Source organism: Primulina tabacum, chromosome 15 (assembly GCF_025594145.1).
Source record: "Primulina tabacum isolate GXHZ01 chromosome 15, ASM2559414v2, whole genome shotgun sequence".
NCBI lineage: Eukaryota > Viridiplantae > Streptophyta > Magnoliopsida > Lamiales > Gesneriaceae > Primulina > Primulina tabacum.
In genome coordinates, this window is record NC_134564.1 from 5,773,937 (window position 1) to 5,846,025 (window position 72,089).

The 72,089-nt window shown below is 36.0% G+C and overlaps 4 protein-coding genes, 1 long non-coding RNA gene and 1 pseudogene across 6 annotated transcripts in view; 5 read left to right on the forward strand and 1 right to left on the reverse strand.

Annotated features, from left to right (window-relative positions):
• The first annotated feature begins 3,889 nt into the window (after window positions 1–3,889).
• On the forward strand, window positions 3,890–12,071 carry LOC142526488 (threonine--tRNA ligase, mitochondrial 1-like). The gene is made up of 20 exons (XM_075630925.1): window positions 3,890–4,175; window positions 4,255–4,492; window positions 4,600–4,659; window positions 5,061–5,150; window positions 5,382–5,456; window positions 5,559–5,687; window positions 5,773–5,862; window positions 5,982–6,070; window positions 6,158–6,254; window positions 6,353–6,439; window positions 6,843–6,927; window positions 8,186–8,280; window positions 8,419–8,451; window positions 8,528–8,614; window positions 8,997–9,089; window positions 9,218–9,310; window positions 9,890–10,111; window positions 10,677–10,748; window positions 11,390–11,461; window positions 11,769–12,071. Exons 1-20 carry the CDS (start codon window positions 4,006–4,008, stop codon window positions 11,862–11,864), a joined length of 2,073 nt encoding a protein of 690 aa, XP_075487040.1. The 5' UTR covers window positions 3,890–4,005; the 3' UTR covers window positions 11,865–12,071.
• Window positions 12,072–13,963: 1,892 nt separating this feature from the next.
• LOC142525834 (protein FAR1-RELATED SEQUENCE 5-like) lies at window positions 13,964–15,370 on the forward strand. The gene is made up of 2 exons (XM_075630123.1): window positions 13,964–14,819; window positions 15,087–15,370. Exons 1-2 carry the CDS (start codon window positions 13,964–13,966, stop codon window positions 15,368–15,370), a joined length of 1,140 nt encoding a protein of 379 aa, XP_075486238.1.
• A 709-nt stretch (window positions 15,371–16,079) lies between these two features.
• Window positions 16,080–16,773, forward strand: LOC142528008 (uncharacterized). Of its 2 annotated transcripts, XR_012815584.1 has the most exons (4): window positions 16,080–16,134; window positions 16,275–16,438; window positions 16,517–16,594; window positions 16,668–16,773. It is a non-coding gene; the product is annotated as an uncharacterized LOC142528008 (long non-coding RNA). The 2 variants fall into 2 exon arrangements; XR_012815583.1 differs by having other exon boundaries at window positions 16,275–16,594.
• Window positions 16,774–25,458: 8,685 nt separating this feature from the next.
• On the reverse strand, window positions 25,459–49,685 carry LOC142525835 (rac-like GTP-binding protein ARAC3; annotated as a pseudogene).
• Window positions 49,686–54,595: 4,910 nt separating this feature from the next.
• On the forward strand, window positions 54,596–59,493 carry LOC142527925 (beta-galactosidase 13-like). The gene is made up of 19 exons (XM_075632920.1): window positions 54,596–54,902; window positions 55,000–55,095; window positions 55,225–55,337; window positions 55,442–55,508; window positions 55,584–55,676; window positions 55,760–55,903; window positions 56,021–56,115; window positions 56,196–56,301; window positions 56,404–56,488; window positions 56,565–56,683; window positions 56,755–56,922; window positions 57,010–57,188; window positions 57,279–57,388; window positions 57,479–57,588; window positions 58,020–58,127; window positions 58,214–58,318; window positions 58,398–58,543; window positions 58,652–58,994; window positions 59,088–59,493. The coding sequence occupies exons 1-19, from the start codon at window positions 54,723–54,725 to the stop codon at window positions 59,232–59,234; spliced, it is 2,514 nt and encodes an 837-aa protein (XP_075489035.1). The 5' UTR covers window positions 54,596–54,722; the 3' UTR covers window positions 59,235–59,493.
• Window positions 59,494–71,106: 11,613 nt separating this feature from the next.
• Window positions 71,107–72,089, forward strand: part of LOC142526622 (synaptotagmin-1-like) — a 5,310-nt gene continuing 4,327 nt past the window's right edge. The window contains exons 1-2 of the mRNA XM_075631128.1: window positions 71,107–71,492; window positions 71,913–72,011. Coding sequence (XP_075487243.1) covers window positions 71,382–71,492; window positions 71,913–72,011 — 210 coding nt within the window. The 5' untranslated portion in view covers window positions 71,107–71,381. The remainder of the gene's footprint in view (window positions 71,493–71,912; window positions 72,012–72,089) is intronic.

The window sequence follows — 72,089 nt, forward strand, 5'->3', positions numbered from 1 at the left end:
AAAAATTCTATTTAGAATTCATTTCTTGTTTGGAAAAAACATTTAAATTTAGAAATTTAAAATTTTACTAAAATAATCTTAATTATATTTTACAAAAATCAAGATTTAAAACATATTATCCACATTATTAAAAACCTGAAAAATTAAAATTAATTTTATCATATATTTTCCTATATCATTTCAATTATATATTTGTGTTATACAAACTACATAAACTTTTATATAATTAATTAAGTAATCTTAACGAACACAAATGAATTATTAAAATAAAATAATCAAACATAACATCTAAATATTCAAGCGAAATACAATGATTGTTTATGACTCTGAAGTGAATCTCGTGAGCTAAAGAGATACCTCCCACCAATATTCGGTGTAGCACTTTTCCCACATACTCAAATATGATATGCTTAATACATCATTTATGAGCCAAGTTGAACTCATATTTCTGGACAGAGGTCGCATTGTTAAGATGACTAGGCCTAGCAGCAATTTTCCAGGCTGATGTATTTTTAGAAGATATACAACTTTTATGTTTAACATCTTTCAAAATCTGAATCGATTATTAACATATTTTGAAAAACTAGAATGACTGTCAAGCTCGTTTCGAACGACAAAAAAAATACTTTCGTTGACTGTGAAGATGATCTGCCGATAATATGTAAACTGTTGATGGATCGGTTCAGGAACCTTTGAGGGTGCTTCAAACACAATATTCTCAATGAGTTGCAATAGCTCGTGTTCTAAGAATGTATACGCCGATGAATTAGATCGAGTTTAGTTTCAAACCAAGCGGAAAACACTCGAAGTAATCATTCGTTAAGAAAAACTGAAAAATTTAAAAACTAATGACTTGTGTAAACTGATAAAGTTAAATACAGGGAATCAATTCAGACTTCTATCAGTTTAGTTATGGATAGAACTGAACTGATATCAGCTGAAATGATCAAATCAGTTTAAAACACAGTTAGACAATTAATACACAAGATATGTTTATGGATGTTCGGAGACTTCAACTGCTTCTACATCACCCCTTCTACTACCTCGGGTAGGATCCATTAGAAGACTTTGATTTATACAATACCTTGTACAAACTCACCCAGCTTAGGACTTACCCACTGCCTAACTGAATTCCTAGTCTAGACTCAAGGCATCACCTTCCAGCCAACACTTGTTTAACGTTTGTGTGTCAAAGACTAAATACACAAGTTTTACATATTTGTGCAAGACAATATTTTGAGTAGTGGTGGTGGCGTGTGTGTGTGAGAACGAATATCTGAAAACAACTCAAAAGATGTTCTCACACACGGGGGAAATGAGCTTCTACACTAAGTTGATATAACTTGGAATGTTCCCTCGACTGGGCTGATTGCTTCTTTATAAGCTGATATGCAATAAGCGTGTCCTTTCTTGTTTTTCCACACTTCCTTATTCATGTATATTTGTTGATGGTCTTGGTCTGTATTTATAGCAGTAATGCGACCGTACATCAAGACTCATCACATGTGATCGTTGCAGGTTGAATGTGTTCCTTGAAATTTGTGTCTCGAATTTTCCGACAGCTATTCTGGAACATTTTGTCCTTAAGCTTTGCTGCAACGTCCATTATTGTACTATTTGATGGTACAGATGCTTTTGTACTTTTGTGCACAACTGGATCCCATCGAATAAGCTTGTTGAGTTCTGCAACTGATTGATTCTAACTGATGCTCTGAACTGGTCATTTGAACTGATCTTCAGTTGGGCTAGTGAAATCATTTCACTCGTCAGTTGAACTTATTTCACTTTTTCAGTTGAACTGATCAGCTGAGCTCTTCATCAGTTGAGCTCTTCATAAGTTGGTCAGGCTTCTGAAGGTTTTCTGCTGAACCACCTATCAGTTGGACAATCAGTTGAACTGGTTTACAATTCATCAGTTGAACTGGTTCAGTTCGATCAATCAGTTGGTACTTTCAGTTTGCATTCTTCGATAGCTTCAGTTACGTTCTGCTAGCTGCACACTTAGATAAGTTTATTAGTAACAAAATAACAAGTTTTGTTAACATCAAAATCAAGTAAGATTGCGAACATGAAATGTTCCAACAACTGGGAAACATTTTGAACACTTTTTATTTTATAATCGAAGTGAAAATAATGAAAGAAGAAGAAGAAGAAGAAGTAAATCAAGCTAGAAATAGCTATCTGGAAAACAAATTTATGGAATTTTCCAGAAACTGTTCTTCATGCATTTTCATTTTCTGGACAAAATCAATAGATGATTTTGCTGGTTTCTGGTGGAAGATGATTGTCATGTAAATTTTTCGAAATTTTTGGAGATGATTTGTTATTTTTTCCTATTTTTCTTCTTTTTTTGTCCTCTCTTTTCGTACTCTAATTCACATCCTTTTTTTCTCCAAAGCCAAAAATTCCACATAATTTTTGTGATAAAATATATCGCATTAGGTCTATTTAATGGCAAATTGAGATGATTTAAGTCACTAAAAATTGAGCATTGACCTACATCAATGACATTGTTAGGATCAAGAACTTACCATTAGACCAAATGCTATAGCTATTAGCCAATGCACAACTTTATTTAATTATACTTGTAGCAGCACAAAGTTCACCTACTTGGGTGTTGATGGGTCAGGTTGTTAGGCCCATGAGTCCGAGGAGGTGCGTGTCTGTCTGCTCCTGTTATCTCATATCTCTTAGATATCAGTCTTATCATTTCTCTAACGTTGGCCCTGTCCCCAGCAGAAACAATATTACCCGTTAAAATCTGATGTCATTTTTTTACGTCTCACTTAGCCAACCAGATCAAGCGGCGCAATGTCAGCAGCTTGACGTATGAGAACTTCTTAAGAGGTCACCCATCTCGGTACTACTCTCACTTATTCACGCTTAATCCAACATCCCCCAAGAAGTATAGAAATATGCTTCTTGGGATACTTGAACTTATAACCTCGCTCTGATTCCAATTTTTATGATCTAGTGATTACCACTAAACCAAAAGCTATAGCTGTTAACCAAGGCGCAACTTTATTTCCTTATACTTGTGGCAGCGCATAATGCACCTACTTGGGTGCTAATGGTCAGGCTGCTAGGTCCATGAGTCCAGGGAGGTGCATGTCTATCTGCTGGTCCTGTCTCATATATCTTATAGATCAGTCTTATCATTTCGCTATCGTCGACCTTGTCCCCAACAGATACAATATTACCCGTTAAGATCTGATGTCACTCTTTTACGGCTAACTTAGCTAACCAAATCAGGCATAACGTCAGCAACTTGATGCATGAGAATTTCTCAGGAAGTCATCCATCTCGATAGTACTCTCACTCATGCACGCTTAACCAACATACACAAACCTAAGTCTTTTTCTTAATACAAATCAAACTTATTTCTTGACACATATCTAAGGTTAAATTTAATTTAATATCTTTATTCAAGATTATATTTACCATATATTATTATTTATTTATTTATTGTTAAAATAACCTAAATATATATTTTTTGTATTTCAGTATATTTTTATTTGAAATGCTCTTATTTTCTTAAAGTTTCTAATTTTATTTACTCATATACATATATTATTTTTATTTAACTTATTGTATTTTAAATATATTTTATTTCAACTCTTTTTAGACATTAAATAGGTTTATGCATATGACAAATTATTTACATTATCTTTTGCTAGAGTAAATATTTTTATTTTTTATTGTTCAAATTTATCGCTTAAATTTTGACTAACACCAGAAAATATTTGAATGTAAAAAATAAAGTTAGAAATTTATTTTTAAATTTTTTTAATTATATAATGACTAAAATTTAACCGTCCAGATTGAATTGGCCGAGTTATAGGACTGTCATTGAACCGGAAAATGAGGCCGGGTTAGGCCAAATTCGTCCCGGACTGAGCGTGACTCGATAACCCGCACGAAGAACCTCAAGTTAAAACCCTTCCATCGTCGCTAAGGCTGTATATCCCCGCCGCCGCCGCCGCGCCGCTTCTTTTCCTCCTCCCAATGGGTGATTCAGAACCTAAGTCGAAGCCTAACTGGAGCTCCGAGCCACCAACTTTCGTGAAGGATGAAGCATATCTCCAAACTATCATCAACAAGCGCATCGAGCGTTTCCAAACCATCCAAAATCAGCAAAATATCAATCGCCTCACCCTTTCTTCCGACATTATCCGGTAAAACCCATCCCAGTATTTTCATTTCTTGATCATTTTCCTGAATTTCTTTTAAATTTTGGTTCTTGGCTTAAATTAGGATTACATTACCGGATGGCAAAGTGAAAGAAGGGAAGAAGTGGAATACAACACCTTACGATGTTGCCAAGGATATATCGAAGAGCTTGGCTTCTAATGCACTGATTGCGAAAGTGGATGGGGTTTTGTGGGATATGAGCCGACCATTGGAAGGGGATTGTAAGCTTGGGATATTCACCTTTGACAGTGATGAAGGCCGGGATACTTTCTGGCATTCGAGTGCTCATATTCTCGGCGAGGTAGGATTTGCAATTTCTCCTTTGTGATCTTGTCAATCCTTATGAAATAAATACTGTGTTTTTTAGTCTTGATTGTTATGCTGATTCGTCGATTGTTTCTTTTGAAGTCTTTGGAGCAGACGTATGGGTGTAGATTATGCATCGGGCCATGCACCACGAGAGGCGAGGTGTAAACTTTATTCTGGGATTTCTTACTTTGATGGCTGAATGTGAAGTTTTTAGAACGAAATGTTCTTTTGTGAAGAGTTTTTTTTTCAACTTTCTCTACACAACTTGTTTGAATATGATATACTGTTGCAAAAGCCTCTGCTTTGATTCGTTCAGCTTTATATGTCACTGGCTCCTCTCGGAGCCCTTGTTAAAAACCTAAAAGATTTTGCTTATTTAGGGGCCAGAAGTACATTTTTATCGTGCTTATGTAGAAAAATACAAATCGATCATAGAAAAATTTAAGCTGGGTGTGACCACCTCCAGTGTTCATCCCTGGCTCCCCACGTGTGGCGTCCTCACTCTCAAATATCATACAAACTATTAGTAAATTGTCTTGAATTGGTTGTATGATTTGCAGGGTTTTTATTATGATGCGTTTTATGGTGATCTTGGCTTGAATGAAGATCACTTTAAGCAGATTGAAGCTGCAGCAAAGAAAGCAGTTGATGTATGATTCTTTTTATTTTTTGGAATCTGTTATAGTTTAATCTTGGTGCCTACTTGGTTGTAATCACAACTGGATTCTATAAATGGTAACACAGTTAGATTTATGTTGCCTGCAGTTCTCCATCTGCATGTACGTATGAGTTCTATTTAATTATGATCTACTTAAAAATTACCAGTTTTCACCACTTGTTCATGGTATTTTCAGCGTTCTATACTGTTCATTGTGCATTAGGAAAAACAACCTTTTGAACGCATTGAAGTTACAAGGGATCAAGCTCTTGACATATTTTCAGACAATCAATTCAAGGTCTATAAACTTGCAAGTTGTCATATATTGTGCCATTGTTTTGGTTTTTGATTCAATATGGATTTTCAAATACACATTTTGTCTTCTATCCTTTTTCATCAGGTTGAAATTATCAAGGATTTACCTGAGGATAAAACTATCACTGTATACCGATGTGGTCCTTTGGTTGATCTATGTCGTGGACCCCACATACCCAACACATCTTTTGTGAAAGCGTTTTGTTGTTTGAAGGTGTGATCTGATATTATTCACTAGAACTTAATATCCACATCCATCTAGGTTAAAGTTAATTTTTTATTTTTATTTTGTACATTAGGCATCATCTGCATATTGGCGTGGAAATAAAGATCGTGAAAGCTTGCAAAGAGTTTATGGAATATCCTATCCAGACCAAAAACGTTTGAAGGTGACATTTGCCTCCATCTCTTATTCTCTTAATAGCTAGCATTCAAGATACTTGTTATTTGCATTAGACCATCTCACCATTATCAGCTAAGATGATTTGCTTACGGTTAATTCTTGCAGGAATACAAAGCGATGTTGGAAGAAGCTAAGAAATATGACCATCGAGAGCTCACCAAAAAACAAGAACTTTTCTTTTTTCACCCACTCAGGTAAGAGTTTGAGACACCAAGCTTACTGCAAATAGGCGGTCAGGTAAGTTCATGACTTTTATTAGATATTTGTTTTCTGCTATTTAGTCCTGGAAGTTGTTTCTTCCTACCTCATGGTGCTCGAGTTTGCAACAAGTTACTGGAATTTATAAGAAGTCAATATTGGAAGCGAGGTTATGAAGAGGTAAATAATGCATTTACCCCAGAGACTGTGTGGAACCATGCGTGCTTATCATTTAGTAGCAACTTGTTTACTTATTTTGATTTTACTTATTTTGATAGGTGTGGTCTCCAAACATGTATAATATGCAACTCTGGGAAACATCAGGTCATGCTGCAAACTACAAGGATAATATGTTTGTGTTTGAGGTTGGACTTTTGCCTTTGGTTTCTGCAAATTTTTGATAATTTTTTTTATATTTTCTAGAGAATAAAGTTGATTGAGTTATCTTTCTTTTCGCATTCACATTTTTGTATGAATGTCGATAATACTGGTAAATTAACTTCATGTATTGAAATAGTTTAATCACTTTATCAATGATAGTTTATGGTGTTTTTGAAAAAATTAGTTAAATCAGGTTACCTTTCTTTTTATGGTCTAGTATTTTTTTATGCGTGCCATCATGAAATCTGAAGGGTGCTGCACTGCTGCTACTTCTTAAGCAAGTGTGCGCGTGCTCTCTTCCTCGTTTAGTAATTTAGAGTTTGATGAATTTTGGGTTATTTTTATCAGATATGCTTGATGAAAAGGTGTTTCTGAATTCCATTGCAGGTTGAGAAACAAGAATTTGGGCTAAAGCCAATGAATTGCCCTGGCCATTGTTTAATATTTGATCATAGAATTCGATCATATAGAGGTTAGTATCGCTTTATGTTCTTTTGCATCTTTTTGAATAGCTTTGATACGTCAAATGCCACGGCCTTGAGAAGATTTATCGAGGCATGGACTGCGCATACTGCATTTACCTATTGGCTACTTGATGCAGAATAGTCTCTTATTAATTGATGCAGAATAGTCTCTTATTAATATATTGCACATATTTTCTATTTATTTATTGATTTATTGATTTTATCCACTTTCTCCATAATGTAAATATCATTTCTTCTCGTCGTTTTATTAAAGTGCAACCTTTTCATTTTTCTCTTCAGATATGTTAATTACTTTTTTTGCTAAATATTTGGTAATCTTTTTATGTTCGTTGGGTTTGTTTCCGGGATTTTCATGGAACTAGTTAGTTAAATTTCTGAAAGCTAATGTGACAATTTGTTATATGTAAAATTTGTTGTCAGAGGGAGACATTTTCTATCTAATGAGCCTTGTCATGTTATAAATTGTTGGTAAAAATGAGGAAACATGATTTTAATTTTTTAATAGTACATGAGATGCTTTAAATTTATGAATTTAGTGAGTTGGGTTAACAGTGGCACATCATAAAATATGATGTAGTTTTTGGCAGTTAAGAAAAAATGACTTGAAGATAATGATTTAATAAGGAGTTGTGAGAATGGGTGAAATTCATTTTTAAAGAAGAAACCGAAATAAGGTAGATATATAATTCTCATTTTAGGGGCATTCAAAGTTGCGTTTCGGAAATGCAATAAAAAATTTCCAATTTCACTGTAATCTGATATGTCAGTTACATGTGGAACAAAAAAGGCCTTGTCACGAACTGGACTCAATCAACCTAGCACCTCAGGGAGAAAAAGACATACCCAACACATGGTTTATTGAAGGCTCAATGTGCTTTTTAAACTTGTCTTAGATGTATAGATAATAAATCTAAGGTGAAATACAACTATACAAGATTATAATTTTTCATTTTTGCTAATAAACTAATGGGCATTTGTTTTATGTTACTCAATGTAAGGCACATATTTGGTTATATAGTTGATTTGGTTTTTGTATTTTTAAAATTTTCTATATTATCCTTGTGCCACCTCACATTGATCAGGCACGTGTCTTAAAATGCCCCTAAATCATCAGCGCTGCGATATCCATGTGCTTAATGAGCTTTGCTCTTCTTGTAACCATGATCCCCCCAACAAACTTCCGATCATTCTGATCATTACAGATGATATTTATTATAATTATTGGTCTATAATTTTACATTTCAGAACTTCCACTTCGCTTGGCTGATTTTGGGGTCTTGCATAGAAACGAAGCAAGTGGGGCGCTTACTGGTTTGACTCGTGTCAGGAGATTCCAACAGGTTTGCTGAACATTGTATTATGAACTCGGGTAACAATAGATTGAGAAATGTTCATTATTGCTTGGATAAGCATATTAGTTTTTTAGTCTTTAATTTGATTCCATACAAATTCTTGTTGACACGGGGGTTTTGGTACAGGATGATGCTCACATCTTCTGCAGGGAGTCCCAGGTGAGATATTTTTTAATGGACAGTTTTGGTGTTATCAATGTAAAATGTGATTTTTGACTTTTTTTGTAATCTTCAGATAAAAGATGAAGTCAAGGGTGTTCTAGAATTCATCAGTCATGTGTACAAAATATTTGGATTCACCTTCGACTTGAAGTTATCTACGGTAATGGGTGCAGTTCATAACATTGGAATTTCCTTTTTTATTTTGAACACTTGGAGAACATAGGACAATTAATGTATAGGTGCTTTTCCCACATGCTATAATGCTAGTTGGGATTTTCTGCACATATGTTGATGTGTCTCTATTTTCCTCTCAAGACATTAGGTCATATGAAAAAATGAATAAAGTGTGGTAGAAACTCAAAATACAGGATAACTAGTACCCATGCCCCTGAAAACATGAAAGAAGTGAATAATGGAAACTAAAAATATAGGATACCAAGCTTATTTCCAACTTGTATACTAGTGCTGTTACTGTATGACACGATCAACTCTAGCTTTTAAAGAAGAAAAAAGTAGGAAATTTTGTTTTTTATGTGCTACAGAGACCAGAAAAATATCTTGGAGACATACTGACTTGGGAAAAGGCTGAAGCTGCTCTTTCAGAAGCATTGAATGAGTCCGGCAAGCCCTGGGAGGTAATTTTTTCATAGCTGTGCGCTTGTTGCATTTTCCTTACTGTTGAAGATTTTTTGAATTGGCACTTGTTATGCTTGTATTATTTTTTACAGCTCCCTCAAACTAACCTTCAGATCCTTTATATTAGATAAATGAAGGTGATGGAGCATTTTATGGACCAAAGATTGACATCAGTGTTTCTGATGCAATGAGGAGAAAGTTTCAGTGTGCAACACTTCAGGTTTACATAATATTACTGCCTTCTATATTCTATCCTGATCCCTTGTATCATGCCTGTAAATTATAAGTTAAGATAACCATGAAATGTCAATTGGTCAATGCGCCATTAAAATGAGATGGTAAAATTAAACATGTAATGAACTAATAACCATAAATTTCTTAGATGTATTAGTTAAATGAATACTAGAGAATGAGTAGAAAAATAATCTAAACTTCATCATGGTAGAAGCTTGAACCCCTTGAACTGTTGTTTGGAAGGTTGATCATGTGCTGGGCAGATGGGGAACCTTATATGATGAAAGAATGGCGTAAGGTCCTTGTCTTCCCTCGTGTGATGTTGCAAAGGGAATTCATTTGTGAGGAATCTCTTGTGTGGGTCTTCTGAAATAATAATTCCTCCTCAAAAGTTGAGAATAAAACGTGGCTCGAGAGTCCTGAATGTATGCATATTCATTCAAACAAATTTGGGTGGCCCAAGTCATTGGTTTACATTATGAGAGTAGGAGTTAAAACATGCTTCATCAAATTCATTTTTAATATTTGAAGGTTATTTATATTTTGAAGTAATCGACTTTTTCAGCTGGACTTCCAACTTCCTGCCCGTTTCAATTTATCTTACTCGGCAGAAGATGAAACCAAGAGGGAGAGGCCTGTTATGATACATAGAGCCATTCTTGGCTCTGTTGAACGAATGTTTGCAATACTTTTGGAGCATTATAAGGGTAAATGGCCATTTTGGCTCAGTCCACGCCAAGCAATAGTTTGCCCTGTCTCTGACAAGTCCCAGGCATATGCATTGCAGGTTGAATGCCTCAGCTTTTACCTGTTATATCTGCCGTCTTATGTCTTTGGTTTTCTTTCTAAAATTTGCCATAGCTTATTGGGTTGAGGAGGGGACATAAACAGAAGTATTTGAAGTTATGAGCCCCTCACAAAATCAATTTAAAACTTGAATTGGACATTTGTTTAATGGTTACAAGTGTTTTTGAGTTGGATCTGACATGGTTTCAGTTCGGGGATTGATAAAAAGTTCCCTTCTCTTTTATACATTTCCTGAATGTACGAGGTTGCATTGGATAACCACACTAGGACTATCTTTATCGTTTTGTTTTATGGAATTTGGTGGATTGCTGTAATGGTTCTCATAGTGGTATAAGCTGTAATTGGCCTTTTCACGTCTGATATAGTTAGGTAATGGTAGTTAGGTCAGGGTCGTCTTTCGAATAGTTAACGCTCAAGACATTATTCACCTTGAAGGATAAGCTTAAAATAATTCCAGTTTTTATCTGCTGTTGATTTCTGTAAGATCATTGTTTTCTGAGCCTAGTAGGTTTTTCCCTGAAATCTTTACTTTCTATTGAACGTAGGTTCGTGACCGCATACATGATGCTGGATTTTATGTTGATGTTGATACAACTGATCGAACAATCAATAAAAAGGTATGTATAATTATGTCCCCTCAGACTTCCATCATCCATGATGGTGATGGCAGAACTGATCCGATCCTTCACTGAGTGTACTCTATGAAGTTCCAGTTAATTGATCATATTAACTTATCTTGTTTTGCATAGTATTGTTTGTTTCACTTCGTAATGGTCAGTTCTTTGTAACTGATGATGAAATGTTCCTTGTTATGCTAAAAGCATAGTTGTAATCAGTAACCTTACAAAATACTGAGAGTTCTGCTTCTTGTCGATGCATGTGCTGACAAAGAAATCTTTTGCTCTATCGTTTGATATTTTCATCGAGTGCCTCAAATCTGACCCCATTTTTGTGTACTCTTGAGGGTTTTCTTTTTTATGGCTGCATGATTTTCAGAGAATGATATTCAATTCTAGTAAAATATCTTAATTACGGCCTATTAGACTAGCAAGGAATCAGAAAAAAACATCTGTATAATGGATCCATGTTATCCTCCGGCCTAATTTACCGGTGGAAAGCTCCACGAGAAGCATGAAATTGATCTTGTGAACTAAAGAAAATATCTGCCCGTGGATAGTAGACTCTTGATTCAAATTTTAGAAGTTTAACATATGTCGTGATTTTGTTATTTAAGTAACATGGTTGTGGGAACTTTTAGGTACGAGAAGCTCAGGTGGCACAATACAACTATATATTAGTTGTTGGCGAGAAAGAAGTTGGAACTGGACAGGTGACTTCCTGATCCCATCGACTGGTCTAGGATTTTATCTTGAGCAGAATACTTTATCAAGAAACAGGTTTTGAAGTGTCTGCTAGACATTGTGCATAAAACCTTCGAGAAATCAGGTTTTGTAGTACATGCAGATGCAAGATTTTGAAATGTGTGTGTAGAAATAGAACCTTCTGAGTGGAAAACTGATGCTATTGTTTTTATATCAGTAAAGATTGTTTTTTAATTCATCCATTTTCAGCTCAGTGCTAATCTCTCTGTTTTATATTTTAGCATTCCTCGTATTGATTTTCTTGTTTGTTTCTAGGTGGCAGTCAGAGTTAGAGATAACAACGATACTAACCTGAAGAGTGTCGAAGATCTTCTGAATCACTTCAAGCATGAAGTGGCAGCGTATAGGTAGTGTCCCTTTTGTTTCCAGAAAGAATATGTACTCCCGCTTTATTTGCTATTGCTATTTAACTGTTCTTGATGAACAATGAAACTTGTATACACCGTTACATTATATTTCACTAACATTTTTGTATCCCGAGTTGAGGATGTTTGGATATAATATCCTTTGATTTAACTTTACAAAAAAAATATTTGATTTTTGTAAGCACGTAAAAAAATTACTCATTCAATTCTGTGGTCACAGCAATTAACATCGTGTATTCATTTAAGAAAGCTTAGAAGTATAATTAAATTATTGTTCTGGTTAAACATGATCAAGTTGAACTTATATTACAAAGTCCATGCGCTTTAATTTCGTTTGAAAAGTTACATTTAGGTAACATCTTATGTGTTCAAGCATACCTAAAATTAGGGAGGAAAAAAAAGTTTGGAGATTCTTGCCTCGGTCTTGTTTGAGTGCCAAGTTTTTCAATTTTAGTACAGGGAAGGGGTATGGAGATGAGTACTCGAACTCGAGCCTCTACAATTTTTTTACGAGGGTGAGACAGTCGGCTAGAGCTTAAGATTTCGATTAACTTTGGGAGGGGAACCAATTTAGTAAACATACCACCAGCAGTATACTGATTACTGTACAAGACATATGGCTTGAGTCCAATTTTTCCAGCAGAAGCGGAAGATTCACTATTCGAAGGATCTCTGAAACTATTGTTTCTGATCCATGGGTTCGTTGCTGTTGAATTCCTTGAGAAGCTTGTCTCCTACTTCTGCACAGAGCTGGCAATTGGCTGCGTAAATAGCCACACTAGAAGATCCTGGAGTCGGTAAAGATGGAGCTCGACTGGAAGTACTGAAAGGTGAAGATCCTTCTATTCAAATTGAATCGGTGGTCAAGATTGTTAGTTTTGTCAATTAAGCAAATTTTGATCGTCCCTCAACGGAAGAGCAGCTTGTGTCGAGGCAGGACCAACCCAAACGGAATCCTCTGTTCTACTTTATACTTCAAATCGTGCTGTATCGAACGAAAAAATCAAGTTTGCATGAATTATTAAAAATTAAATGTACCAAACAATATGTATAAACAGAATACAATAAGTCACATATAAAAAATTTAATTCATATATTTTTAATAAAAAAATCGACAATAAATTATTTTAATCATTTATCATTGCTTAGAATGTCACATCAAGCACTAAGAAAAAAGTACCGATACATTTGCTCGGTTCAGTCGACGCTACCAGAGGGGGCACTGCTCCCTTCCAGTTATTTTTTGCCATGTGGCAATTATTATTATTATTTTTTAAAACAAAAAAACTCAACCATGGTTCACTTTTTCAAAATTTTGCTTCTCTCTCAGTCTCAGCCGTGGTTTTTGAAATTTCTGAAACAAGCTCCTTTCATTGAATCAAGCAAGCTCTCTCTCCACAAAAAAAACCTCTCTCTTCCCGTTCCTTTTTTTTCAGCACGGAAACAAGCTCATCTCATTGAATCAGGCAAGATGAGGCTTTTCTTTGTCGCTGTACATTTTTTATATGTAATGGAGATATTTGTGTTTGTTTCAAGAAATTTGGGATTTCTTTCTTGTTATTTCTGTGAAATTGAAGATAATGGCCCGAAAATTTTCATTTCCAAACATCATCTTCACCGCCGTATTGTTCCAAATAGAACCTTGTCTCAACTTGAGGCAGGCTGGCGTACAAAGGAACATCTAGTGCAGTAAATTACTTGTAGCAATAGAAGGAAGACGACAAGTTTGAATCGGCATATCTGTTCCCATTATTAAGTTGTGGCAAGTGATATACTTTCCCTAGCAACTAGTGTTCAGTTGTATGTAGAATATATATAAAGGCATGGTTGGATTTATAGTTGGCAACCGAATAAGATATTCATAAATTTTTACAACCTTTCCAATATGTAAGTGTCTTTAATTTGTCACGCAAATTAGATGATTAGTTTGGGGGAAAAATTGATAACAAGGCTCTCAAGTCTAGACTCTTTGTGTGTGTGTATTTGCGGTATGACACGAGTCAAGTTGATTTGCCTTGTGTTATAGTAAATACTTAAATTCATCTTTTTTTTTTTTTATTGATCCAGTTGGTTTCCTGCTTGAGAATGGAAGATAACAATCAACTGTCACTTGAAGAGGTGGAAGGAGACAACAATCTAGAAGCTGAAAATGTTGAGGTACCGAATGAAAACTCTTTTGTCCATGTTTTGGAGAGTAAATTGGAAGTGGGGCAGGTTGTGAACAGCGTTGAAGATGCTTATTTATTGTATTGTCAATATGCGCATGCCAAGGGATTTGGTTTGAGGAAGGGTGATCAACGATATTTTTCTCATACCAATGAACTTCAATCAAAAGAATTTCATTGTTCATGTGAAGGTTTAAAAGATGAGAAATGTTCTAGTAAAAGGATTCTAATTTATCAAAAGCCGGTCATTAGAACACAATGTAAAGCCAAATTGAAGATTACAAGGGAAAAAGGGTGTGAATGGCGGGTGAGTAGATTTTTTGAAGAGCATAACCATGAGATTTTTGCACCTGATCAAACTCACTTGCTAAGATCAACACGTAATATATCACATGCAAAAAAGTATACTCTAGAAGCTATGGTAAATGCTGGAATATCCGTCTCTAATGTTGTTTCTTTTATGGAAAATGAAGCATGTGGGCCACAAAATTTAGGTTTTATTAGAAAGGACGCATATGACCATATGAGTCGGTTGAAAAAACATACCAAAGTTGAGAATGGAGATGTCACTGCACTTATTCAATATTTTATAAATAAGGCTAATAAGGAGAATTATTTTTACTGGAATGTTCAATTGGATGATGATGATGGGGTGATGAACTTTTTCTTTAGGGACTATAGATGCGAGGTTGATTATGAATATTTTGGTGATGTCCTGTTGATTGATACAACATATAGAACAAATAAGTATAATTTAATATGTGCTCCATTTGTTGGTATAAATCACCATATGCAGAATGTATTGTTTGGCTTGGCCTTTATATCAGATGAAACTCAAAGTTCTTTTGAATGGTTGTTTGAAACATTTCTTGATTCTATGAATGGACGACAACCACAAACTATCTTTTCAGACCAATGTCAAGCCATGATGAATTCCATAGAAACAATTTTTCCACTTTCACATCATCGTTTATGTCAATGACATATAAATCAAAATGCTCGTTCACATTTTGGGAGTTTAAATGGTGATTCTGCTTTCAAAGGATTGTGGTATAAATGCATGAATCATTATGATTCTGAAGATGAATTTGAGAGCACATGGAAATATATGATTGAAACATATGATTTGGATGGTCATAAATGGTTGAATGATATGTACAAGCTTAAGAAGAAATGGTCTACTGCTTTTTTGAATGGAAGGTTTAGTGCGAGACTTTTGGCTACTTCAAGAAGTGAAGTCACAAATATGGTTTTAATAAAGGCAGGTAACAAAATGAGTTCTTTGTATGACTTTGTGCTGAATTATGAGAAGATTCAAAATAACTAGCGGGAAATGGAGAAGACTGAAGATACTCGTTGTCGCCATGGTAATCCTGCAGAGATTTTGGAAAACCGTCCATTGTTGATTAATGCTTCTAATGTTTATACGATGTCTGTATATCATCTATTCGAAATTGAAATGGTTAGTTCATTGAATTGCAAATCGGTAGAACCACCATCTTGTTTTGGTAATGATTGGAATTGGATTCAAATCAAAGTAAATTCTCACGATGAAAATTCAAGGGTTCGATATGTGGTGTTCAATAAACAGAGTCATGAAATAAATTGCAGTTGTCATAAGTTTGAGACAATGGGGATTTTGTGTAAGCATGCTTTGATGGTGTTTAATTGTATGGATGTCACTGTTATACCAGAATGTTATATTTTGAAGAGGTGGATGAAGAATGTAAGAAATAGAGTTACATTTGACTTTGACGAAAGTGGAAAGGGTGGTGCTAGTCATGTATCTGAAATGGTGTTTGTCAACGAAATAATGAGATCAACCTATGATCTAACTCAACTGAGCAAATCTCATGAGGAGGCAAGAAAAATCTTATATAGATTGGTTGACAGTGCAAAAGATGAAATCTCTAACCTTATATCAAAGTTAAGTGTAGATGATGAGACACAATGTGATGACATTCGAAGTTATGGAGTTTGCATAGGTAACCCACTTACTACTAAAGCCAAAGAAGTTACTAATGTTAATATTACACGATACTAAGAGCAAAAAAAGAAAAGGAAAAAGAAAGGAGAAAACAGAAGTTTCAAGTAAGTTTTCATATTTTCAATTAAGTGAGTAGTTCTATTGAATTAAGTTTTCATATGGTCGAGTATATAGTTCAATTGAATTAATTGTTGTAACTATGTTTGACTTGATTTAATTGTTGTTACTTTGTTTGACTTGCTAGGTGCTAAAGGAGCAAAAAAGAAGGGACAAAGTTCACAAAAAACCACCAACACACGAGAAATGAGCAATGGAATTTCATCACAACAACACTCAAATTTCACAATATCGCAATTCCCTTCCACATTTGGACACACTCAACATTTTATTCCGTCGCCAAATATAATGGTGATCAAATGAATTTATTTCCTTATAAGTTACTTTGTTTGACTTGCTATATTATATTTTTTTCTGTTTAAGATACAGGAGGGTAATGCAAACATCTATTTAGGTGATCAAATGAATTTATTTTCTTATAAGTTTGGGGGTCCTCATTCATCACAAGTAAGGAATTTTGTCTACATTTTTTTTAAATTTTTTATAAATTGTTTCTCATTAATGTTTTAATATTGTTGAGAGACGTGGTAATTGAAGGAAGACCCTTTGTGCAAGTTCAGTAGTGTAATTGCACACCAAGACAATGTTTCTTAGTATTTTTGTAGACTTTTGGTGTATTTTGTATTCTACAAAGTTTGTTTATGCTTGTGATAAAGATTGCTTGTTAGACAATATTTTTTTGATTTTCATTTATGGTACAAGTATTGAAACACTTTTTCATTGTTTTTCAAAGGTCTAATGAGTAATGACAAATAAATTGCTTTCTAACAATCTTATTCTACCAAGACGTCTTAGACATTGTTTGATATAGAAGCTTAGTAGCTTATGGGTTTGAGAATCTGAGTGATGGAGCACGTTGTTTTGGAATCAGAATACTTATTCTGGCAATTTGTATAACTTCTCAGAAAATCTGAATGTTGAATAACCACAGGTTCTATTGCAGCACAAGTTGCTACTGCGTTCTGTGCACCATCCATGGAGTATGATGTTAGATCTTGCTTGAACCTCTTGACCGAACCAGATTTCTTTTTTTTTTTGCCCCAGTGCAACGACCTGATTGGTAAATGTCCACAGAATCAGCTTTACTCGATCTATTTGGCAGCATATCTCCCCTTTTCGGTTGGCCTTCCTCAGGAGTAATAACGATCCTATTAGAATCTTCCATGCTGATTGCCATTGCTCCCTTCAATTCACAAAGCTTCAAATCCAATTCACAATTCTTCCAACTATTTCCAGCTAATAAAAAAATGGTTCAAATCCAATGCACAACTCTACAAAAGTTTAGCAATGTAGTAAACAAAATGAAAGTTGAGACCTTCATCCGTTGACCCCATCTCCAACTGATTGGACTTTTGATTGGTGCTAAATTTTAGAATAAAAAATGTGGTAATTTCATCACATAAATCAATATCAGAGGCAAGAGAACAAACATTTTAGTGCGAAAATAACATCGATATTTTCCCATACAATACACAGAAGAAAAACACAACCATCCCAATAGTTGTAAGGTTAACGTAAATGGGAGAATATATTGACAAAAAAATATCTAATCATCACTATTAATTTTCAGAGATTCAATTTGTTTTTTTATCTCCTCCGTCATCTCTACTAAATTTGCAAGTGTAACTTCCAATTTTACTATCTTTTCAGCTTGAGTGACACTTGCACTTGCACTTGCACTAGAAGGTGCGTACGACGTTCTTTCAACACTAGGAGTAGAGGAAGAAGTTGCAACTTGATTGTCCGTATACGAACCAAAAGCTTTTAATGCATCATCCTTAGAAGAGAATGACCTGTGAGACGCACCGCTAAATTTATTAACTTGATTTTGTGCCTCTTCCCAAGTGTCATATACCCCAGATTTACGCCCAATGAAAACTACATATGTTTTCCCCTATATCACAAGAAAAAATAAATAACATTAAAAAGTTTACACTAAATAATTAATATAATTAACAAAAAAAATTTTAAAATAATGAAGGCGCTCATCATAAACGAAAATAATGGTATGCCAAAGGGTTTTTTTTACTGCAACAAAAAAATAGAGAGTCACTACATACATTTCAGATCTTATATAATGAACATCTTATAAATAAATCTTCACAATAAGTATTGGGCAGAATGTTGAATCCTTCATTGTATCAAGGACCTGATGGCTGCAGCGGAAAATAATACAGCAGATAAGGAGCACCTCCAATCGATACACAAAATCTTTTTGCACCTTAAGGAAATGTGAGCAATCAAATTTAAGTAAACCGAGCACCTCCAATCAAGCATCAATTTAAGTAAAACGAGCACCTCCAATCGATACACAAAATCTTTTTGCAGAAACATGTATATAAGAACACACACATGTTACAAATTTCTATGTTTGCAGGTAGGCAAGGGAACCTACAGCAACGTGTACAAGGCTATGGAAAAGAATACAGGAAAGATTGTCGCCTTAAAGAAGGATCGTTTCGACAACTCAGAACCTGCAAGTGTGCAATTCATGGCAAGAGAGATCACAGTACTGAACAAACTTGACCATCCCAATATCATCAAGCTTGAAGGAACATCCACTTCAAGAATGCAATATAGTCTCATACCGCACATACACAATTTCGGAGAAATGAAAATTTTTTCAGAAATATAGTCTCATACCGCACATACACAATACCGCACATACACAATTTCGGAGAAATGAAAATTTTCGGGCCATTATCTTCAATTTCACAGAAATAACAAGAAACAAAACCCAAATTTCTTGAAACAAACACAAATATATCCATTATATAAAAAATGTACAGTGGCAAAGAAAAGCCTCATCTTGCCTGATTCAATGAGATGAGCTTGTTTTCGTGCTGAAAAAAAGGAACGGGAAGAGAGAGGTTTTTTGTGGAGAGAGAGCTTGCTTGATTCAATGAGAGGAGCTTGTTTCAGAAATTTCAAAAACCATGGCTGAGACTGAGAGAGAAGCAAAATTTTGAAAAAGTGAACCATGGTTGAGTTTTTTTGTTAAAAAATAATAATAATAATTTCCACGTGGCAAAAAATAACTGGAAGGGGGCAGTGCCCCCTTCGGTAGCGTCGACTGGACCCATTTGCTCTCATAAGTAAATCATACATGGAAACACGAGAGACTGTAAATAGGACAGTTGGATTACCTTAAACCTTGGTTTGTTCGACCCTACCCACATGGGTAGTGCCCCAAACCATTGAGAAGTTGATACTTGTCAACTCCATACAATGAAGAGTTGACACGTGTCAAAATTTGACAAGTGTCAACTCCTCAATGGTTTTTGGGCACTACCCATGTGGGTAGGGTCGAACAAACAATAAACCTTCAAGACTCAGAAGCATAGAGAGGAGGGGGGAGACATGATGGTCGACGACAGCGACTCAAATGATGGAGCCTTGAAGAGAATAACAGTTGAGGAAAAACGAATTTGGTTGTTCCAAACATAATCAGTTTTTTTCAGCTGCTATGGCCCTGATATGACTAATTTTTTTTTTAAAAAAGAAGGAAAATGAGAGTCGACGCTTTTCGGCTGCATAAAGAGAAAAATTCCTCCTCCGCAGTTATTAAGATTTGAACATATGTTTTTTGAGCAAAATTATAGGCAAAAAAATTGTGCCTATGTTCATGTATGTCGTCCAATGTGAACGTCCGCACTACCGTCCAAATTGTGGCTAGCTAAGTTTGAATTTACATCTAGTTTTCACATTTGAAGAGTTTGTTATATATAGAGTATCGGGGCATCATTTTCTCGAACCCAATGCGCAAAGGAAGTTTTAAAATTTTGTTTCGCTTTTCGAAACTATTCTTGGGTGTCATATGGATTAAACCTTCAATACGGTGTTTAGTTTTTATACCTTCACGTATATTACGCTGGAAACCAAACTAATCCAGGATTAGCGGAGATGATCCTTCTTGTATATCCATATGAACAGATTTTCCTCCTCATCGTCAAATTAAGTTCACGATCAGATATTGTGTTCCTCGCTTCGATCACACCAGAGAAGCCAAACGATTTATGCGTTGAGACTAGATTGTTCGAATTTCTAAAATCCGGAGCCAATGTAGCAGCGCGGGGCGCGATCGTGGAAGATAGGGCTTGGCCGAAAATTTATTCACCAAAATATGGTGATGCCCGAAACTTTGTATCAAAGTGAGGAAGGATTTTGGTGAACTTTGTGCTTGTATTATGTGCAAAAAATTCTTTTATGTTATAGCCCCATTTTAGTATGTTTATAGAGTGTGATTCCAGATCCCATCAGGAATCCTTCTCTCATCAAGATTCACAATCCTTGTCTTACCGAGACTCTTTAATTCCATTATAATAAAATTATCTTATTATTAATATATAATATATTTATCAACTTTTGATAATGCATGACATATTAATTTTATATATACATATATTTTATATCTCCATATAAAGTGTGTATATATATAAACATTAATATATCTACACATGTACATTTAATACATGTATAGACATATTAATTAAATTAAATAGCCATTATTTAATTTATATAATTAACTCATTAGTTAATTAATTCTAGACTTATCTAGAACATTTTATGAGAATTTATACATATTAGTAGTCAAGAATACTATTACTATAATTTAATTAGTAAATTCCAAATTCACTAAATAAAAAATTCTGAACTCATTATAACCATGATCGACGATCCGACAGCGCCGATGTATCAAGGATATAAGTCTTGTTCATATAATGAAAATCGAAAATTTCGAAGATCAAAATTTTCACCTGTCAAAATTGGGCAGCTGACAGTTTATTGAACTCCTTCACTAAAATAAATAGTTTCACTCCCCTTCCTCAATTAACAATTAAGCTAACTTCCATTTACTTCATCTTATGGAATCAACTTATAAACTCATTTATAAGCACCATGTTTGATCCACATCAAACTATAGTCGTCAAATTCAATTTCTTGAATTTTGACTTTCTCAACGGGAACACAGAGTCTGATACTTGTGTGACCCTCAATGGTTCAGAGATATAGGATACAGCTAGCTATGGGTTCACATCTATATGTGATTCAGAATAACATTTATTCTTATCCGAGCTTACCATAAATGCCGCATTTTTTTCATCAACTCCTTGATCAAGAATGTCAGAACTCATTTCTGATTGTATCCATCGGATCATGGTAAGAGTGTCTAGTAGCATCGCCCATAATCCCCTAGGTATTGCTGATAGTGCCTGCAAGAACCTTAAGTCATGGTTAGCGTACAACACGGTCCCTTCAACACATATATCCCGATCAAATCTGCAACCATTGGTATAACGAGAGTTGCATATGAGTTCAATAACGATGTGATTTATATTTGAGTATTAATAGTGACATTATATGTGCAACTAAGAAAACATCATTCCCTAAAGCACATTTCTTGCTCTGGCTAGAGAATTCTTACACTATTTAACTCATCATATCACATATGATATCTTCACTCGTAGGCAAACAGGTGAATCCCTGACTAGAACGTATTTTCTCTTACGTATTTTGAAACTACATCCAAATTCGTCACCTGATGATCCTCAATGATGTCGATAAACGGATCAAAGTGCATGCTAGTACGTATAGCTCCTATATTGTCCTGAGTCAAAAGACCGCATACTATTCTACTTAATAAGTGAGAACCACTTGGACAGTTCGAGGGAAGGTTGTACAATGCATCACCATATGATCACTCATCTATATAAATGGACATCTCCATGTCTTGCCAATGAAACATGGTGTTTACATCACGTATGCTAGTCTCAAGCTCAAGCGATATTTGGGTGACTGATTTGACTAAAAATCTGTTTAGAATATATAGTACACTTCCTAATGAGTTTCATGATCTTACGTTGTGAGGCATACCTCATGGTACGTATTGTATTTTCAATGACTTTATCTATGCAGCTTGCATGTGTATACAGATAAATCATTATGTCATAATTGAATAAAATCATAAAATATTATTAAAATAAAAATCGTTTTACATTAGAGTCAATAAAAGCTCAAGCCACAAATTAGCTTGCTGGGTACGTACTCTAACCTAGAGCTCTCAACAGTTCATTTTTTAGATATCACATCCAAGCTCAAGAGAACACTCGAGTAAAAAGAAAATTGAGTGTTATTCTTGTGTGAGTTAGAGAAAATATTTTCTCGGTTATAATCGAAGTTGAAATTATGAGAGATTGAATGTTATATACATTTGTAGTATTCTCTCCTTATAATAAAGATTTACAGTAGTTTCGTGGACGTAACATATATTGGGTGAATCATGTACATCTTTGTGTTCTTGTTGACTCTTTTATTCCGCATTTTTGGCAATATATTATCATCATAATCCTAAAGCGGGCAGCAAAGCCTTTCACTTCGGTAGCCTGATTGTTTACTGTATGTCTGGGGACTGCCACATGATCATACCAACCTTGTTCATTTCGCCGGTATACCGAGGTATCTAATTCATGATATATGTCTTTTGTATTGATAAAGAACTAATTTCCTTTCTTCACCTACCCAAAATTAAATTATTGGCCTCACAATTATTGCCAGATGAATCATTCTTTATATGATGATGATGTATGCATGCATTACGTATAAGTTGGACCCTAAAAACTGCATATATCCTTGTACAAAGTTCATGTGTGTAATGCCCGAGATTTTAGCTTAATACTTTTGAGTTATCATGTATTATGAATAAGAGAATGGAAGAACAGACATGGAGAAGCGACGTGCAATTTGAGTTTAGTTGCAAAGTATAGTGTTGGAGAAGAAAGACCAGTGCACCCGCGGTTCAAAAGACAGTGCACCCGCGGTGGTTCATAGGAAATTTTGGAAGAGATACAGAACGGTCACCGCACCCGCGCCATAAAATCTACCACACCCGCGGTGTTGCTACAGTAGAGGCACCGCACCCGCGGTCAAAAATGCACCGCACCCGCGGTCGTGCCTTCTGAAATTGTGGAAGTATTACAGCACGCTCAGCGTCCAAGGGCTAGCGCACCTGCGGCGAGACGTGCAGAACATGCAATGAGCCACGTTTTTCTTGTCATGCAACTTGGGATATATATAGATATATTGTTGCAATCCCTGGAGAATTCAGAAGAAAGGACCAAGCGCTTAAGAAGAAAATCCTTACGCCTTTATATTTCAATCCGTCCGTCTGGTTTGTAATCCGAATTCAGTACTGAGTTTCTGTCGACGCAGGCTTCAACTGGACGTAAGTTTTCTTATGTTCTGATAGGATCTGAAATTATGATATTGAAGGAATGATGATTTGCTTATATTTATGTGTTCTGGGTATACTGATCAGTATATAATCGAAGTCAGATCGAAGAACAGACTGTGTATATAATTGTTATGATTTTCAGAAGTAATATGACTGAGATGGTACAGATTTGGTATCGTGCTCTATTATTATTGAAGATTATGATTGTACTGATATTGATTATGAGCCGAGTTAGTATATCTGTGATGTTGAGATTGACGGAGTTACTGAGACTGTATTATTATGCCGTCGAAACATCAGTAGATTGGTATTGATCAGATTATGTCTTGATTTGCGTATTGATCAGAACAGGCCGTGAATTGAGCTGTATATTGACATAGTCTATCCGATATTGTCATTCCAGATTGATATGGACAGATTTGACTTCGAGACTTCGAATTCGTCAGACCGAGAAGAGGAAGGTATAAATTGATGTTGATGCGGGATTGCACAACTCGAGTTGGATTCGACTTGAGTTTCCCAAAATCACATACTTTATGTTATTGCATTGTTATTTGCAATTGAATGTGATTGATATCTTTGGTCTATGGATTTATAGACAATGTATGTATTGAGTCATAGGCGGATGTGCCTAGTCGTATACATTTGATCTCGTGACAGAGGTGCCTAATTGTGATGGAATCGTCACTGGCCCATTGCACATTGTCACCGAGGTTTGGCTATATCGAAGTGGATAGAATTGGAGTTTCTTCTATTACTGATGTTCGATATGGACGCCAGGGTCGATAGGCTCAGTCTGTGGCTGATTCGTCAAGACGCCGGACGTTTGGCTATATCGGAGTGGATAGAATTGGAGTTTCTTCTATTACTGGTGTTCGATATGGAAAGAGCCAAAGTCCGTGAATAAGAACATGCCACCACCCCGATCGGGAGTGTAGGTGGGTGTATGTTCTTATTCCGATCGGGATCCCTAGATTAGGACGAGTCGAGTCAGAGTCCATGAGTCACTGAGCGTGATTCAGAGTTTGTGTTGATTCATGTGTCGGATGTGATACATGTTATATTCAGAGTTGATATTGATTTACGCTTCTGATTTGATACATGTTATGAAATATCTGTTTCATGCTGTTATAGTTGTTTATATGAAATGCATGTATACATGATTTATACCGGGAATGTAATTCTCACCGGAGTTATTCGGCCGTTGTCTTGTTTGTATGTGTTCTTGACAACAGGTGAGACATGATCAGGATCAGGAAGAGGATGAGAGATTATAGTTAGCGTGGAGATCCGGGCCCAGAAGCATAATATGATTCAGCACTGGATGTATAGTCGTTGAACCTAGTTGAGATAGAGACTTGTAGTACATGATTTGTACTTTTATACTGATATGTATATTAAATAGATTTACATTACGTTTCCGCACTTATAATTTAAAAAGAAAAAAAAATTTTAGTCCCACTTTTCTTAATTGTTATATTTGACATTAATAATGATTAAGAACTGTATTAGCGTCCGGGTCCCCACAATGTGAATATCATCTTATGTTAATAATTGAATGGTAGGACAATCTATAAATGTAATGATAGGTATGCCATACACAAATCTTAGAAAACTATAGATATATTTCCAATTTACCTTAGTTTCTTTTGGTCACGCTTGATGTTTCATTCCTTGCTATATTGATTCAATATTTGAACAGTGTTTCTTAGGCTAACTAGATGTTAGCAGTGTATTTCATGCAACACCTTGTAGCATATTCAGTCAGAATATTGGAAATCATTTAACACCAAATATGTTAGCAATGTAATTCATGCAACACTGTAGTAGCATATTCAGTCAGAATATTAGAGATCATTTAACACCAAATACAACGCAGTCTAAATTATCTCAGCTATCTGTCCTTCTTAAAACAAGCTTTCATACTGTATACTTCTTGATCCAGAAAACACTAATAAATTAAATTGCATAAATAAAGATAAAAGTATAAAACTCTGGGAAGCAAGAAAATGCATGCAAGCTTACAGTTTCAACTTAACTCAGTTTCTTAGTGTATCAATATGACAGTTTCAAAATATATATGGGAGTCATTAAAGAAACACAACTCAGGACTTATCTCACAAATGCACAAATCAAACCAACTAGGCTAAAAATGAGGACTTTTTAACATCGCCTCACGTATGTTTCGTAGATAAACAAATCATAAGCCAGCCCAAATGAAAAATCAACTGTTTGATGTTTTGAGTTAGCAATCTAATACAGTCGGTCAAGACTACAAACTTAATGGCAATTGCCACCTCGAAGTGAAGTGAAAGGGAAATAAGCATAAAATATATGGCAAGTAATCAACAAGATTACCTCTCCTAGTATGGGCACTTAACTAAGCATTCATAATATACTGGAAGCGTTTTGACCCTTTCTCTTCTTTCTCTTCCTTTGCTTCGGCGGCAGAAGAACAACTTTTATAGCGGCATCAAAGACGACCTTCACATTCTGCAATATTGGGTAGGAGATTAAGGAAAATACGAACAGTATAAAGAAAGCTGTTACGTCATAAACCAAGAGAAGAACACAAATCCAAAATAATAGATTATTATGCTAGAGTCCTGACGCAAAACTGGACATGTGACTGATACGATTTTGCTATGGATATTACAAAATAAGGTATTTAATTTGAAAATTATATGCATTACCTGTTGTGTCTTTGCACTCCACTCAATATAAGAAGTAGCCTCAATCAACTTCCTCAGCTCCTCTCCCTTGAAACGAAAAGCGAAGATTAAGTTTCTTTAGGAGGAACATAATACGTCAGTCTATCGTCGTGGAAGAGGGAAAGGATGGTCTCTATGCTAGTAAAGTCAGTCTGTACGTAACATGATAGCAGAAAACAAAACAAGATACCTGTGCAGTCATGATGGGAACAGATCCAGGGTGATCTACAAAGAATTGTCTGTCCTCACGAAGATCTGAAAGGAGACAAGTCATGGTCATTTGGACTGAAGTCTGAACACCCACCAAATGTAAATGCATGTTGTGTAGGAGAACCATTATAAAACCTATGTAAGAAAATTGTGACCCGTAAAATAAACGTGTTGAAAATGACGACGGTCATTGCCAACAATTGTTGAAAAAATTTGTACACGGCAGCCTCAAATTTTGAAAATTGAGATGCGTATACAAATTTGGTTTGAATCTCGAGCTCCCAAAACACTCGGTGATGGTATGAGTGTGCCTATAAATACTGAAGGCATTGAGGTCCCTAAGCACACAATCTCATACAGAAAATACACCATCTAAAGGAGTGTTGAAGTGTTTAGAAGGCTTCAGTCGAAAAGAAATCAGAAAGCTTCAACAAATTTTCAATGGATGGAGGTATTTCTCGATCCGCTTTCGCATATTATATCATGTTTATGTATACGTAAAAACATGATTTTAGAGGAAAATTCTGACATTTGGTATCAGAGCATTGATACCTCTGCCTTGAAATTTTTTTTATTTGCGTAAAAAGCTTGAAGTTTGGATATGGATTTTAAGAAAGTTTACGTACCTGAAAATTTCTTCGGAAAATTTCTTCACGTTGCACTTCGAAGTTCTCGGATGAGATCTTGAAAATTGTATAAAGTTTCTAAATTTGAAAATTAAAAGAAATTTTTTGAGAGCAAATTTTGAGAAATCCTTCGGAAGACGAAGAAGACTTCGGATGCTTGTGATTATCTGTAATGGAATTGAAGCTATATGAAATCAATAATTGCGTGCATGGAATTATTACAAAACAATACCCACACGTTAATTTTCATTATATTAGGCTTTCATTCTTTAAGGCTTTGTCGGGAAAATAATTGATTTGAAATCAAATTGGTGGGTCTCGCAACATTAATAATAATTATTATTATTTTTAAAATAAAAATAATAATAATAAATAATTAATTAATTAATTAATGTGTAATTAAGTTATATGTATAATTCGGTATACATATAGCATTTGGTTAAATAATTTGTACACATTGAAATAATTCCAAGTTCAACGTAATTTCTAATACATGTTTAGAAATTATTTTTGCATGTTAGATAAAATGTCAAATATTATGGATAAGTGTTTGATGTGTACATGCAAATTTAATATTATACTTGCATTTATTTTTGAAGTTTTTTAAATGCAAATTGTATTGAAAAATATTTTGGAAAAACAATATTCACATTGTGTTCATATTAAATTATATTAAGTTATTTATAATTAAAAACATATCAAGTAAGATGTGAATATAATAAAATATTTCAGATATTCACAAATGAACAAATAATCCTCACTTTATCACTACTCTGATAAAAGAGAAAAACTGATGAGGAGCCCACATTTTTATGTAAACGTGATCCTCACTTTATCACTACTCTGATTGAAGAGAAAAACTGATGGGGAACGTATTTGTTCATATTAAGAAAAAATAGTGAATATAAAGTTATTTAATAAAAAATTTTGGCTTATAAAGATTCACATAAATGTGGATAATTAAGTTGAATAATAATTATAAGGTGATGTAAGAAAACATGATCTGAGAGAGTTCTTCATAGATCGGTTTAAACTGCATTGACTAGCCACTGGTCTCCCTGAGGAACGTTGCTTTGTCTAGGAGTTAGGTATTTAAAGGGCTTTAGCACTACCTATCTTTCCTGGAGCCCTCTTGGAAAGTGTTGATTGCGAAATAATTATTATATAAAGCATTAAGTAAAGCCAAATTTTGTCCGGTTAACCGTATAATTTTAAATAATTGAGGAATAGCCACAACATCCTTAATTATGAAAAATTATGCATTAAGTGGATTTGGATCATATAATGGACATAAATTGTAATTAATTATATAAACATAAAAAATTTTACCCCACAGGGATTTTTATTATATTTATATAACTAAGTAGGTTAAAATATCAAATTATATTTTTCTTAATTTACCCACAGGATTTAAGGAAAATATATTTTGATAGTTTTATCATAAAGTTACAAAAAAAAAATCTTATTGAATTAAAATTTTAGCCCACAGGGAAAATTTTATGTCACTAGATTTTAAAACATGAATTACATTGGTAAAACATGATATTATCTCAAAATTTTAAGCATATGATATTTTGTGCAGTTATGCAATCTGCGAGTTTTTTTGATATGAAATGTGACATTCCCGAACTAAAGGGCGACAACTATAAAATATGGAAAGAAAGAATTCTTCTTCAATTAGGATGGATGGAATATTGATTATGCTATACGGAAAGACGAACCATCTGCTATTACTGAAAACAGCATTCCGGATGATGTTGATCTTTATGAAAAATGGGAGCGATCTAATCGACTCTGCGTAATGTTCATAAAGACCAAAATCTCTGCTGGTATGCGTGGTTCTGTCGATCAGCATAATAATGTCAGAGAATTACTGAAGGCTATTGATGAACAATTTCAGTCTTCAGATAAGGCACTTGCAAGCACCCTAATTATGGAATTCTCTTCATTAAGGCTCACCAGTGTGAGAGGTGTGCGAGAGCACATCATGAAAATGCGGGACATAGCAGCTCGGCTCAAGACACTTGAAGTGGAAATGTCTGAGATTTTTCTTAGTGCACTACATTTTATGCACTCTTCCACAGCAATATGGACCCTTCAAAATTTTTTACAACACACATAAGGACAAATGGTCAATTAATGAATTAATGACCATGTGTGTTCAAGAGGAAGGAAGGCTGTTAATGGAAACAAGTGATAATGTTTTTATGACTACACAAGGAAAGTATAAGAAGCAAGCCAAAGTCAAGGGAAAAGGGAAAGGAATAATTCCACCCCAACCTGACATCAAGAAAGAATCCAAGTGAAAGGAATAATTCCACCCCAACCTGACATCAAGAAAGAATCCAAGTGTTTCTTTTGTAAAAAGACGGGACATATTAAGAAGGATTGCAATAAATTTAAGGACTGGCATTGAAAAGAAAGGTATTCCTACTTCATTTGTCTGTTATGAATCTAATATGGTTGATATAATTTATAACACATGGTGGATTGATTCTGGTTCTACAATCCATATTACAAATACCTTGTAGGGTATGCAAAACCTAAGGAAGCCAATAGAAAATGAGCGAAGCATCTATTCAGAAAACAAGATGGCTTCGCATGTGGAGGCTATTGGGACTTGCTGCCTAGTGTTGAATAGTGGTTATATTTTAAATTAGAAAAGATCTTTTATGTTCCTAGTTTTTCTAGGAATTTAATTTCAGTTTCAAAACTTGTACCCATTGGTTATTCATTTCAGCTTTTGGATAAATCAATAAATTTGTTTTATAAATCAAATCTTATTGGAAATGGTACAATGATTGATGGTCTTTTCTCTATTTCTTTACAAAATAATAACACCACTATGTATGTTCAAAGAGGTATTAAAAGATGTGTTATAAATGAAGATTCCTCTAAATTGTGGCACAGAAGATTGAGACACATCTCCATAGAGAGAATTAAAAGATTAGTAAATGATGGAGTACTCAGTACTTTAGATTTTACTGATTTTAAGACTTATGTGAACTGCTTTAAGGGAAAGCAGACCAATAAGTCTAAAAAGGGTGCCAAGAGGAGTATGGAAATATTAGAAATCATACATTCAGATATTTGTTGTCCAGATATGGACATGCAAAGTCCGAAATACTTCATCTCTTTCATTGATGATTACTCACGATATATGTATATCTACATGCTTCATAACAAAAACGAAGCACTTGAAGCCTTTAAGGTTTTTAAGGCTGAAGTGGAGAAGCAATGTGGAAAACATATTAAGATCGTGAGAACTGATAGAGGTGGAGAATATTATGGTAGATACACTGAGAATGGACAGGCATCTGGTCCGTTTGCGAAATTTCTCCAAGAACATGGGATTGTTGCCCAATATACTATGCCTGGTTCTCCGGACCAGAATGGCGTAGCTGAGAGGAGAAACCGAACATTATTGGACATGGTGAGGAGCATGTTAAGTATCTCCAAACTTTCTAAATCTTTGTGGACTGAAGCTCTTAAGACAGCTGTGTATATATATAAACCGAGTTCCAACTAAGGCTGTCCCAAAGACGCCATTTGAGTTATTTAAAGGTTGGAAACCGAGTTTGCAACATATACGCGTTTGGGGTTGTCCTTCAGAAATAAGAGTTTATAACCCACATGAAAAGAAACTGGACCCAAGAACTATAAGTGGATATTTCATTGGGTATGCTGAAAAATCCAAAGGGTACAGATTCTATTGTCCATCTCACAGCACTAGAATTGTGGAATCACGAAATGCAAAATTTCTTGAAAATGACTTGATTAGTGGGAGTGATCATGACATAGTTTTTGAAAATGATCACATTAATGAACAACCCTCTTATTCAAATGACAGATTGGTCGTTATTCACACCCCTCAAGACCAAATGGGTGTTAGGCAACCGATTACTGAAGTTCCACAAATCGCTGATGAAAATCCAGTAGATCAAGTTGTTAATGAAAAACAACAAGAAATTGTTGATCAACCAAACAACCTTAGGAGATCTACTAGAATAAGAAGATCAGCAATATCTAGTGATTATATTGTGTATTTACAAGAATCGGACTTTAACATCGGAGCCGAAAATGATCCTGAAACGTTTTCACAAGCCATGAGTTGTAATGAGTCAAAACTATGGTTTAATGCTATGAAAGAAGAGATGAATTCTATGGTAGTTAATGGAGTCTGAGATCTTGTTCAATTGCCTGATGGTGTAAAAGACATTGGATGTAAATGGGTCTTCAAAACAAAGAAAGACTCATTAGGCAACATTGAAAGATATAAAGCAAGACTCGTTGCTAAAGGATTCACTCAGCAGGAAGGAATCGATTATAAGGAGACTTTTTCTCCTGTATCTAAGAAAGATTCTCTCCGTATCATTCTAGCATTAGTTGCACATTTTGACTTAGATTTACAACAAATGGATGTGAAAACAGCTTTTCTCAATGGAGAACTAGAGGAAGAGGTTTATATGAAACAACCTTGAAGGATTCTTCTCTAGTAATGGTGAGCAATTGGTTTGTAATCTTAAGAAATTTATATATGGATTGAAACAAGCTTCCCGTCAATGGTATTTAAAGTTTCATGATGTTATCTCTTCATTTTGATTCGTTGAGAACCCCATGGATCAATGTATATACCAGAAGGTCAGTGGGAGCAAGATTTGTTTCCTTATTCTATATGTGGATGATATATTACTTGCAACCAATGATAAATGTTTGTTATATGAGGTGAAACAATTCCTCTCTAAGAACTTTGATATGAAGGATATGGGTGATGCATCTTATGTCATTGGCATTAAGATACATAGAGACAGAATTCGAGGTATTCTAGGTCTGTCTCAAGAAACCTATATAAACAAAGTGTTAGAGAGATATCGGATGAAAGATTGTTCACCAAGTATAGCTCCTGTTGTGAAAGGTGATAAATTCAATTTGAGCCAATGCCCAAAGAATGATCTAGAGCGGGAACAAATGAAAAACATCCCTTATGCTTCTGCTGTCGGAAGCTTGATGTATGCTCAGGTTTGCACTAGACCTGACATTGCATTTATTGTTGGGATGTTGGAAAGATATCAGAGTAATCCAGGTTTAGATCACTGGAAAGCTGCAAAGAAAGTCATGAGGTACCTTCAAGGGACCAAAGATTATATGATTATGTTCAGACGAACTGAAAATTTGGAAGTAATTGGCTACTCTGATTCAGACTACGCTGGTTGCATTGATTCAAGAAAATCCACTTCAGGATATATTTTCATGCTAGATGGTGAAGCTGTATCTTGGAGAAGTGCAAAGCAGACATTGACTGCTACTTCCACTATGGAAGCTGAATTCGTATCTTGTTTTGAGGCAACCTCACATGGTGTATGGTTGAAGAGTTTCATTTCAGGGCTTAGAATTATGGATTCTATATCTAGGCCATTAAGAATATATTGTGACAATTCAGCTGCTGTTTTTATGGCTAAAAATACCAAAAGTGGTAATCGAAGCAAGCACATCGACATTAAGTATTTAGCCATACGAGAACGTGTTAAAGATAAAACCATGGTTATCGAGCACATTAGCACTGAATTGATGATTGCAGATCCTTTGACTAAGGCATGCCACCATTGAAATTCAAGGATCATATAGAAAGAATGGGACTTGGTTCTTTTATGTAATTTTGTTGTAAAAACAAAATTAATAAAACTCATTAAGTTATGATATTTTTCATATTCAGTTATGTACATATTCAGTTATCATGAAAAATATCAATAAAGTTGGACCTCGAATAAACATAGGGTTTATTCATTAAGTTATTTGAGAGATATAATACATTGTGATACATGGAAGATAATAATCGTTTTTGGATGACCTATCGCCATGATTCATGTATTTTAATTTCTCCTATGATAAATGAGATATACGGGTCAAGTGGGAGAATGTAAGAAAATTGTGACCCGTAAAATAAATGTGTTGAAAATGACGACGGTCATTGCCAACAATTGTTGAAAAAATTTGTACACGGCAGCCTCAAATTTTGAAAATTGAGATGCGTATACAAATTTGGTTTGAATCTCGAGCTCCCAAAACACTCGGTGATGGTATGAGTGTGCCTATAAATACCGAAGGCATTGAGGTCCCTAAACACACAATCTCATACAGAAAATACACCATCTAAAGGAGTGTTGAAGTGTTTAGAAGGCTTCAATCGAAAAGAAATCAGAAAGCTTCAACAAATTTTCAATGGCTGGAGGTAATTCTCGATCCGCTTCCGCATATTATATCATGTTTATGTATACGTAAAAACATGATTTTAGAGGAAAATTCTGACAACCTAGTCATCTTTTTAATGATTAGTTTGGAATTAAACTGATATGTTGACATGATTAAATATAAAATTGAACAGGGCCTGTAGAAACGACAGTTGATTTTCAAAGGACTATGATGAAATTAACATATTATCAATTAAGAAGCTGGTAGACAGAAAATGACAATAGATGAGTTTCTCTGGCGATAACTCAAATTATAATGAAACATACAAGTTTACTAACTCGTATTACAGCAAATCATAAAATAGATAGAAAACATACAAATCATCACGGGTATGTAATATAACTTTGATGCCAATTCATTTTCAGCAGAGGAATGTTTAATAATATCTTCTTTGCCATATCATAATTCATTCATGCGTTTCCTCCTTAAAATTCCAAGAATCCAATCCATTATTCTCAATTATAAATTTTGGCAGTAAAGGTTATCCTCAGGTAGCATGAATATTTCATGGGTCACCAGAAATTATTGCATGAATTACTGTTAAAATAAATTTCCTGACTTTGATCTATACATGAGGAATTTGTTCAGAAAGAGTAAATAACAACAGTTTCACATTAATACGCTGGAACTTAGGCAGTGTTGTATCCTGCAACCAACTAGTTGAAGGAACAGCCATTTCACATGCTTATCTTACGACAATTTTAACAGCACGGTTAATTTTCTTGAAGTTATGCAGAAATTGTTGACAAATTCAAGCATGTTTTGTATTCAAAGTATTTTTCAAAGTTTGGTTCAAAGTTAGGCTACCAAACTTTGAAAACACATCCATCGTTCACATTTCACCAACCCCAAAATTTTTCCTATAAATACCATACATTTGCATCCATTCAATCCATCCCAAGACAAGCAAAAACACAAGCAATTGAGTCTTGTATAGCCTAGTCATTTAGATAAATTTTAGTATGCTCTGTGGTTGCGGCAATGTCCGATCTTTCACATCAGAAAGAATTTTCTATTTGATTAGAGTTGTGTGAGTTCCACTTTGAAAGTGAGATTGAGTATGTCATCCAAGGATAATTATTCTTGAAGTTCTTGGTGTCCCCTAAGTTGTTCTAGGAAGAGTTGTTGTTATCTCCTATTGTTATAGGAAGGATTTGTACCCATTATTGATATAGTGGAGATTTCTTTTGTTGGACTTCGGTCTCGTGGTTTTTCCCTAATTTGGGTTTTCCACGTAAAAATCCTTGTGTCATTTTCTTCATCATTGTTGACATCGTGAAAATATTTTGATCTGACATTATCGCTAAAGGGAAAAGAATCAACTGCTTCCGCTGTACGAAAATTTATTTAACTTGGTTGTCTTTCCCAACAAGTAGTATCAGAGCCACGTTAGGATACATGGAAGAATCCATTGGAGGGATGTTTAAACTCAACGGATCAAATTATTCCATATGGAAGGCAAGCATGTTGGACCTGCTATATTGCAAAGATCTGTATTTGCCATTGAGTGGTGATAGTGCCAAGCCAGAAAACCTATCAAATGAAGAATGGACTATACTGCATCGAAAAGCTGTCGGTTTCATACGACATTTTATCGAACACAGTATCTTTCATCACTTCGCGAACGAGAATAAAGCTGATGCTCTGTGGACAAAAATTGAAGCTATGTTTGAGAGAAAGAATGCCTTGAACAAAGCTTCGATTATCAGAAATCTTGTACGACTGCGATACAAAGAAAATGCAAATATGACAGAGCATCTGAATGCTTACCAGGGTCTAATCAACCAATCTATCACCATGAAGATTACCCTGGATGACGACGTTACGGCACTATTATTACTGAGCTCCTTGCCAGATAGTTGGGATACTCTTGTGGTGTCGCTCAGTAATTCTGCTCCTGATGGAAAACTGACATTACAAACAGTCAAAGATTGTCTTCTAAATGAAGAGTCCAGAAGAAAGGAGCAAGAAGCCAACTCTGAAACTAAGGCATTAGTTACAGAAATCGTTGATAATCGGGGAAGAAATTACACCAGAGGACCTCATAAAGGAAGAGACAAATCCAGAAGAAAGTCCAAGACCAGAAAAAAATTCAAGGGCCATTATTGTGGAGGTCCAAATCACTATGAAAGAGAATGCAGAAAAAAGAAGAGAGATCAAAGGAATGAGACAAAGTCGGAAGAGAAAAACACAGCTGCAGTTACATCTGATGGAGATATTATAATCCTTAGTGATGATGCATGTGTCAGTATATCATACCAGCAAACTGATTGGATTATTGACTCGGGAGATTCATATCATATTACTCCACACAGAGATATGTTTGCGTCCTACTCAAGTGGAAACTTTGGCAAAGTTAGAATGGCCAATCAAGGTTTGACTGAGATCGTTGGTATGGGGAGCATTGTCTTGGAGACAGATACAGGGTGTCATCTCATTCTCAGAGATGTTCGACATGTTCCAGATATTCGATTTAACATCATCTCTACAAGCAAGCTTGATGATGATGGTTGTTCCAGTCACTTTGGTGGAGGAAATGGAAACTCACCAAAGGATCTCTTATTATTGCTAGAGGTATGAAGCAAAATTCTCTTTACCTCATGCAAGCAAAAATATCAAATGGAGAGGTTCATGCATCTACAAAAACCTCATCCATTGAGTTGTGGCACAAGAGACTTGGACATATTAGCCAGAAGGGAATGGAAACTTTGGCTAAGAGAAAACTCCTTCCTGAAGTATCTGGTATGCATTTGGAAACTTGTGTTGATTGTTTGGCCGAAAAACAACACAGAGTTGCATTTCAAAGTTTTTCTTCATCAAGGAAAACTCAACGCTTGGAGTTAGTACACATATATTTGTGTTACGTGAAAGACAGAACTCTCGGTGGTGCGCTGTATTTTGTCACCTTTATTGATGATTTCTCACGAAAGGTCTGGTGCTTTGCGCTGAAATCTAAAGATCATGTCCTTGAGGTCTTTAAGCATTTTCACGCAAAAGTTGAAAGAGAAACAGGAAAGAAACTGAAGTGTATTCGTTCTGACAATGGTGGTGAATACAGAGGTCCATTTGAGCAATACTGTATAACTCATGGTATCAGGCTTGAGAAAAATTTTCCAAAAACCCCTCAGCACAGTGGTCTAGCTGAAAGAATGATCAGGAAAATATGTGAAAGGATAAAGTGTATGTTATCACACTCCAAAATGCCCAATTCCTTTTGGGGCGAAGCTATGAGAACTGCAATTGATTTGATCAACCTTTCTCCATCAACTTCGTTAGATGGTGATATTCCTAACAAAGTTTGGACAGGGAAAGATGTCTCATACAAACACTTGAGAGTGTTTGGTTGCAAAGCATTTGTTCATATACCAAAAGATGAAAGATCCAAGCTTGATGAAAAATCCAAAAAGTGCATATTTTTGGGTTATGGCCATGAAGAGTTCGGATACAGATTATGGGATCCGTTGAATCAAAAGATTGTTAAAAGCCGAGATGTTGTATTCCTCGAAGATGAAGTTGGTTCTGATGTGGAACACAACAAACAATCACAATCATCCAATTCAGAAATTCCTGTAAATTTAGATCCATGTTTATTTCCCCACAATTCAGGATCACGGGGGAGAAACACAAATTGAGCATGACGAGATAGTTGAGCCAATAGATGCTCAAAACAAATCTTCAACTCCACCTTCAGAAATAGAGATCAGAAGGTCCACCAGACAAAGAATACCTTCTACGAGATACAACCCACATGAGTATTTGATGATCACTAATGGCGGAGAAGCAGAGAGTTTCCAAGAAGCTGTATCAAGTACACAAAAAGATAAGTGGATCGAAGCAATGAAAGAAGAGATGCAATCGCTTCATGAAAATCACACCTACAACTTAGTAAAGCTACCAAAAGGTAAGAAAGCACTCAAAAATAAATGGGTTTACAAGGTTGAAGACTGAAGAAAATAAATCACGGCTAAGGTACAAAGCAAGACTAGTTGTGAAGGGTTTCAGCCAGAAGAAAGGTGTTGATTTTGATGAAATTTTCTCACCAGTGGTGAAGATGTCCTCTATCAGAGTTGTTTTGGGACTTGTAGCTAGTATGGATCTGGAAATAGAACAACTCGATGTTAAGACTCCATTTCTTCATGGTGATCTAGATGAAGAAATATATATGGAGCAACCGGAAGGATTCACAGTTAAAGGCAAAAAGAATATGGTGTGTCGACTAAACAAAAGTTTGTATGGGTTGAAACAAGCTCCAAGACAGTGGTACAAGAAGTTTGACACATTCATGATGAATCATGGGTACAGCAGAACCAATTCTGATCATTATGTATTTGTTAAGAAATATGATCAGAATGATATCATCATATTATTGTTGTATGTTGATGATATGTTGATCATTGGTCATGATCCAAGCAAGATAAAAAAGCTTTAAGGGGGAGCTTAACAAGTATTTTGCAATGAAAGACTTAGGACCGGCAAAACAGATTCTTGAAATGAAGATCTCCAGGGATATGGGCAATAAGAAATTATGGTTATCTCAAGAACAATACATTGAGAAAGTTCTTGAAAGATTCAAAATGGATAAGGCAAAGGCTGTTGGTACTCCACTTGCAGGTCATTTCAAACTAAGTTCTATTCAATGTCCCACAAGTGAGGAAGAAAAGAAAGAAATGGAAAGGGTTCCTTATGCTTCAGCAGTTGGCAGTCTGATGTATGCGATGGTATGTACGAGACCTGATATTGCTCATGCAGTTGGCATGGTAAGTCAATTTCTCTCGAATCATGGCAAAGATCACTGGTCAGCAGTGAAATGGATATTCCGATATTTTAGAGGTACTTCTAAGCTTTGTTTGAGATTCGGAACTAGTCAAACTGTGTTAGAAGGTTATACTGATGCAGATATGGCTGGTGATGTTGATTCTAGAAAGTCCACATCCGGATACTTGATGACATTTGCAGGGGGAGCAGTCTCATGGCAATCAAAACTTCAAAAGTGTGTGGCATTGTCCACAACAGAAGCCGAGTACATAGCCACAACTGAAGCATGTAAAGAACTACTATGGTTAAAGAAGTTTCTACAAGAGTTAGGCTTGAGACAAGACAAATTTACGCTCTACTGTGATAGTCAGAGTGCAATTCATCTGAGTAAGAACTCCAGTTTACACTCAAGGTCAAAGCATATTGATGTACGGTATCATTGGATCCGAGATGCGTTGAACGAGAAATTGTTACATCTTGAGAAGATACATACAGATGCAAATGGTTCTGATATGTTTACGAAGTCATTGTCCAAAGAAAAGCTGGAAAACTGTAGAAATGTGGCAGGTCTGTTTGAATCTACAAAATGAAGCTTGAGGGGGAGAATTGTTGACAAATTCAAGCATGTTTTGTATTCAAAGTATTTTTCAAAGTTTGGTTCAAAATTAGGCTACCAAACTTTGAAAACACATCCATCATTCACACTTCACCAACCCCAAAATTTTTCCTATAAATACCATACATTTGCATCCATTCAATCCATCCCAAGACAAGCAAAAACACAAGCAATTGAGTCTTGTATAGCCTAGTCATTTAGATAAATTTTATTATGCTCTGTGGTTGCGGCAATGTCCAATCTTCCACATCAGAAAGAATTTTCTATTTGATTAGAGTTGTGTGAGTTCCACTTTGAAAGTGAGATTGAGTATGTCATCCAAGGATAATTATTCTTGAAGTTCTTGGTGTCTCCTAAGTTTTTCTAGGGATAATTGTTGTTATCTCCTATTGTTATAGGAAGGATTTGTACCCATTATTGATATAGTGGAGATTTCTTTTGTTGGAATTTGGTCTCGTGGTTTTTCCCTAATTTGGGTTTTCCACGTAAAAATCCTTGTGTCATTTTCTTCATCATTGTTGATATCGTGAAAATATTTTGATCCGATGTTATCGCTAAAGGGAAAAGAATCAACGCTTCCGCTGTACGAAAAGTTATTTAACTTGGCTATCTTTCCCAACAGAAATGGCTGGCACAAGTACAGTAGACATTCATTTAACAAGACAGTAGGAAATTCATATAAATGCATTAAAAGGAGAGTTTAAAGAGATTCTGACCAAGCTTTGAGTTAGAGTAGGTGTCCGTCGAGCCAAGTGTTGGCCGAGCGTTCACAATGAAACTCTATGTATAAACAATCTTTATTTTAATAATATTTGAAATTATTATTTCGGCACATCTTTATCTGTATATCCATGCTAGTTGCATAGATAAAGTCCTTGAATATACAAATAGTAGAAAGAATATGAGATGCTCATATGATGAGTATCATGAAACTCATATTTGGAATACTGTATATTCTAAACAGTTCCTAGTCGAATCAGCCGCCGCTAAGAAGGATATAGGCTGCTTGAGTTTGAGACTAGTATCTGCGATGTGAGTACCATGTTTCATTGATAGGGGACATTGTGATGTCCGAACATGCAGATAGGTGCTACTTGTAGAGTGCACTGAACAACCCTCCATAAAGAACTTTCCAAGTGGTTCTCACTTATCGATTAGAAACGTCCTAGTTTATGGTTGTACTCCATTAGTCTTTATGACCCGGGACAACATTGAGACTCTATGTGCTAGCATTGCACTTTGAATTGTTTACCGACTCTCATGGGGTCATCAGGTGGCAAGGTTGGGTATTTTGTCGAAACATATAGGAGTCGATGCATTGTAGTCGGGGATTCACCGCTTACCTTCGTGTATGGATATCCTATGTGATCACATGTATATGTAGTATGAAATCTCTGATCAGAGTATGATAGTAATTATGAAAGGGATTTCATAGATTACACCATCGATGCAACTACGACATGACACATAGTATCGATTCTTTGACAGCTCTCGATATACCAATAGTTGTCGAATCTGTCGGGATATATGAGATGAAGGGACCGTACTGTACGCTAACCATAATAGATTGGTTCTTGCAGGCACTATCATTTGATACCTAGGGAATCATGTAAGCGATGCTGCTAGACGTTTAACATGATTGGTTGGGTACTATCAGACTTGAGTTCTGACGTTCTTATTATCAAGGAGTTGATAAATAAGAATGGAGCAACTGGGGTATGCTCGAATAAGGACACGTTTAGTCCCGAATCATATTGTGATGTGAACTCACGGCTAGTTGTATCATTGAACCATTGAGGGTCACACAAGTGCTAACTTTTTAGATCCCGATGAGAATTAAAATATTCAATGTGTTGAACGGCTTAGAAGTATGACTTCTATAAGGAGAATGTAACTTTTAATTTGAGGAAGTGTTCCTAAATTAAAAGTTGACCAAATAAATAATGTATTTGAAAATTGTGATTTTCATAAACATTATTATTGACTAAATTAAATTAATTCAAGTGTTGAATTAATTAAACAACATTGGGCCTTGTAGAGCCCAATTAGAAATAATTATTTAACTAGTGGGCTTGAGTAAAATCAAGTAAGGTTTAATTGGTCTCAAATTTGTTTGAGACAATTAAATTAAAGTCAATGGGCCTTGTAATTGTTACAAGCCCAAATAGAATTGCATGCATGGGGAGGTGAAGAGTTGGGGGACAACTTTTTCAATAAACTAGACATGCCATGCACATGCTAACTTTAATTTTTTCACACACCAAGAAAACTCTCCTCCTTCTCTCCTCCCCTACCTATGGCCGAAATTTTGTTGTCTTTTCTCCTCAATTTTTCTCTTCATTTTGGTTGAGGTAAGCTTAGTCCTCTCAATGAAAAATGCTCTAATTTTTCTAGTGCAAAATTAGAGTAGTTCTACATTGTTAGTGGTGGACCTAATTTTGAAGGAAGGAGTTCAAGAACAAGGAGGCTTGAAGATTTGTCTTGCCATTCAAGATCCAAGTTGTTTACAACTTGGTTAGAGTCAAAACATCAATCCTTGTGATTGATAGGTAACTCTCTAAACACACTATGTATGACATATTTTGTGTTATGTTATTTGCTACACTACTAGTGGGTGCTCGGTTTTCACTTGTTGAAAATCATTTTTTTAAAACTTTCGTTGCGCATCCTGGGCACCGTAACCGATCCCCTTTCAAGTGGTATCAAGAGCTATGGTTACAATTTTAGTGTAGCAAATACATGATATTATATTGAGGACAATTTTTAACAGCATGAGATAATTTTTGCAACAAAAACCGAGGCCATTTTGGGGCATATTTCGGGCGGCATGTTGCTGCCCATTTCGGGCAGATCGGGCTGCCCATTTCAGGCAGCAAGGGCATCCCGAGGGGCTACCCGAACGGCCCTCTTCGAAAAATAAAAAAAAATTTGTGTGCAAGTTGGCCGGAATCCGGCAACGGAGCTCCGGCGACGGCGATGACGACTAGGGTTTCCAAAAGTGTTTTGGAATATCAAAGTGTCATGGACCTTGAAGTTGTTGGGCCATTAGATAGCTAATACAATTTGTGAATTTAAATGAGCCAAAATGTTTTCGGTGAAAAATGATTTTTTGGGCCCTTAAGTTTAAATTTACAAAAATTGTACATATTTTCTCATGAAATAAATAATCGAAGTTGGACTTTAATTATTTATAGTAAATTGTGATTTACAAGAAATTCGGTTATAAATAAATTAATTAGAAAGTAGACAAAGGAGTTTGTATACTTTGTTAATTTAGTTTATAATCGTGACGGTTAGTGATTGGATCAAGATATAAATATTGGATCAATTGATTATTGTGATAATTAATTGATGGTGTATGATATGTGATATTATGCATAAAGAATAATCAAAAGCCCAAGCCAAATTTGCTAGGTGTATGCTAGGATATTTTGTGTTGAATGATTGTAATAATTATCAATTTATAAATTGGGCTTGGTTTATGGCCCGTTCCCACCCCATGAGATGTATCCCTATTTGCCATGGATATTTATTTGTAAATATTAATGTAGTGGAAGATCAAGATTGGAAGATTGTGTCCTTGATGATTATGAAGATCGAAGACATGTAAATATTGGAAGATTATGTAAAAGTTGCATTTGCATCCCATGCATTTTCCTAGGATTGGACATAGGCTCATGCTTAGCTCACACGGGCCATTAGTTTTGGGGCGATTGATCATCCTTGTTTTGTTTACTGTTTATAATATATGCACGATATGTTATAAATAATGAGTATGTGTGTTATTATTATGATAATAACAAAGTTGCATGAATCCGGCAAACATACGATCAAACATGGCGAGCTTTTAAATAAAATTAATGATGAGACCTTTCAAAATTAAAAACCCTCATTTTGAATAAGATTCAAAATTAATATCAAACTCGAAAAGGGGAATTATAAAGTTTTTTATAATTTTCATGTCTTCCATCGACAATGGGTGCATGATGAACATTACCCGTGTTCGGGGCTCGGCTTATATTATTGGGGGGAACTCATGGCGACCGTCCATTAAGGTTCAACATCGATGGGTAAGGCTTGACACGTAAAGATGAACGACGTCATATTATTGGGTCCTAATCAAACGTGAGACAAAAGTTTACGTAGAGGGTTGCATGGTGATGCAATTGGAAACTACCTCTTAGGAATTGTGATTGGCTGATATTATTCGGGATCATAATTTGCTAATTGGATCTTACGTACCTACTGAGGAAAAGAGTTTCCTGTTTTCAATTCATGGTAGTGAAAAATGTCAAAACAGTGGGAGTAAAAAAATTTATGAAGTAAAAGTCCATACTTCATATCTTACTAAATATTTTAAAATAGTCACTAACATTTATCTGTTTTACTTTTCAGTACTTTTTGACAATGTCTTCGATTCACAATTCGCTATCTGTAATACTCGACAAACACGTATTAACCCGACCTAATTACCTCAATTGGCTAAGAAATCTGAAAATCGTCTTGAATTCGGAAAGGATAGCGTATACACTTACTGAGTCGCCCCCTGTTGAGGCTCCGACTGACTGCACTCATGAGGAATTGCAGACTTACAAGGAATGGTGTGACCATGACTTGAAAGCCGAGTGTTATATGCAGGCTTCTATGAAAGATGAGTAGTCGCTTCTTTATGTGGGCTCTTCATCTGGTATGAAGACTGGTCCACCTGGGAAGGGGAAGAAGCGTTCTTTCCAACGTCCCAAGAAAAACGTGCCCTTGAAGAGGCAAGCTCCGAATCCCGTTGTGGCAGCCACACCAGTAAAGGCTGACAAGACTGCTGATATTTGTCATCACTGCAAAAGGCCTGGACATTGGAGGCGTAACTGCAGAGAATATCTTGCCTAGAAGGGTTCTGAAAACGGTATGTTCTATATTGAAGTAAACATTTCAATTAACTCTATTCCTTGGCCCTTGGGTATTGGATACCGGCTGTGTCTCACATCTCTGTAATGATTTACAAATGATGGGAAGAAGTAGGAGACTTAGGGAAGGTGAGACCTTCTTGAGGTTGGGAAATGGAGCAAGAGTTGCTGCCAAGACCGTGTGAGATGTTTACTTATTGTTGAACAATGATTTTAAGTTGATTTTAAGAGATGTTTTATTTGTACCTGATTTGGTGAAAAACATTGTTTCTATTTCTATGCTTGATAAAGATGGATATTTTTGTTTATTTAGCAAAGGTGTTTGCAATACTTACAAGAATGAATGTTTAATTGGTACTGGAGAACTTGAAAACGATCTCTATAACTTAAAATTGAAAGATATTCCACTAAACAATGTCCAAGCAATAACAATAACAAACAAGCGAAAACAAGATACTCTAAATTCGGCACAATTATGGCATGCTCGATTAGGACATATTTCCCTAAGAAGGATGAACAACCTAGTGGGAGTGGGCATGTTTGATATGTATGATATTAATTATCTCCCAACTTGTGAATCATGTCTAAAAGAAAAGATGACTAAAATTTACTTTAAGGGCCATGTGGAGCGAGCCAAAGGGTTATTGGATTTGATCCATACCGATGTGTGCGGTCCGCTTAGCATCACCACTAAGCATGGACATGCCTACTTCATCACCTTTACCGATGACTTTTCAAGGTATGGGTATGTGTATTTGATGAAATACAAGTCTGAAGCCTTTGAAAGGTTCAAAGAATTTGGAAGTGAAGTAGAGAAATAGTTGGACAAAGCATCAAGTCACTTCGATCGGATCGAGGTGGTGAGTATTTGAGTGCCGAGTTCCAAGAGTATCTTAGGGAGAATGGGATTCTCTCGCAGTGGACTCTGCCTGCTACACCACAGTTGAATGGTGTTTCGGAGCGTCGTAACCGGACTTTGATGGACATGGTTCGGTCTATGATGGGGTTCACGGAGTTGCCGCCATCCTTTTGGGGATATGAGCTTGAGACAACGGCACTGTTGTTGAACAATGTCCATTCAAAGGCAGTTGATAAGACACCATATGAGATATGAATGGGTAAGCCTCCCAAATATTCTTATCTTAGAATACGGGAATGCCCTGCTTATGTGAAGAAGGAGTGGGAGATAAATTGGATAGTCGATCCATTTTATGTTACTTTGTGGGATATCCAAGGAATTCAGTTGGATATTATTTCTATCATCCCCAAGAAACAAAGGTGTTTGTTTCTATGAATGCAACCTTTTTGGAAAAAGAATTTCTATTGGATAGAAAAGGAGAGATGGTAGAACTCGAAGATGTTCAAGAGAAACCCACAATTGAAGAACCCACACCCGAAGAGCCAAGAGAGGAGATACAAGCTCCTAGAAGACCCGAGAGAGTCTCGAGACCACCTATGACGTATGGTCTGCTTCTTGAAGAGGGCCATGATGAGCCTAACCATGGATGTGATCCAAGGACCTTCAAGGAAGCGTTATCTGATGCCGATTCATCAAAGTGGCTTGAAGCAATGGAATCTGAGATGAATTTCATGCATTCGAACCAAGTGTGGAATCTTGTGGATCCACCTGAGGGAACTGTTCTCATAGGGTGTAAATGGATTTACAAGAGGAAACTTGGGGCGGATGAGAAGGTATTGACCTTCAAGGCGCGATTGGTGGCAAAAGGATATACTCAAAGACAAGGAGTTGACTTTGAGGAAACTTTTTCTCCAGTTGCAATGTTCAAGTCTATAAGGATATTGCTAGCCATAACTGCATGTTATGACTATGAGTTATGGCAGATGGATGTCAAGACAGCATTTCTTAATGGGGATATTAAGGAAGAGATTTACATGCCTTAACCTGAAGGGTTTACATCTATCGGAAGTGAGCATATGGTATGCAAACTTCAAAGATCTATTTATGGACTAAAGCAGGCATCTAGGATTTGGAATCTTAGATTCGATAGTACAATAAAAGAGTTTAGTTTTAATAAGAATCCTGAGGAACCCTGTGTGTACAAGAAGGTCAGTGGGAGTGCTGTGACATTCCTGGTGCTTTATGTTGATGACATTCTACTCATTGGGAATGATGTAGGAATGTTGCAATCAACTAAAATATGGTTAGCGAGTAAATTCTCGATGCAGGACTTGGGTGAAGCATCTTTTGCATTGGGAATACAAATCTATAGAGATAGATCGAGAAGATTGCTTGGTCTCACTCAGTCCACATACATTGATACCATCGTGAAGCGGTTCTCGATGGATGAGTCCAAGAGAGGACATCTACCAATGTGTCATGGCGTGTCCCTATCCAAGTCTATATCTCCCAAGACTGAAGCAGAGATAGCGGCGATGACACGCATTCCGTATGCATCTAGGATTGGTATTATCATATATGGGATGATATCTACACGTCCTGACGTGGCTTTTACACTAAGTGTAGTGAGTAGATATCAGTCGAACCCTGGTCTTCCACACTGGAAAGCTGTGAAAGAAATCCTCAAGTATTTGAGAAGGACCAATAAGTTGTTCTTGGTCTATGGGGGTGGAGAACTGAAATTGGAAGGCTATACCGACTTTAGCTTCCAAAGCGATATCGATGACTCGAAGTCAACCTCTGGGTTCGTATTCATGTTCAATGGTGCTGCTGTCTCTTGGAAGAGTTCCAAGCAAGACAGTACAGCGGATTCCACCAGTGAGGCAGAATACATTGCTGCATCAGCTGCAGCAAAGGAGGCTGTTTGGATAAGGAATTTCGTCCAAGAGTTGGACGTGATTCCTAATAGAGTTGCTCATGTCCCGGTATTGTGTGACAACACGGGAGCTATAGCTCAAGCAAAGGAGCTAAGGTCTCATCAGAAGTGCAAACATGTATTGAGAAAGTACCACATCCTCCGAGAGATTGTTGAAAGAGGAGAAATGTCGATTGACAAAGTCGGCTCCGCAGATAATGTTGCTGATCCACTAACTAAGCCTTTACCTGGACCATTATTCGAGAAACATCGCGAATCGATGGGTTTGAAGCATATGGGTAGTTGGCTCTAGTGCAAGTGAGAGATTGTTAGAGTAGGTGCCCGTCGAGCCAAGTATTAGCCGAGTGTTCACAATGAAACTCTATGTATAAACAATATTTATTTTAATAATATTTGAAATTATTGTTTTGGCACATCTTTTTCTGTATACCCATGCTAGTTGCATAGATAAAGTCCTTGAATATACAAATAGTAGAAAGAATATGAGATGCTCATATGATGAGTATCATGAAACTCATATTTGGAATACTGTATATTCTAAACAGTTCCTAGTCGATTCAGCCGCCGCTAAGAAGGATATAGGTTGCTTGAGTTTGAGACTAGTATCTGCGATGTGAGTACCATGTTTCATTGGTAGGGGACATTGTGATGTCCGAACATGCAGATAGGTGCTACTTGTAGAGTGCACTGAACAACCCTCCATAAAGAACTTTCCAAGTGGTTCTCACTTATCGAGTGGAAACGTCCTAGTTTATGGTTGTACACAATTAGTCCTTATGACCCGGGACAACATTGAGACTCTATGTGCTAGCATTGCACTTTGACTTGTTTACTGACTCTCATGGGGTCATCAGGTGGCAAGGTTGGGTGTTTTTTCGAAACATATAGGAGTCGATGCATTGTAGTCGGGGATTCACCGCTTACCTTCGTGTATGGATATCCTATGTGATCACATGTATATGTAGTATGAAATCTCTGATCAGAGTATGGTGGTAATTATGAAAGGGGTTTCATAGATTACACCATCGATGCAACTACGACATGACACATAATATCGATTCTTTGACAGCTCTTGATATACCAATAATTGTCGAATCGGTCGGGATATATGAGATGAAGGGACCGTACTGTACGCTAACCATAATAGATTGGTTCTTGCAGGCACTATCATTTGATACCTAGGGAATCATGTAAGCGATGCTGCTAGGCGTTTAACATGATTGGTTGGGTACTATCAGACTTGAGTTCTGACGTTCTTATTATCAAGGAGTTGATAAGTAAGAATGGAGCAACTGGGATATGCTCGAATAAGGACTTGTTTAGTCCCGAATCACATTGTGATGTGAACCCACGGCTAGTTGTATCATTGAACCATTGAGGGTCACACAAGTGCTAACTTTTTAGACTCGTTGAGAATTAAAATAGTTCAATGTGTTGAACGTCTTATAAAGGAGTATATAAGCACAAATAAAAATAGAAGTATGACTTCTATAAGGAGAATGTAACTTTTAATTTGAGGAAGTGTTCCTAAATTAAAATTTGACCAAATAAATAATTTATTTGAAAATTGTGGTTTTCATAAACATTATTATGGACTAAATTAAATTAATTCAAGTGTTGAATTAATTAAACACTAGTGGGCCTAGTAGAGTACAAATAATTAAATTAATTCAAGTGTTGAATTAATTAAACAACATTGGGCCTTGTAGAGCCCAACTAGAAATAATTATTTATATAGTGGGCTTGAGTAAAATCAAGTAAGGTTTAATTGGTCTCAAATTTGTTTGAGACAATTAAATTAAAGTCAATGGGCCTTGTAATTGTTACAAGCCCAAATAGAATTGCATGCATGGGGAGGTGAAGAGTTGGGGGACAACTTTTTCAATAAACTTGACATGGCATGCACATGCTAACTTTAACTTTTTCACACACCAAGAAAACTCTCCTCCTTCTCTCCTCCCCTACCTATGGCCGAAATTTTGATGTCTTTTCTCCTCAATTTTTCTCTTCATTTTGGTTGAGGAAAGCTTAGTCCTCTCAATGAAAAATACTCTAATTTTTCTAGTGCAAAATTAGAGTAGCTTCTAGCTTTATTAGTGGTGGACCTAATTTTGAAGGAATGAGTTCAAGAACAAGGAGGCTTGAAGATTTGTCTTGCCATTCAAGAGCCAAGTTGTTTACAACTTGGTTAGGAGTCAAAACATCAATCCTTGTGATTGATAGGTAACTCTCTAAACACACTATATATGACATATTTTGTGTTATGTTATTTGCTACACTACTAGTGGGTGCTCGGTTTTCACTTGTTGAAAATCATTTTTTTAAAACTTCCGTTGCACATCCGGGCACCGTAACCGATCCCCTTTCACTTTGTTCCAACAAGGATTACTGGAACTCCAGGAGCATAGTGCCTCAATTCAGATATCCACTGAACATGCAAAAGAAAAAACAGAAAAACAATCATCATCAATTTTTTGAATTCCAAAGGTTATCAGAAAGGGAACGGAGACGGGGAGTTGGAAATTTTGAAAAATCCATCAGCTTAACTGATAGAGCAAAGTGCAAATATTGTCAAAGAAAGGGTAGAAGGTTAGAATACTGTCCGTTAGAGCCAAATTGTATTGGCCATTACTCTAGCTAAAGTAACATTCAGCCGAACCATCTGATTTTTATTTTTTATTTCTTTTGGGGAATAATTATCAAAGGAAAGGAAAACAGTGAGAAAGGAAGACTGCAAAAAAGAAAGGACAAATCTGTTACAGCATCAGAACAAAAGTCTAACCTTCTTGGAAATATTCTCATAGCTGGCCTTGCTAATGAGGGTGAATGCAAGTATAAAAACATCAGCTCCATGGCCTTAATCTATTGTAATCCTCCTGGCCTAATTAATAAGTCGTGCAATTGTCTGGTCAGTAACTGGCTAGTCTCTTTAAAAGTGAACAAGGAAATAACCAACAACCATTCTACCAGCAGTATCCCATATCCTAGATTGGCTGTGTTTCCATCCACCACGACATTGGTGCTAAAATTGTCAAAAACAGTTGGGACGTAATCCTGTTTATATGTCACGTGACAAGATATCAAAACGGGTTCCTACAATTGGTGTCAGAACCAAGTTAATGGGTTTGATTCCCATTGATTGCAAGAAGTGCAATTATTGTGGGAGATTGTTGGGTGCAATAATTGTCCTTGCTGGAAGAACGATCGAACCGTAGTGCTTGAACTTCTGTGCGGTTTAAAAGATTTGAGTTACACCATTACCACCACTCCGCCAAATTACATTCTGGTTACCCTCGTATGAAACTATCTGAAAGTTCCAACACTGACATAACAACACAATGCAGTCACGAAGCACACTAATTCAGTAGTCACCAGCTAGAGAGAAGTGTTGAGTTGCATGATTGAGAGAGAATCAATCCAACATTTTGCCAGCAGATGCCACATGATTGATTGCGCGTACAATTTTTACATTTTTGGAAAAATAAATGTTATTTACACTAATTTTAAAAATGTGGGGATCCGGACGCTAATTCATCTTCTTAATCAGTATTAGGATCAAATGTAACAATTAAGTAAACTGAGTCATAATTTTTTTTTTAAAATACATGAGTGCGCAACATATGAAATAAATCTTATTTCTTTTACAAGATCAATTTCCAGATCAAAAGTACAAGTCTTGTACAAAAGTAATTCATAACAAACTACTGTTCATTCACTACATATCAGGTAATGAAAACAACTCTACTTCTGGGTTCGAATCTCCACGCTAAATCTCAATCTCTCATCCTCTTCTCGACCCTGATCCTGTCCCACCTGTTGTCATGCACACATACAAACACAACAACAGCCGGTTAACTCCGGTGAGAAATATATTCCCAGTATAAACAACGTAGACATGCAATCATATAAACAGATATTAAAGCATGGAACAGTTATCAATAACATGCATTACAATCTAAAAGACATGAATCGATATAAAACTGTAAATCAGACTCTTTGACTCATAATCTCTGACTCGACTCTTCTCTAATCTAGGGATCCCGGTCGAATAAGAACGCAACATTCTCCCACCTACTCTCCCAGTTAGATGGTGGTACGTTCTTATTCTCAGACTTTGGCATTCTATATTGAATCTCTACAATAGGAGTCGATCTACTCCTAAGCACATCGATATCACCAAATGTCCAGTGACCTGGCACTTCTGCCAATGACTAGGCACATCTGCCCAAGACTCTAACTCATGCTTTGCTATAAATCAATAGACTAAGTATATCAATCTCATGAATTGCAAACATCAATGCAATAAATAAAGTATGTGGTTTTGGGAAACTCAAGTCGAATCTAACTCGAGTCGTATCTTCTCGGTTTAACATTGATTTATACCTTTCTTTTGTCGATCTGACGAAGTCTTGAATTCGAAGCTGTCAATACTCAATCTGGCAATGACATTATTGAGAAGTACAATATCAATATACAACCCAACCAATACTGGATATAATCAGAACCCAATCTAATTTTGTTTCGACGGCATAACAGCACAATCTCGATATACCCAGCAATACAATATCAACAGATACAAATCATAACTCATAATCGATAACAAACTCAATCTGATATAAATCTGTATATTCTCAATCAAATCAAATCTGAAAATGATAACAATTTCATACGGTATCTTTTCTTCGATCCGGTTTCGATTCTACAATTACAACAATCTCAAGAACAGATAATATAGATCAAACTCTGATTCCTTCAATATCATATTTTCAAATCATAAAAGAAAGTAGTAAAACTTACGTCCTTTTGAAGTCTTTGTCGAGAGGAACACTGTACTGAAGTCGGATTGAAAATCAGACGGTCGGATCTTGCGCAAAATCAAATTCTAATATCAAGAACTTGAATTTTCTCCAGGGACTTCTCGTTTCTTTCTGAAGCTTCTGAGGGAACAATGAAGAGTTCATATATATATTATGCATGGCCAAGAAACATGGCTCACTCTTCAAGCTGCACGTCTCGTGCATATGCGCGACCTCCATCGATGCATATGCGCGAGACCTATTGGTCTCGGCGCCTAACATTTCTTCTGCTCGCGCATATGCGCGCCCTGACCCCGCGCATATGCGCGAGACCTACTTTCTCGGCACTTGTATCTTTCACATGCTCGTGCATATGCGCGCCCTGTCTCGCGCATATGCGCGAGGTTCTCTGCCCTGCTCGCGCATATGCGCGCCTCGTGTCGCGCATATGCGCGAGACCTTCTGTCCTCACACATACAATATCACATGCTTTACCAAATCTGGTCTCGGAGTGGTCCGTCTATAATCACATCAATTCATAATCAATAATTAAAGATTAACAGAATAAAAATCTCGGAAATTACAAAAAATTTCTTATATCTCCTTCAGGTTGTATATATAATCCTGTTTAGTAAAAATATTATGAGTCTAGAAACTTTCTTTTGAGATAAAAAAAATATTATCAATGTCTCTTTGCCTTAGATATTCTAATTAATTTTGATCAAATCATGTTCACCTATATGCTCATCGCTGAGGTGATATTTACCTATTAGATGTATAATTTTAATATGGTTCATAACATCCAATATATGAATTCCACATCAACGATGAACACGATTGGTAGACAATATATCAAAATTGATATTATAATTAGCTAAATTACAGTTTTTTAAAGATAAAGATAGGAGATATAGAAAAAAATAAAAATAAAAAGGAATGAAATATTGCTTTTTTTATGTAGGAATATTGCTTGTTATGAATATATTTAAACACAAATTAAATGAAATAAAAATAGCAATTGTTTCATATATGACATCATTGACGTTCGTTTTGTTAGTTTTTCTATTGATGGATATTTGAAAGAATTTAATTATATTATTTTTCGAGTAATTGAAGTTTTAGATGATTTACTATAGTAACTGGGAGAGCAATTATAAACTAATAAGAATGAGCTATTAATAAATTGCATTTTTTTTTTTCAGAATTGTTTGTGGATTTTTAGTGTAAAAGTAAAGGTGGAATGTATATAATTTTTTTAAATGTAAAAATAGCACTCTCTTTTGAACACTGCAAAATAAAGATATAATAATAATAATAAGGGATAACTATATTTACAATTTTTTATGTTTGTCATAGCTGCAAAAAATCAAATCATATTTAAAATTGATTGTGAAAAATAACAAATAAATCCAAATAACTTTTAAAATTACAAACACTCATCAAGTTTGTATTTATCTTAAATTTTACACTATTAGATTTGTTTGTATTTTACATTTTTAAGATATTAAATGTAAGAAAAATAAAAAAAACTTGGGTGTATGTAATATTAGAAGTTACCATATTTGGTTGTTATTTTTAACAAATTTCAAATGATATATATGTAATATTTAAATATAGTTTGTATTTTTTTTGTTATTATGACGAACTTCAAAGGTGGTATATGTAATTAACCCGATAATAATAATAAGATGTGTGTTTTTCTAATATTCATAATAAGTTAATAATTGGCCAATTAATTTGTTGGAATATTATGAGTTTCAGAGTTTGACAAATAAATTCGCAAGAGAACTGAAGAATCAAACTGATCGGACGTAACCATAAGATCATAACTGAAAAAAGATTTATCGGGATTAAATGGATTGAGAATAAATAAGTCTTAAAACAGATGACATGAGGTTCAGTAAACGAATTGTTAATTATAACCGAAAACTTCACGTAACTGAACAGGAAAAACTTTTATCAATTGAAGTATTTGAAACTGAAATTCCATCAGTTAAAACTGATGTTGACCTAGGTTAACTAATCTATCGATCAGTTGACTCCTTATCAGTTAGTCACAGTCATCAGTTGTAGTATCAACCGATAGACTGACAGTTCGTACCAAAGCAGAATAGATGAAACAGAGCATAGCAGTATGATACTTCGTACTACTATCAGATAAAGTTAATCTACTTAGACTAAACGACGATTCAGCATATATTAGTTATTAAATACATTCAATATGACTGTTAGAATCAGATATTATATATAGCTGATCGATTCAGTTAAAGAAGATTGGTAAAAACACACTGGACAAACTATCTACAATCATCAATCGGTTGCGATATTTATTCAAGCAATTCTCAGTTTATAAATCGCATACTCAAGCTCTTATTTCATTGCATTTATTTATAGCATTCAGTCTACTCTTTAAGAGCAATTCAGTTATTTACTGTAAGGTATTGAAAAACTAAGAGTTTCAATTTGGCAGTATATAAGTCTAACTGAAGTGGACTATTACAATCCGTTGTAATACATCAAAGTCTTTTAGTGAAAAACCTATCATTGAGATAGAAGGGGCGACGTAGGATCATTTGAAGACTTCGAACATCCATAAAAATTGTATGTTATATTTTATTATCTATTCAGATTTTACACTATCTCAATCATTAGTATTCAATCTATATTTCAGTCTAATTCCACACTATCATTAGTTGACTGATTTATATCGACCAACAAGATTTGATGATCAGTTCAATTAAAGAAATAATTTATATTCAAAAGATTGCAAAAGGCTAAAGTGTTCATTCAACCCATTTCTAAATATCTAACTGCATGGATGATGAACAATCACGAATTTTGCCCATTATCTGTTGACCAGAATAGAAAGTACTGATTTCTTGCCTATCAAAGCACTATTTGCGATTTTCTAACTCTATATCTATATATAATATATAAAAATAATTTTCAACCAGTCAATTAAGACACCAACTAATTTTTTTTACCAGTTTTCAAAATACTAAGTTATTTTTTTTAACATTTTAAATATCCCTTTCCTAATCGTTTTATGCATATACAAATATCTTATTGGTGTGATGTGTGAAACGTTATTATATGTAATTAATGATTAAAATTAATGAGTAAAATGGTTCGAATAATTATTTAAAATACAAATCAAATAACTTGATTATACATCATACTAAAAAACCAATTTAAAACTAAAAATTTTAGAAAATAGAAAACGAAGTATAGATTTAATGAAATTTAAAAATTGATGCAAATATTTAAAGAGTAGGTCTCTTGTGAGACGGTCTCACGAATCTGTATATGTGAGACGGGTAAACTCTACCGATATTCACAATAAAGAGTAATATTTTTTTATGGATGACCCAAATAAGAGACCCGTCTCACAAAATACGACACGTGTAATACCTAAAATCCATCGACAATTCGTAAAATTTGCTCCATTGAATCGATCGCAAAACTCGCTCTCATTTCCAAAAATAGCAGACATCTCCCGACTCATCCTCCCGGCCATTATATTTATCCTCGGCCTTTCTCTATTTACTTTTCCTTCTGCATGGATTCTTCTACACATCTCCCGACCCACCCCACCTCCTCTGCATAGAGAGAGCGAGGGAATAGCTTAATTCATCCAATAATATTCGAAACGAAGCTCGTCAGAAGATACTTGCAATACAAAAAGATGGTTCAGGTCAAGAGAATACTCTTGTTTGCCTTCTTTTCTGTGCTGGTGGCCAATGTCTATGGCCACAAGAAGAAGGGCGGACCCGTCGTGACTTATGACGGGCGCTCCATGATCATAAATGGGAGCCGGGAGTTGCTGTTTTCGGGTTCCATTCATTATCCGCGGAGCACTCCCGAGGTATGCAGTGATTGATTAAGTTCATTGTATGTAATTTAATACATGGATATAAGGGGGCCTTGTTAGATTGAAGATTATGTGTGTATAATGTATCTAGATGTGGACTGATCTGATACTCAAGGCTAAAGAAGGTGGGCTGAACGTGATACAGACGTATGTGTTTTGGAACATTCATGAGCCTGTTCAAGGACAGGTGAATAATCCGATTAAAACAGTACCCTTTTCTTGGTTTGAAAAATGGTAGAATTCTTGATTAGTTTAGGGTTCTTTTCCAGGAATCTTACGTTTGTGGTGTTAATATTCTTGTTTCTTGGTGTTGCAGTTCAATTTTGAAGGGAATTATGACGTGGTGAAATTCATCAAATTGATTTGGGAGCATGGGTTGTGGGTAACCCTCAGGGTTGGACCCTATGTTGAGGCCGAATGGAACATGGGGTACTAATTATTTCAACAAATGATAACCTCAGATTTTGCTCAACTTACTCACTTCAAATTAAAAAATTTCAAAAAATTCATGTATGAATCTTGTTCCTTCACAGAGGATTTCCATACTGGCTAAAAGAGGTTCCCAACATCACATTCCGCTCCTATAATGAACCTTTCATGGTAACTATTCGAGCATAGCGCGCCTTGTTTTGTCTTCTTTAACAATGGAATATGACTCATGATTTCAAAATGCAGTTCCACATGAAGCAGTACACAGAAATGGTCCTTAACTTGATGAAAAAAGAGAAACTTTTTGCTGATCAGGGAGGTCCTATTATCATGGCACAAGTATGTTTCCTTATTTACTATCATATAAATTCATTCCACGAATTGAATGAATATCATTAATTCACCATTTCATTACAATGCAGATCGAAAACGAGTATAACAACGTCCAGCTAGCATATAAGGAAGCAGGGTTGAAATATGTCAAATGGGCAGCAGATATGGCTGTTGGTTTATACAATGGCATCCCCTGGGTCATGTGCAAGCAAAGGGATGCCCCACAAACAGTGGTATGTTTCTGCTTGAAACTTTATCCTTTTTTTTACCCTTTTGTGTGTGTTTAATGGAACATTAATTTAGTGTCATTGGTTCTTTGTTTCTACGATGTTCTTCTTTTGTTTCTTCAGATTAGTACTTGCAACGGAAGACAGTGCGGAGACACATTCCCTGGTCCAAATGGCCCTAACAAGCCTTCACTCTGGACTGAGAACTGGACTGCACAGTAAGTTGTTGAAGCCTTAGACAAGCTCGAATCACTCAACATTGAAGCTGCGTGATTCACTAAAACAAATTGGTTTTCAGGTATAGAGTATTTGGAGACTCTCCATCCATGCGAGCAGCGGAAGATATAGCATTTGCTGTTGCTCGGTTTTTTGCAAGGAATGGTACCCTCAACAACTACTACATGGTATGAATATTATCATGTGGTATCATATTCCAAAATTTAAAAAAAATAATTGCTCTTTTTTGAATAAAATCTTGATGCTGAAGCTGTTGTAACTTTTCCTAGTACCATGGTGGAACGAATTTTGGCAGAACAAGTTCATCTTTCGTGACCACTCGTTACTATGATGAAGCTCCACTAGATGAATATGGTAATCAGACAGAGAGTTGAATAAAAGGGAACTGATTCAAGAAAGGAGATCACTTAACTTGTCTCTCTGTTTATAGGTTTGAAGAGGGAGCCTAAATTTGGTCATTTGAGAGACATGCACAGGGCTTTCAGATTGAGCAAAAAGCCTTTGCTTTGGGGAACTCAACACGTTCAAAAAATCAGCCCGAATCTTGAGGTAAACAAACTCGAGACACAACGTGCCAATTTGCGTCGGATCATTGATTTACCACCCATTTCTCTTTTCAGATCACGACTTACGAGAAGCCAGGGACAAACATCTGTGCTGCGTTCTTGACTAATAACCACACCAGGGCACCTGCAACAATCAACTTCAGGGGCGTGGACTATTACCTACCTGCTGATTCCATCAGCATCCTCCCTGATTGCAAGACTGTCGTTTTCAACACTCAAACGGTAAAAGAAACTCGAATGATTTTGTGCTCTTTGCTATGAAATGTTTAATTTCAGGACTCCTGATTCTCCTCTTCAATACATCTGCAGGTTGTTGCACAGCATAGTTCAAGAAATTTCCACGCATCAAAGAAAGCAAAGGTCACAAAATGGGAGATGTACAAGGAAAGCATTCCAAGCATCAAGGACATGGAAGTAAAGAGCAAGACGCCTAAGGAATTGTACGCCTTTACAAGAGATACATCAGATTATGCCTGGTACAGCACCAGGTATGCATTCATAAAAAGTACACAAGGAAATGAATGTATGCTTTTATGTTCGAAGAAAAAGAGTTGATCTTTATTGTTGAAATTGTGTAGCATCTCATTTGAAAGTCGTGACTTGCCAATGCGTGCTGATATCCTTCCAGTCCTTCAGATTGCAAGTCTTGGACATGCTTTGCTTGCGTTCGTCAATGGCGAATACGTTGGTAATCTAATGTGAAACCAGTAGTTATTATATTTCTTTGCGGAAAATAAAAGTACTTCCATCAATAAGGATTTCTTTATTGTTTTTCTAGGATTCGGGCATGGAAGCAACATTGAAAAGAGCCATGTTTTCAGCAAGGCTATAAACTTGAAGCATGGAGTTAACGATATCACACTGTTGGCCATGACAGTTGGTTTCCCTGTAAGTTACTAGTTACATGGCGTCCACATCTCTCAACAAGTAAATATAAAGTGATCTGATAAACCAGTCTTTCTGGTTTCGACTCTTCTAAGTGTCCTAACATCAATACATTTGTTCATTATCGACACGGTAGTGAAAGAACTATCATGAAATCAATATTGACAACCTTATCATATCAGCATCTCAGACGCTGAATCGAGATATGTTCCTCGAAAATGAGCTGTTGTGGACGTTGGCCTTTTATAAGTTGTGGGCAAACTACTTGTCTTCCATTGAATACACTAATAGCTATGGATTGACTCGTTAATATATTGGGTTTTTCCATCAAATATGTTAGTTTTTGAATTAAAGTTCTTTTCTTCATGTTTAATCAATGTATTTTTCTTAACAAGGAGTTTTTCTAAGAAAATTAAATTTAATTCGAAACGCAGAACAGTGGAGCATACATGGAGAGGAGGTTTGCAGGGCCAAGAGCTGTCACACTACAGGGTTTAATGTCTGGAACTCTTGATATTACTATGAATCACTGGGGCCAACGGGTAACGTACAAGTGATGAGTTAGACATGTAGAGTTTATGCAATTCATTCGCAACTTCAAAATCGAGTTGAGAAAATAAATGTCCAGGTTGGTGTAGCTGGAGAGAAGATGCAATTATACTCAGAAGAAGGATCCAGCAAGGTCCAATGGCTGCCTTCTAAGGGGCCCGGTGGAGCCGTCACCTGGTACAAGGTAACAGATTATCAATAGAAAAACCACAAAGTTCAAGAAAAGAACAAAAATTACACGATATTTTCTTTCGACTGGACAGGGATATTTCAATGCCCCGGAAGGTACCAGCCCAGTTGCTATCAGAATGACGAGTATGGCGAAGGGAATGATCTGGGTCAACGGCCAAAGCATTGGCCGATACTGGGTTTCTTACCTCTCAGCCATTGATAAGCCCACTCAAGAAGAGTAAGTTTTCTCCCACGCAATGCAAGTGCGTGTCCATGTCCCATAAACAAGAATGGATGGTTATATTTTACAGCATCAACCACTTCAAGATTCTACTCGAATTTTCAGGTACCATATCCCAAGATCATACCTGAAGCCAAAGGGGAATCTGTTGGTGATATTCGAAGAGACAGGAGGGAACCCAGATAATATAGAAATCTTGACAGTGAACAGAGACACAATATGCAGTGTGATCACAGAGTACCACCCACCTCACATAAAGACATGGGAAAGGAAAAACAACCAATTTAGAGCGGTGGTGGATCCTGTGAAGGCAGCTCACCTGACCTGCCCGGACAAGAAAGTCATCAGTACCGTTGAATTCGTGAGCTTCGGAGAGGCTGAAGGCGCATGCGGTGCTTTTGTACGGGGGAAATGCGATTCCTCCAAAGCTCACAAAGTTGTCGAAGAGGTATAAATTTTTCTCTCACGACATACTCTAATGTTTCGGCCTCGTGTATCCCGTTGATGATTGTGTGCACTCACTAATTTGTGGTTTGAACAGCAATGCTTGGGCAAGACCGAGTGCACGATTCCATTTCAAAGAGAAGTGCTCGTTGATGCTGACAATGATTCTTGCCCTGATATCGCCAAGACACTTGCGATCCAAGTCAGATGCGCACACTCAAAGTCAAAGAAGAGCAGTGCTTGACTCGCTCTCTATCTATGTAATTTGCATGAAAAAATGGCAGGTGTTGTTGATTCATTTTATTAATTCCATCCATTTAAGTAGCATAGAGCAATCTTTGGTAGCATCAAGAAAGTTGACAACCGTGTTGTCTGTGCTTGTCAATTAGAATCGTGATTGAAGATCATCGATCCAGTGCTATAAATATGATCAATATTCAATGCGTTAATTGTTCCCAATACATTGCTTTATGTTTATGAGAATAAAGAATAAACATTATCTAGCTTTTATCATGCTCCAGGCATGTATTACAACAATAAAGTTGATAACACATATACAAACATACACATATATATGTACATGCTAAAAGCGATTTTATTTGAGATAAAATTAGTTAATATAATTAATAAAAACACAAATTATAATTTTTTTAAATTGATATTAATCACATATATGAAGTTGGTATGTTTTTACGTATTTATTTTAAATAATTTATTTTTCATTATATCATTTTGTTTGTTATTTGTCTACTTTTCTTAAGTTCTTAGTGAATGCAAATATTTTTTCATCATATTTAGTATCAACTGTCTACTTTCTTGGTCGTAAATGACATGCTGATTATATATTTTATGCATATCTTGAACTTATAATACATTATATATGAAAATATCGATTTTCTGTCTAATCTAGTTGATTAAGCTTTTTCAGCACAATAATTTATAACAACTGAATATCTTTAAACAAAATATTATTACAAGTGTACATGTCAAGTTTTAATAACAAATAGGATATCGTCCGACAAAAGTTGATTATACAAATCTACCGCAAGAACAATTTTTAATTAACTTTTACAAAAAGTTGAATAAATTAAATTGAAATTAAAATAAAAAGATTGAAATAAACATAATATAAATAATTTAAAATAAAATAATAATCAAACAAATATTAAAATATCGGTTAATGCACATATCTTTTAATCTTCTATAATGATTAAATTTCAATTCTTAACAATGTTTTTGGAGGAATTCATTATTTTATGAATATATTATGTTGAGTTATCCGAACTAATTCAACAACATGCAATAACCAAGTGTCATTTTGTTATTTAATAACTGCAATCGCAGCAATGAACGACAAATACGGTTCAGAGACCTATCCAGCTAGAGATGCAGAAGTTTGATCTCGAGGTCTATCCTAGGGGCAGAGCTCCTAGATTATCCACCTTGACGGTACAATGCACTTTGATAGACCGTATTCGTAATGGACAATCATTCTACGAGCAATTGCAAAAAAGACGATCAAGAGATGAGTTTAAGGGTCGTAAGCTTTATACAGTGAGCGTTGGAATTGTAAGATATAGAGGAATGATTTTATTACCTAGAAATGATTCGATTTGAGGAGATATATTGTCAGAAGCGCATACAGCGCCATATTCCATTCATCTAGGAGGCACCAAGATGTATAAAGATTAGAAAATGCTTTATTGATAGCTAGGAATGAAACGAAGACATTCGACGCTTTGTATCTGAATGTCTAAATTGCCAGCAGATGAAAGTAGAGCATCAGAGACCAGCAGGGATGCTCAAACCTCTTCCTATCCCCGAGTCGAAATAGGAAAACATTATCACGCAATATGGGTAATCATTGGTCGTCTTACCATGTCGGCGCTACTTCTTGCCGGCAAAGACGACCTTCTCTATGACGCAATATGCAAAGCTTTATATCCGAGAGATAGTCAGATTACACGGAGTCCCAGTTACCATCGTATCTTATATAGACACGAGGTTCACATCATCCTTTTGGAAGAGTTTGTTGTTGGAATATTTCATGTTCGCAATCTTGATTTTGATGTTAACAAAACTTGTTATTTTGTTACTGATAAATTTACCTAAGTGACCAGAGCTGAGATAAGTTACGAGTTGTTAAAATCGCAAACTGAAGACGTCAAACTGATCGCACAAACTGAACCAGTCGAACTGAAATGTCAACAAACAGTTCAACTGATTGTCCAGCTGATAGGTTGTTCAGCATGAGAACTTCAGAAGCCCGGCCAGCTGATAAAGAGTTCAACTGATGAAGAGTCCAGCTGACCAGTTCGACTGAAAGAGTGAAATCAGTTCAACTGATTTCACCAGCCCAACTGAATATCAGTTCAGATGACCATTTCAGAGCATCAGATAAAACCAATCAGCTGCAGATCAAGACAAGCTTATCCAAGTGGATTCCAGCTCAGCACAAGGGTACAAATCAAAGGACAATAATAGACGTTGCAGCAGTGCTTAAAGCCAAAATGTTCAAGAATGGTTGTCGAAAAGTACAAGACAAATATCGAGGAACAGATTCAAAATGCAACGGATACAATAATTGATTTTCACTGTACGATCAAGTTTCACGCCTATAAATAAAAGATGAAAATAAGTGAATATGAACGAAGAAAACCAGAAGTGTGTGAAGTTCTAAAGAGAAACAGGGCATGCCAACTTCGTAGTATAGAAGCAAAATTATCAGTATGTGAGAACACCTTCGTATTGTATTCATAGTTCATTTCTCACACACGCACACACACCAACACTCACATTCACAGAGAGTTGAGCTTATTGACTAGTTGAGTGAATCTTGCACAAAGACATAAAACTTGTGTATGTAGTCTTTGACACATAGATGTTAAACAAGTGTTGGCTGAAAGGTGTTGTCTTTAGTCTAGGCTAGGAGTTCAGTTAGGTAGTAGGGTAAGTCCTAAGCTGAGTGGATTTATACAAAGTGTTTTATAAATCAAAGTCTTCTAGTGGAACCTAACCGAGGTGGTAGAAGGGGTGACGTAGGAGTATTTGAACTCTTCAAACATCCATAAACATATATTGTGTTATTTCTGTTTAACTGCTTTTTTTGTTTTTAACTGATTTGATCAGTTCAGCTGATAACAGTTCAGTTTTGTCCATAACTGAACTGATATAAGTTAGAACTGATCCCATATAATTTTCAGTTATTCAGTTGCACATGATATAAAACCGATCAGTTTTCTTAACGAAGGATTACTTTGAGTATTTTCCGCTTGGTTTGTAAATCAAACTCGATTTAATTCATCGGTGATTTCATTCTTAGAGCACGAGCTATTGCAGCTCATTGAGAATATTGTGTTTGAAGAACCTTCAAATGTGCCCGGACCGATCCATCATTTGCATTCGTAATGAGGAAGAAGTTGCTATTTAGTACAACATTCCATCATCGGACAAATGTCAGTCCAAGAGGGTGATACATATTTTAGAAGACCTACTACGAGCATGCGTGATCTATTTCCATGGGAATTGGGAATCGAAGTTACCATTAGTGGAGTTCACCTATAACAACAGTTTCTAGTCATCTATAGATATGGCTCTTTACGAGGTACTATATGAAAGGAAATGGAGATCGCCTATTCACTGGGGTGAAGTCGGCGAAAGATCAGAACTTGGTCCATAGAACGTTCTGCATACTGTATACGTAGTAATCAAAATCCAGGACAGGATGAAGACAGCTTAGAGTCTTCAGAAGAGCTACGCTGACAAGAGAAGGAGGGACCTTGAATTTGTCGGAGTTCACGTCTTCATAAAGATAACACCTATGGAGGGTGTTATGAGATTTGAGAAGAAAAGGCAAATTAAGTCCAAGATTCATATAACCATTCGAGATCCTTGAGAAAGTGGGAACACTAGCCTATCAAGTAGCACTACCGTCGAATCTGGTAAGTGTACACAATGTGTTCCATGTTTCGATGCTAAGGAAGTACATGGGTAATCCTTCACAGTGTACTAAGCTTTGAGCCGTTTAGCCATCATTGAATCCTGTCATACAAAGAAAAGCCTATTCAGATTCTAGACCGACAGGAGAGGAGACTACGGAACAAAGTTATCAAGTTCGTCAAGGTCAAGTGGTTGAATCATTCCGATTAGAAAGCTACTTGGGAGTCGAAGCCGACATGAGAGTCATTACCCAAAGCTGTTTGGTAAGCCTTAATTTCGAGGACGAAATTTATTTAAGGGGGAATAGCTGTAGTGCCCAAAAACTAGAACACGTAAACCCTATGTCTGATTGAATTAATTTATTTATTTAGTTAATAATTTAAGCAATTCATGTTATGTGTTAAATTATTTTAAAAATATATATATATATATATATTTTATTATGCAATTTAAAATGTTTTCATGAGTTTTAGTCTTTAGACGAATATTCGATTTCGAGCCACGAAAGGAGACTGAAGACGATTAAAATATTAAAAATTTAAAGTTATAATTTTTATTTTAAGTCAAGAAATTTATTAATTTAAAATATTTTAAATTTTAGTATTTTAGGGCTACATTTAATTTATGGAGTGAAATAGAAATGTTAAGTATTTTAATTAGCAAAATTTGGAAATAAGGGATTTAAATACGTCAACTCGAAATAAAACGTTTTATTAATTATTTTTATGACTTAAATAATTAAACTAGGTTGTATTTAATTAATGGTAGAATTTAAAATTTGTAGTACCTTTAATTTCAAAAGTTGTAAGGTTAAATTAGTAATTTAAATTTTACGGACTTAATTAGTAAATTTAATTAGTGTATTAATTAAACACCCAATCATTATCTCATTTAAATACAAGAGTCCTACCATATCCTAGACATAAATCACACGCATACACAAAACACACACAAAACACACACTTTTTCACACACAGTTGGTCGAGAGTATACAAGCAAGGATTGTTTTCTTTTTTCCAATTCCTCCTAGTAACTGTCGGCAGAATTTAATAGGTGGGGCCAACAAGTTGGCAAATTTGAATTGAATTGGAAAAAGAAACGTGCTGAAGGAAATTTCGTGGAATTTCAGGTAACGCGTTTTTAACGCGTGTTCACACGGTCAAGAGGCTCTATAAATAGAGCTCCCCCTTCATTCTGAAATCATCCCTTCTTCGAGTTTTTTCTCATCTTATAAGCATTTGAGTGCTTAGTTCTATAATATTTGTGAGGTGTTTTGTTCTCCTGTATTAAGAGAGTGTGTGTTCTCTTTGGAAACACAGTGAGTGAGTTGTACACCACAAAATATTATAGTGGAATTCTTTTCATCTTGCTCAGTGGTTTTTACCCTAATATTTTTTAGGGGTTTTCCACGTAAATCTCGGTGTCCATTTTATTCTTTATTTTCGGGTTTTATTATCTCAAATTCCGCACGTGGGACCAACAAGTGGTATCAGAGCCTTGGTTTAAAATTTCTTAAAATTCTGAGTATGCTCTGTGGTTGCAGCCTAGACTGATCTTCCACATCAGAAAAGATTTTTTGAGATTTTTTATTTAAGGCGGGATTATTTTGTCCGGTCTTCTAAAATTGTTATAGACATAATGACAGGAAGGTACGAGATAGCAAAGTTCAACGGAAGCAATTTTATGCCTGTGGAAAATATAGATACAAGCAGTTTTAAGAAAGGAGAATTGTTTGGCGGCTATTGGAGATAGACCGGTGGAGATTGCGGATGATGGAAAGTGGAATGAGATGAATGATAATGATGTTGCCAATTTACACTTGGCTATAGCAGATGAAGTTTTGTCAAGTATCTCTGAGATAAAAACAGTCAAAGTTATCTGGGATACTCTAACAAAGATGTACGAGGTCAAGTCCCTACACAATATGATTTCTCTTCGGATGGCGGAATCCTCATCGATGACCAACCATATCAATACACTAAATACTCTATTTGCCCAACTCACTTCCATGGGGCATAAAATAGTGGAAAATGAACGTGGGGAGCTTCTACTTCAAATTCTACCAGATGCATATCATCAACATTACCAACAATATTCTTATGGGCTTTCTAAGATTCGACGATGTCTTAACTGCAGTTCTCGGAGAAGAAAGCCGGAGCAAGAATAAGGAAGATAGGTTGGTAACCTCGAAGCAAGCAGATGCTTTACCGATGATAAAAGAAAGATTCATGGACTGTGACTCCAGTGGGAGCCAAAGACGAGGTAGATCAAAGTCCAGAAGTAAGAAAAAAATATTTACAGCTTCAAATGTGGTGGTAAAGGGCACTTCAAGAGAGAGTGTACGAGTATCGATAAAATTTCTCAAGGAAATGTGGCCAGTACTTCAGGCAGTGGTGAAATATTATTCAGCGAAGCAGCAACAGTTGCAGAAGGCAGACACAAATTTTGTGACACATGGATTATGGATTCAGGAGCGACGTGGCACATGACGTCTCGGAGAGAATGGTTTGATCATTATGAACCAGTCTCAGGAGGATCTGTATTCATGGGAAATGATCATGCCTTGGAAATCGCTGGGGTCGGTACTATTAAAATTAAAATGTTTGATGGCACCATTCGCACCATACAGGAGGTACGACATGTGAAAGGACTGACGAAGAATCTTTTGTTCTTGGGGCAATTGGATGACATCGGGTGCAAAACTCGTATCGAGAACGGGATCATGAAAATTGTGAAGGGCGCGCTTGTGGTTATGAAGGCGGAAAAGGTTGCTGCAAATCTGTATGTACTTTTGGGAGAAACACACAAAGAGGCAGAACTAGCTGTTGCATCAATTGGTTCAGGAGAAGAATTAACAGTGTTATGGCATAGAAAGCTCGGGCATATGTCAGAACGAGGGTTGAAAATTCTCTCAGAACGGAAGCTGCTGCCGGGACTTACAAAAATGTCACTACCCTTTTGTGAACACTGTGTTACCAGTAAACAACACAGATTAAAGTTTGGCACTTCTACTGCCAGGAGCAAAAGCATATTGGAGCTGATTCATTCGGATATTTGGCAAGCACCGATTGTATCCCTAGGAGGAGCGAGATACTTTGTCTCGTTCATTGATGATTTCTCTAGGATGTTGGGTGTATCCAATCAAGAAGAAATCAGATGTTTTCCAGATCTTCAAAGATTTCAAAGTGCGGGTTGAACTTGATTCTGAAAAGAAAATCAAGTGTCCGAGGACTGACAATGGAGGAGAATATACCAGTGATGAATTTGATGCATATTGTCAACATGAGGGCATCAAGAGACAATTCACGACGGCTTACACACCTCAACAGAATGGAGTGGCGCAGCGGATGAACAGGACCTTGTTGGACAGAACAAGAGCTATGTTGAGGACTGCGGGTCTAGAAAAGTCATTTTGGGCGGAAGCAGTCAAAACCGCTTGTTATATTATCAATCGTTCTCCTTCAGTGGACGAGAGCATTGGAGCACTGTTAAGAGGATCCTTATATACATTAAGGGTACCTCGAATGCTCCATTATGTTATGGAGGATTGGATTTTACACTCAGGGGCTATGTCGATTCAGATTATGCAGGTGGTTCTGATAAGAGGAAATTTACTACTGGTTATGTGTTTACGCTTGCAGGAGGAGCAGTAAGTTGGGTTTCAAAACTGCAGACAGTTGTGGCGTTATCTACAACAGAAGCGGAATATATGACAGCTACTCAAGCTTGCAAGGAGGCAATATAGATTAAAAGGTTATTGGAGAAGATCGGACACAAACAAGATAATGTTCCTTTGTTTTGTGACAGTCAGAGTGCCTTGCACATCGCAAGGAATCCAGCCTTTCATTCCAGGACGAAACACATTGGAGTACAATTTCACTTTGTGCGGGAGGTAGTAGAAGAAGGAAGCGTGGATATGCAGAAGATCCATACGAAGGATAACATAGCTGATTTTCTGACCAAGCCAGTGAACATTGATAAGTTTGAGTGGTGTAGATCCTCAAGTGGCCTAGCGGAAACGTAAGCAGCAGGAAATGGCAAGATTGAAAGGATGTGTGGAGATGTGTTTGATTCTCAATCAAATCTCCAAGTGGGAGAAATGTCGGCAGAATTTAATAGGTGGGGCCAACAAGTTGGCAAATTTGATTTGAATTGAATTGGAAAAAGAAACGTGCTGAAGGAAATTTCGTGGAATTTCAGATAACGCGTTTTTAACGCGTGTTCACACGGTCAAGAGGCTCTATAAATAGAGATCCCCCCTTTCATTCTAAAATCATTCCCTTCTTCGAGTTTTTTCCAATCTTATAAGCATTTGAGTGCTTAGTTCTATAATATTTGTGAGGTGTTTTGTTCTCCTGTATTAAGAGAGTGTGTGTTCTCTTTGGAAACACAGTGAGTGAGTTGTACACCACAAAATATTATAGTGGAATTCTTTTCATCTTGCCCGTGGTTTTTACCCCAATAATGTCGGCAGAATTTAATAGGTGGGGCCAACAAGTTGGCAAATTTGAATTGAATTGGAAAAAGAAACGTGCTGAAGGAAATTTCGTGGAATTTCAGATAACGCGTTTTTAACGCGTGTTCACACGGTCAAGAGGCTCTATAAATAGAGCTCCCCTCTTCATTCTGAAATCATCCCTTCTTCGAGTTTTTTCTCATCTTATAAGCATTTGAGTGCTTAGTTCTATAATATTTGTGAGGTGTTTTGTTCTTCTGTATTAAGAGAGTGTGTGTTCTCTTTGGAAACACAGTGAGTGAGTTGTACACCACAAAATATTATAGTGGAATTCTTTTCATCTTGCCCGTGGTTTTTACCCTAATATTTTTTAGGGGTTTTCCACGTAAATCTCGGTGTCCATTTTATTCTTTATTTTCGGGTTTTATTATCTCAAATTTCGCACGTGGGACCAACATTAACAACCTTGGGCAAGCATCACACTACCATCCTTGATTTATTTAGCCATTTTTCGAGCCATAAAACGTAGCAATCCGTCTCCGTTCGGCCTCCAGTTTCCCGCGCGTTCGTTTGTCAATATTTCATTCGTTTTAACGCAAAGACATATCTAAACTATTCTTTAACATATCGATGTTGTTATATTATGTGTTTTGATGTAAATCATGCATGAAAATTCATTTTTTATATGCAAAACATCCTGCAAAACTATTTGAAACCGTTTCTGAAAATTCTAGTGCATGACTCACATTTTCTTGAGAATTCTCGATCGAAGGCTTCAGTTGGATCTCCAGGGCTGCTACTGTTGCTGTATGGCCATAGTTTAGGGTGTGTTTAGATTCTGATAAGTGGTCCAGGTAGGGTCAGTAGCTGCTGGTTTAGCGTGGGAAGTAGGAGGCGCGAATTATGGCGTGTGGGTGCCGTTCTTGGGTTCGGTCGCTTGGATGAGTGCATGGATTGGACCTGGGCTCGGGCCTATGGTTTACTCAGTCTCTAAGAGTCCTAGGGTGGTTCATGGGCTGGTTGGCTGAATAAAAGGCTGGAACTAGAAAACTGTAGCTGCACAGGATTGGGGTGCGTGTAGGGGCTATAGGTATTCGATCTTGTGGTTCAGTGTATGGCTGGACCAAGGCTCTTGGCTACGGTTTGGGGAATGTCTTAGGGTCCTAGGATGAGTCTTGTTATGATGGTTCATGGTCTGGAGTGGCAGTTAGGTGGCTGGAACAAAAAGAACTACAGCTGCACAGAATTGGCCCTCACATGAGGGGCTCTTATGGTATTGCTTGTTTTGTGAGGCTTGGGCACGGGTATGGGCTGTAAGGGCTGGACCAAGGGCTTAATTTGTGTCTAAGTTTCGAGTCTAGGACTTGGTTCAGGTCCGGTTCACGTTGGTTTAGGCGTGGAGTCGAGAGAAGCGTAGAAGTGTCAAATTGTGCGTCACCATAGGTGTTTTCTTGGATAGGCTGTTATGTACGGTTTTAAGGTGGTTCGATCATGTTTCGGGGATGGTTTGGGCACTTGGACATTAGGTTAGGACATTGACTAAGTATGGTTTGAGTCTCGAGTCGTTTGGGAAGTCGTAAGTTATTTTATTATTTTGAGAATCATACGCATCCGAGTCCATCTTTGAGAATATAATTGATTCACTACAAGAAAATACACATTCAACAACACATCAAAGACAACAGTTTTTATTAAAACCGTTGTGTTTTTTTACTTTTAACAACGGTTTCAAAAATAGCGATGGTTTTACTAAAACCGTCGCTAGTTTAAAATTTAGCGACGATTTGATAAAAAAAACCATCGCTAATAGCGACCGTTATAACAACCGTCGCTAATAGCGACTGTTATAAAAATCGTGGCTAATAGCGACGGTGTTTGTTTAACTGTCGCTAATAGCGATGATGTTTGTTTAACTGTCGTCGCTAATAGCGACAGTTTATGAAAATTACCGTCGCTATTTTCGGTCCATTTTCCTCCACATCACTTTACAACACTTAAAATTTTTCTCTCTTACACGATTTTAGTTTCGATTTATGGTAAATTTTTTCGCTTTAATTTTTGGTACATTTTTAAGTGTTAGTTAAGATCAGGAATATTGTTAGCATAGTAAGATTATAAGTTTTTTTTTATATTTATTAAATTATTAAAAGTATTTTTTTATTTTAATGAAAAAATTAGCGACAAAAATAATGCAAACCGTAGCTAAAATTAAGGACGAACTTTATAAAAAAACCGTCGCTAATTTTAGCGACAATTTACTAAAACGTCGCTAATACGACGGTTTGGCATGATTAATTAGCGACGGTTTTGGAAAACCGTCGCCAATTGTAGCTACGACAACAGTTTTCAGCGCACTCTTTAACCACAGGGCCTTTAACAACGGTTTTATAAGATCTACAACAACGGTTTTTCACCGTCATCTTTAGACGTCTACGACAACGGTTTTTCACCGTCATCTTTAGACGTCTACGACAACGATTTTTCACCGTTGTCTTTGAGCGCACCCTTTAACTACATGACCTTTAACAATAGTTTTATTTGACCTACGACAACGGTGAAAAACCGTTGTCTTTTGTCTTTTTTTTTGTAGTGATTGGTTAATTTATGAGGTTGTGGTAACATGTCCACATCGTTCCAACGGAAATCATAATGTTCATAAATATGTATCACGTGCAACATAATTATTTTTGAGCTATGCGATTTGTCTTGTGGCCAAATTATGTTACGTGTTTGAAAGCCGGATAACGTATCCGGGGACCTCTCCAATCTCTTCGAAGGATTATGATATGTTAGGGAGCATATATCCAGTCCAAGAGATGTGGTGATCCCTGCATGCCTAGTACTGCGGTTTAGTTTGATCAAACGATTTATGTATATGTGCTACTTGCATTGAACAGAATTCTACTCAACATTATTTACGTTTACGATTATGCGTGACAAGTAAGAAAATATGATTTTATGATTTTTTATGAAATTTTTTATGCAGGAAAGTCGCGTTATACGTATTTATGCTTATAATATTTTATGTACAAGCTAAGTTTAAATTGCATGGATTTTTATTACACATTATTCGTTATTTAGGGTTTATGCATGCTGAGTCATGATTAGACTCAGTAAACTTGATCGATGCAGATGTTGTAATTGAGGAGACGAGAGGCGCTGACAGTGAACAGGCTCGAGGCCAGTGGCAGTGCAAATCCGATGACCTTGTATTTTAAGTTATGTTATCACACACATTTTTAAACTATTTACTCTGACCTTTATTTATTAGTATTGGTGACAAGCAAATTACATTTATGGTTTTTGTTAGACTATTTTTAAATTATATTAGTAGTTTATGAATTTTAGAATTAATTGAATGTTGGTGATTTGTTTTAAATGACATTAGTCCATTTTTTCATGTGAAAGAATACATTGTAAAAAAATATTAATAATATTTGACTTTCTTATTTCCGCATTATCCACATCTGAGATCTAACAATATATATATATATATATATATATAATTTTTGTGTGCTTAATCATATCTATTACGTGAATATCATCTTAACGTAAAACACAAAAGATCATATCAAAATTATATATCCACGGGCATTTTATAATTTTATCTCGTGCTTTTGCTGATTAAAAAAGACAAATCATGGACACATCTCACATTTTATTAGTTAACACGTAGCATGTAGGCCCAAAACAATATCCACAGAACATATCTTTAAGTCATACACACTCAACCCGCAATATGCTCATCCGGTCCGGGAGATCAAAAGGAGAAATTACCGGAAGGGTACATAAATCCAATTTAAATCGTTGCCGGCAAATGAAACTCAAGGGCTATACCGTCTTGCTTAGCTTGGACAAATAAACCTACTTTTAAATGTAATAAAAACAAAATTTGGTCGAATTATTGAGATGATTTTAGAGTAAGTTGTTTGTTTTTAGTCGTGTGAAGTTTCGAATTCAAGTTCGGTTGAAATTTGGAAGATAGCATATTGGGAGATGGGATTTTTCAGCACGATATTTGGGTTTTTGGGATTTGGTGTTGGGGTTTCAGCTGGTCTGGTGATAGGATATTATTTGTTCATCTACTTTCAGCCCATCGATGTTAAGGTGTGTGTTGATTTCCCCCTTTTTTTATGTCTTGCACAGACATTACGATTATATACTGTATTTTTTCTTTTTGTTTCGTTTAATGTAAATCCTATATCTTTGATTTATTCGGGTTTGACGCAGTAGTTCGTTTAATAATGGTTCCAACTTTAGATCGTTTGAAATTTCTGTTACCGATGTTGTGATGAATCCATCAGCAATTTTGTCTGGTTTCACCAATTTGTTTCTTCTATGGGTGGGAAAATGAACGAAATTGAGGCTTGCAAACCTTAAGATGTATGAATTGTTGGTCATATCTAGTGGGCAGCAGAAGTATGGTGTAGCATTTCCATTGGAGGAAGTTGATTACGAATGGAAATTAACATAACATGAAGAATTCGAACGGAAATGGCAACAGTTTCTGACTGTTATTTTGATCAGGATCCTATTGTTCGTCGCTTGGTCGAGCATGGCTCTCATGATTTACATCGATTGCTTCCTGAAATGCCCTTTTGGGTGAAAAATCCAGACTATGATCGGGTAAGTTGTTAGTGACTAAAATGAACACCTTTTGCATTTAGATTTTTCCTTGAAATTTCTGTCTGATTTGTATGGTTT

Coding starts and splice junctions, on each gene's coding strand:
- LOC142526488 (XM_075630925.1), top strand. CDS start 4,006: ATGGGTGATTCAGAACCTAAGTCGAAGCCTAACTGGAGCTCCGAGCCA. Junction 8,281..8,418: donor GTGTCAGGAGATTCCAACAG/GTTTGCTGAACA, acceptor GTTTTGGTACAG/GATGATGCTCACATCTTCTG. Junction 11,462..11,768: donor AAGAAGTTGGAACTGGACAG/GTGACTTCCTGA, acceptor GTTTGTTTCTAG/GTGGCAGTCAGAGTTAGAGA.
- LOC142525834 (XM_075630123.1), top strand. CDS start 13,964: ATGGAAGATAACAATCAACTGTCACTTGAAGAGGTGGAAGGAGACAAC. Junction 14,820..15,086: donor AATATGTGCTCCATTTGTTG/GTATAAATCACC, acceptor CTGCTTTCAAAG/GATTGTGGTATAAATGCATG.
- LOC142527925 (XM_075632920.1), top strand. CDS start 54,723: ATGGTTCAGGTCAAGAGAATACTCTTGTTTGCCTTCTTTTCTGTGCTG. Junction 55,904..56,020: donor GGGATGCCCCACAAACAGTG/GTATGTTTCTGC, acceptor TTGTTTCTTCAG/ATTAGTACTTGCAACGGAAG. Junction 56,302..56,403: donor CCCTCAACAACTACTACATG/GTATGAATATTA, acceptor AACTTTTCCTAG/TACCATGGTGGAACGAATTT.